The following is a 72,089-nucleotide window of genomic DNA, read 5'->3' on the forward strand; positions in this document are numbered from 1 at the left end:
TTCCCTTAGGTTCTTGTGGGTATTATTGGGCAATTAGAAATTGACCCAATCCCGGACGAGCCCCCATGTGGTGAGATCTGGTATTGCTCTCACGTTCCTGATTAACCCCTAGTATCAATGTGTCTAGGTGATCTTTTGCTGTCAGGTCAGAATAGGAAATTATTCCCTCAACTTGCTTGTTAACATTTATACCAGTAAATCTAGGTGTAGTCCCTACACTCCCAAGGAAACAATAATAAACATTACTAACTAGACATATGAATTAAAAGCATGCTTACCTTCCAGCTGAATCGCTCTTGGAACCCTTGTATATCTTCGATGATAAAGGATTAATGTATTGCTCTGTCTATTGCTACAAGAACTGTTTGTAAAAGCTGAAGTAAGACTTCACAGTGATTGTCTTTAGAAATAAAAATTTATTTATACAAAAGATTAAAACACTGTTAATACAAAAATCAATACTTGTAGCAAATCAAAAAGAAAATGTTACAGGATATAAAACTTCAGCTTATTCAATCTCAACAGGGCAGTCCTGTATGAGTGAATATTACAAAAACTAATTACCTTATCAGCAGTTCAAGCAATTCGAGTAAATATGAACTTGTTCTCATCCGAGGTTTACCAAGTTACATCAATACAGCAGAGCAGTTCAAACCAAAAAGAAATTCAGCCAGGATAATACTAGAAGAGGTTTGATTCCTCTCTAGGGATGCAATCGACATCAAAATCAAAAATGCAGCCCCTAACAATAAAATGCAGTCATATTTATACGAAACTGGGTTACATTGTTTCAATACAGTTTGGGTTTTTCCAGAGGAACTCAGTCTCATGACTGAGCTGACTGAGCTGCGTGCTTGGCTGTTCACAACCAAAATCTTGCGACACTAACAGTCTTTTACATCAGCTGGATTTTGTGCTGACAGCTCCGTTTCCCATGTATGGTCATTCTTGCGTCCTTTCCGTCCTTTGCGCTTTAGACGTTTGTGTGTGTGTGTGCGTGCATATGTGTCTGGGAGTGTGTATGTACGTTCGGAACACCTATTAGAATTCACAAATCCCACAACAGTGGATGAAAGACAACAACTCCCAGAATGCACTTGCTTCGCTGCCTTAGGAGGCCACGCCTACCGGTAATAGTGTACAGTTGAAAACAACAACAAGGCTAGCTAGCCTACGTGATGAGTTTGCCAGGGATTTACAGATCGGCCAAAATGTCCGGGATTCGGCTTTTGCGTTCTACAGTCGCCATTCATTCATCATGTTTACTGTGGCGAGCAGGACGAGGCTGACGGCCGCGGGAGAACGGCGCGAGGCCGGTGGCGTCATTACTGAGACGCGCCGGGTCTCGCATCTCTCACGGAGGAGCGGGAATTTTCTTAGCAATGTTAAAACGCACATCAACCGATCACTTGTTTAGCGTTCATGTAAACACTACATTCAGATTCACCAATCGGAATGAATTCAGTTAGATTGTAACAAAAGGTGTGCATGTAAACAAAGAATGGCGACCGCAGAAAGCAAAAGCTGAATCCCGTACATTTTGAACGATCTCGACAGCCGGACAAGTCCGGGAAAAGGAAGATGGTAACCCCTACTTACTCAGCTTTCTCCTACTATTCAGCTTTCTCCACAGAACAAGAGCCTGCTAGCTTAGCTTCCAAAGAAAGACGGCTGACACTGTGTGTACATTCTGTGAGTGAGATCCAACCCTCTATGGGCGGGCTGAAAACATGCGGAACAGCGCCATCTACTGGCTGTAGTCTTTAGCCTCTGGCCAGAAAATCCTCCGATGACGCAAAATGACGATTTTTGCGTCATCGGAGGATTTTTTCCAGACAAAAAATACATAAATCTCTTGTCTCAGGGGGATATGAGGGTGGAAAGCATGGTAATTCGAAAATACTACAGGTTTTCTACTAATACAAAGCTTAATGCTAAATCCTGAAGTATCCCTTTAAGACACAGTCTTAACATAATGGCTATGTTTATGCAACTGGCCCCTGGTCTTGTAAGTTACTTGTCCTTTGGACAAATAAATCGTTCATTCACTTGTAAAAAAAAAAAAGAAAAAAAAGAAAAAAGTAGCTTGTCCAGGAATATATCTTTTTTTTTTTTAAGTAAGGTTATTAATCTGTGTGTAACGTATGTGTGTGTGTGTGCGGCTGTATGCTTAAATTAAAAGAGCACATTAATAATATAAAACGGTGATTCAACTGACTTGAAACTTAACAGTTAACGTTACGATACCAGCGAATTAACAGTTAAGCGGGATAAATACTAATACTAGGGATAAATGGCATTATAAAACCCCAATTTCCGTCACGTGAAAACTATGAATTAACGGTCCAGTGAATACTTTTAAGTTACTTTTAAAATAATTTAGTTTACTTCCATTCACATTGAAAAAATGCCAGCAAAACCTTTACAAAACCTATAATCAACACATAAGATTAAAAGCCTAAAGCCTAAACTTAGCAGCTAAAGTCTAATCATCCTAACCTTAACTTACCTCTAAGGTAGTTGACGTTAGCCTAAAAGTTGAGATGCTAACGGACTTTTCCCGAAGACACTGAAACCATTTCTATAAAGTAAATATTCAACGGAAGCGTATCATTTACATGAAAGAATGTGTCAGAAACATTTTTATGTACAATTTGTTTAATTTCGGTGACTAAACTTACCTGAAATTAGCGAAGAGACAACAGTGAGAGACGGAGTTGCTGCTTGTCGTCAGTTGAGCTCCCCGCCCGTTTCCATGGTAACTCCAGTTCAAATCTGGTTCAAATGCAACTCGAGTGCGCGCGCCAATTAAAAGACGTAGAAGTCACGCTCACGCAGCATTTACATAAAAGAAGAATTGATGGAGGGAATTATTTGATAATCATATAAAATATCCTGAAATGTGAGGTTAACATTATTAAGTGTATGGCTAGTGGCCATCACCAAACTGTAAACGGAATGAGTATATGAAGTATGAGTGTAAAACAATGTTTACAAAATCATTTATATAATAGGTTAATAGGCTATATATAGTTATATATTATAATATAATGTAATATATTATATAGCTTTATAAATGGTTAACGTGGTGTAGAAATAAAATTGCAAAAACATTTATTAAAAACTAAACATGATAAAAGGCATGAATATATTTTGTGAAATATACACAATATGTACACATATTTAAAGATGTAACATGAGGAACAATTTAAAAGGTTTATGTTCAATGTATTTTTGAAATAATATATTTTCAAAATGTATTTCAATATATTTAACAGTGCTTCACATATTTGAATAGCATATCTATCTATCTGTACATCTATCCAAATTATAGGAAGGTCTGTCTGTCTGTCTGTTAACAACATTTTCAAACTTGACAGGTTTTTTGCTACACAAGTAAGTGCAGTCAGTGTAAAGTTTGACGTTGTTTGGATTAGAAATGCAAAAGATATTGTTAAATATATCGGTAAAAGAAGGTAATTGTCTAAAAATTAACATTCTGGCATAAACACTCTGTCAGCTACACTGTTTACTTCTGAATATTGTATTTTATTCACAGCTTTTCTCAGAGTTCACTGTAGCCTGCTTCCTGAATCGTATATAGTCAAATTTTACTTGGTGCTTTCTTCCATGCATAAATAAAAATGTCACTGAACTTTTGCTGTGTAATTGTAACAATGAGCACTCAAACACACCAAAACAACAATTATTAAAAACACACACAAAAACTGATTTTGCACGGGCACTTTCCCATCATTTGTAGTAGCTATTCACACACTGTTTGCTCAAGGGTAGCGTTTCCTCTGAGTTCACTGTGTAGCCTGCTCCCTGAATCATCACGCTTACTCATTAGTGGATGTTAACTGAATCTGTAAGTCAGCTATGCTGTTAACTTCTGAATATTTTATTTCATTCTGGTGTGCTTAACGTTATCACTACTGTGTAATAGTAGCTTATGCTATTAACCAACAAAACATATCCTATTCAATGCATTCACAATCTCTTTCATGGGCATCATTTGTAGTAGCCTATTCACAAACTGTTTTTACTCAAGCGTAGCGTTTTCTCTGAGTTCACTGTGTAGTCTGCTCCCTGCATCATGTAGTTCAATTTTTTACCTTTATTTATGTCATTATTTCAGGATCAGTATTTGCTTTCTACCATTCACAAATAAAAATGTCACTGAACTTTTGCTGTGTAATTGTAACAATAGGGATGAGCGAGTACAGCATTATCTGTATCTGTATCTGTATCTGTATCTGTTAACCATATGAATTATCTGTATCTGTATCTGTACTCGGACTGGGCGGGGCCTAACCCGGAAGTGGGCGGGATTTAACCCGGAAGTGAGTCGGGTTGTCTTAAAATGGGCGGGGCTTTAACCGGTATGTTATTTTAAGCATGCAATTGATATGGGTTGATCAGAAATTGTTATATTTATTGCTGATTAAAAAAATATTTACATGACAGCATCAGCATTGAGCTTCAGATCTACAGCGAACTACGAACTACAGAACAAGTTTTGCAACAATGAATACAACACATGCTGTTGCAATTATGAAGTAAAATGTAATGAACAAGAGTTTTCATCTCAACTAGGGCTGGGTGATATGGACCAAAAGTCATATCCCGATATATTTAGGCTGAATTTCGATATACGATATCCCAATATTTTTTATTTTTCATGTTTTATTTTTTTCAAAATTTGTTAACACACACACAAGTACTGTCCCCCTTTACTTAACATAAATTGTAAGAATATGACTAATAGTAAAGACTAGTACTAATAAATAAACATTATGCCTATGCTAAAGGTATTAAATAGCAGTCCCAAACTAGTTTTTGTTAATACAATGTTGGTATGAGCCACCACCACAGTCATTTAAAAATATAAAAAATAACACAAAGAAAAATAGTGGCATTTTGGGGTTAATATGGAAACGACAGTTACCATGGTGAATAGCCTACATAATACAAGAAATGTTAATGAAACATGGAAACTGCTCCTGGTGAATAGAATGAAAATCATACCTGCATTACTTTTATTTCGTGTAATTTACAACGTAACGGCGTTGCATGCTCGTAGTTTCTTTTGCACTTTATATACAGTGAGGCGATACACAGCGCGCGACGCCGCATTTGCGCGTGCAATTGAGTGTGCGCTACGACTACAGTATAACGGCTGACAGGACAAGAAAGTCCATTTTTCTGAGGTGAAAGACTTTATTTCATGTTATAACATAACATGCTCTAAACACGCACGCAAAGTGGAAAAGGAGGGGCGGGGTGCGGGGAGCAGTGCAGAGAGCTCCGGGTCAGCAGCTTGCTTGGAGCAAGGATCACAGTGCAAATTTGAACTATATCGGTATGCGATATGGTCTAATTCCATATCGCATTAAAAAATAAATAAATATATCGATATATCGCCCAGCCCTAATCTCAACATAACTTTCTTTTTTTTTCAATCCGAGCACAGATATTGACTCGTAATACTCGTATAATACTCGTACTCGACAAAAGTGCTTTATCCGTACCGGATACTCGTTTCAGCCGAGTATCCGGCTCAACTCTATGTAACAATGAGCACTCAAACACACCAAAACAACAATTACTAAAAACACTCAAAATATGATAGCCTATGATAGCCTATGATAGCCTAAATATAACATTCAGAAAATACTAATAACATTATAAGGACGTTCTGAGAATGTTGTTCTAAGAACGTTTTCTGTCAACGTTATGAGAACTTTCATCAATCACAAATAACGTCATAAAGACGTTCCAAGAACCTTGTTCTAAGAACGTTTTCTATCAACGTTATGAGAACTTTCATCAATCACAAATAATGTCAAAAAGATGTTCCAAGAACTTTGTTCTAAGAACGTTTTCTATCAACATTATGAGAATGTTCATCCATCACAAATAACGTCATAAAGACGTTCCAAGAACCTTGTTCTAAGAACGTTTTCTATCAACGTTATGAGAACTTTCATCAATCACAAATAATGTCAAAAAGACGTTCCAAGAACCTTGTTCTAAGAACGTTTTCTATCAACATTATGAGAATGTTCATCCATCACAATATAACGTCAAAAAGACGTTCCAAGAACCTTGTTCTAAGAACATTTTCTATCAACGTTATGAGAACTTTCATCAATCACAAATAATGTCAAAAAAACGTTCCAAGAACCTTGTTCTAAGAACGTTTTCTATCAACATTATGAGAACGTTCATCCATCACAACATAACGTCAAAAAGACGTTCCAAGAACCTTGTTCTAAGAATGTTTTCTAACAACGTTATGAGAATGTTCATCAATCACAAATAACGTCAAAAAGACGTTCCAAGAACCTTGTTCTAAGAACGTTTTCTATCAACATTATGAGAACTTTCATCAATCACAAATAACGTCAAAAAGATGTTCCAAGAACCTTGTTCTAAGAACGTTTTCTATCAACATTATGAGAACGTTCATCCATCACAACATAACGTCATAAAGACGTTCCAAGAACCTTGTTCTAAGAACGTTTCCTATCAACATTATGAGAACTTTCATCAATCACAAATAACGTCAAAAAGACGTTCCAAGAACCTTGTTCTAAGAATGTTTTCTATCAACATTATGAGAACTTTCATCAATCACAAATAACGTCAAAAAGACGTTCCAAGAACCTTGTTCTAAGAACGTTTTCTATCAACATTATTAGAACTTTCATCAATCACAAATAACGTCAAAAAGATGTTCCAAGAACCTTGTTCTAAGAACGTTTTCTATCAACATTATGAGAACGTTCATCCATCACAACATAACGTCATAAAGACGTTCCAAGAACCTTGTTCTAAGAACGTTTCCTATCAACATTATGAGAACTTTCATCAATCACAAATAACGTCAAAAAGACGTTCCAAGAACCTTGTTCTAAGAACGTTTTCTATCAACATTATGAGAACTTTCATCAATCACAAATAACGTCAAAAAGACGTTCCAAGAACCTTGTTCTAAGAACGTTTTCTATCAACATTATGAGAACGTTCATCAATCACAACATAACGTCATAAAGACGTTCCAAGAACCTTGTTCTAAGAACGTTTTCTATCAACTTTATGAGAACTTTCATCAATCACAACATAACGTCAAAAAGACGTTCCAAGAACCTTGTTCTAAGAACGTTTTCTATCAACATTATGAGAACTTTCATCAATCACAAATAACGTCAAAAAGACGTTCCAAGAACCTTGTTCTAAGAACGTTTTCTATCAACGTTATGAGAACGTTCATCCATCACAACATAATGTCATAAAGACGTTCCAAGAACCTTGTTCTAAGAACATTTTCTATCAACATTATGAGAACGTTCATCAATCACAAATAACGTCAAAAAGACATTCCAAGAACCTTGTTCTAAGAACGTTTTCTATCAACGTTATGAGAACGTTAATCAAATCAAAAATAACGTCAAAAAGACGTTCCAAGAACCTTGTTCTAAGAACGTTTTCTATCAACGTTATGAGAACTTTCATCAATCACAAATAACGTCAAAAAGACATTCCAAGAACCTTGTTCTAAGAATGTTTTCTATCAACATTATGATAATGTTCATCCATCACAACATAACGTCTTAAAGACGTTCCAAGAACCTTGTTCTAAGAACGTTTTCTATCAACGTTATGAGAACGTTCATCCATCACAACATAATGTCATAAAGACGTTCCAAAAACCTTGTTCTAAGAACGTTTTCTATCAACATTATGAGAACTTTCATCAATCATAAATAACGTCATAAAGACGTTCCAAGAACCTTGTTCTAAGAATGTTTTCTATCAACGTTATGAGAACGTTCATCCATCACAACATAATGTCATAAAGACGTTCCAAGAACCTTGTTCTAAGAACGTTTTCTATCAACGTTATGAGAACTTTCATCAAATCACAAATAATGTCAAAAAGACGTTCCAAGAACCTTGTTCTAAGAACGTTTTCTATCAACGTTATGAGAACGTTCATCCATCACAACATAACTTCATAAAGACGTTCCAAGAACCTTGTTCTAAGAACGTTTTCTATCAACATTATGAGAACTTTCATCAATCATAAATAACGTCATAAAGACGTTCCAAGAACCTTGTTCTAAGAACGTTTTCTATCAACGTTATGAGAATGTTCATCCATCACAACATAATGTCATAAAGATGTTCCAAGAACCTTGTTCTAAGAACGTTTTCTATCAATGTTATGAGAACGTTCATCAATCATAAATAACGTCATAAAGACGTTCCAAGAACCTTGTTCTAAGAACGTTTTCTATCAACGTTATGAGAACGTTCATCCATCACAACATAATGTCATAAAGACGTTCCAAAAACCTTGTTCTAAGAACGTTTTCCATCAACATTATGAGAACTTTCATCAATCATAAATAACGTCATAAAGACGTTCCAAGAACCTTGTTCTAAGAATGTTTTCTATCAACGTTATGAGAACGTTCATCCATCACAACATAATGTCATAAAGACGTTCCAAGAACCTTGTTCTAAGAACGTTTTCTATCAACGTTATGAGAACTTTCATCAAATCACAAATAATGTCAAAAAGACGTTCCAAGAACCTTGTTCTAAGAACGTTTTCTATCAACATTATGAGAACTTTCATCAATCATAAATAACGTCATAAAGACGTTCCAAGAACCTTGTTCTAAGAACGTTTTCTATCAACGTTATGAGAACGTTCATCCATCACAACATAATGTCATAAAGACGTTCCAAGAACCTTGTTCTAAGAACATTTTCTATCAACATTATGAGAACGTTCATCAATCACAAATAACGTCAAAAAGACATTCCAAGAACCTTGTTCTAAGAACGTTTTCTATCAACGTTATGAGAACGTTCATCCATCATAAATAACGTCATAAAGACGTTCCAAGAACCTTGTTCTAAGAACGTTTTCTATCAACGTTATGAGAACTTTCATCAAATCACAAATAATGTCAAAAAGACGTTCCAAGAACCTTGTTCTAAGAACGTTTTCTATCAACGTTATGAGAACGTTCATCCATCACAACATAACTTCATAAAGACGTTCCAAGAACCTTGTTCTAAGAACGTTTTCTATCAACATTATGAGAACTTTCATCAATCATAAATAACGTCATAAAGACGTTCCAAGAACCTTGTTCTAAGAACGTTTTCTATCAACGTTATGAGAATGTTCATCCATCACAACATAATGTCATAAAGATGTTCCAAGAACCTTGTTCTAAGAACGTTTTCTATCAATGTTATGAGAACGTTCATCAATCATAAATAACGTCATAAAGACGTTCCAAGAACCTTGTTCTAAGAACGTTTTCTATCAACGTTATGAGAACGTTCATCCATCACAACATAATGTCATAAAGACGTTCCAAAAACCTTGTTCTAAGAACGTTTTCCATCAACATTATGAGAACTTTCATCAATCATAAATAACGTCATAAAGACGTTCCAAGAACCTTGTTCTAAGAATGTTTTCTATCAACGTTATGAGAACGTTCATCCATCACAACATAATGTCATAAAGACGTTCCAAGAACCTTGTTCTAAGAACGTTTTCTATCAACGTTATGAGAACTTTCATCAAATCACAAATAATGTCAAAAAGACGTTCCAAGAACCTTGTTCTAAGAACGTTTTCTATCAACATTATGAGAACTTTCATCAATCATAAATAACGTCATAAAGACGTTCCAAGAACCTTGTTCTAAGAACGTTTTCTATCAACGTTATGAGAATGTTCATCCATCACAACATAATGTCATAAAGATGTTCCAAGAACCTTGTTCTAAGAACGTTTTCTATCAATGTTATGAGAACGTTCATCAATCATAAATAACGTCATAAAGACGTTCCAAGAACCTTGTTCTAAGAACGTTTTCTATCAACGTTATGAGAACGTTCATCAATCACAAATAACGTCAAAAAGACATTCCAAGAACCTTGTTCTAAGAACGTTTTCTATCAACATTATGAGAACTTTCATCAATCATAAATAACGTCATAAAGACGTTCCAAGAACCTTGTTCTAAGAACGTTTTCTATCAACATTATGAGAACGTTCATCCATCACAACATAACGTCATAAAGACGTTCCAAGAACCTTGTTCTAAGAACATTTTCTATCAACATTATGAGAACGTTCATCAATCACAAATAACGTCAAAAAGACGTTCCAAGAACCTTGTTCTAAGAACGTTTTCTATCAACGTTATGAGAACGTTAATCAAATCAAAAATAACGTCAAAAAGACGTTCGAAGAACCTTGTTCTAAGAACGTTTTCTATCAACGTTATGAGAACGTTCATCAATCACAAATAACGTCATAAAGACGTTCCAAGAACCTTGTTCTAAGAACGTTTTCTATCAACGTTATGAGAACGTTCATCAATCACAAATAACGTCATAAAGACGTTCCAAGAACCTTGTTCTAAGAACGTTTTATATCAACGTTATGAGAACGTTCATCAATCACAAATAACGTCAAAAAGACATTCCAAGAACCTTGTTCTAAGAACGTTTTCTATCAACGTTATGAGAACTTTCATCAATCATAAATAACGTCATAAAGACGTTCCAAGAACCTTGTTCTAAGAACGTTTCCTATCAACGTTATGAGAACGTTCATCAATCACAAATAACGTCAAAAAGACATTCCAAGAACCTTGTTCTAAGAACGTTTTCTATCAACGTTATGAGAACGTTAATCAAATCAAAAATAACGTCAAAAAGACGTTCCAAGAACCTTGTTCTAAGAACGTTTTCTATCAACATTATGAGAACTTTCATCAATCACAAATAACGTCAAAAAGACATTCCAAGAACCTTGTTCTAAGAATGTTTTCTATCAACATTATGATAATGTTCATCCATCACAACATAACGTCTTAAAGACGTTCCAAGAACCTTGTTCTAAGAACGTTTTCTATCAACGTTATGAGAACGTTCATCCATCACAACATAATGTCATAAAGACGTTCCAAAAACCTTGTTCTAAGAACGTTTTCTATCAACATTATGAGAACTTTCATCAATCATAAATAACGTCATAAAGACGTTCCAAGAACCTTGTTCTAAGAATGTTTTCTATCAACGTTATGAGAACGTTCATCCATCACAACATAATGTCATAAAGACGTTCCAAGAACCTTGTTCTAAGAACGTTTTCTATCAACGTTATGAGAACTTTCATCAAATCACAAATAATGTCAAAAAGACGTTCCAAGAACCTTGTTCTAAGAACGTTTTCTATCAACGTTATGAGAACGTTCATCCATCACAACATAACTTCATAAAGACGTTCCAAGAACCTTGTTCTAAGAACGTTTTCTATCAACATTATGAGAACTTTCATCAATCATAAATAACGTCATAAAGACGTTCCAAGAACCTTGTTCTAAGAACGTTTTCTATCAACGTTATGAGAATGTTCATCCATCACAACATAATGTCATAAAGATGTTCCAAGAACCTTGTTCTAAGAACGTTTTCTATCAACGTTATGAGAACGTTCATCAATCATAAATAACGTCATAAAGACGTTCCAAGAACCTTGTTCTAAGAACGTTTTCTATCAACGTTATGAGAACGTTCATCAATCACAAATAACGTCAAAAAGACATTCCAAGAACCTTGTTCTAAGAACGTTTTTTATCAACGTTATGAGAACTTTCATCAATCATAAATAACGTCATAAAGACGTTCCAAGAACCTTGTTCTAAGAACGTTTTCTATCAACGTTATGAGAACGTTCATCAATCACAAATAACGTCAAAAAGACATTCCAAGAACCTTGTTCTAAGAACGTTTTCTATCAACGTTATGAGAACTTTCATCAATCATAAATAACGTCATAAAGACTTTCCAAGAACCTTGTTCTAAGAACGTTTTCTATCAACATTATGAGAACGTTCATCCATCACAACATAACGTCATAAAGACGTTCCAAGAACCTTGTTCTAAGAACATTTTCTATCAACATTATGAGAACGTTCATCAATCACAAATAACGTCAAAAACACGTTCCAAGAACCTTGTTCTAAGAACGTTTTCTATCAACGTTATGAGAACGTTAATCAAATCAAAAATAACGTCAAAAAGACGTTCGAAGAACCTTGTTCTAAGAACGTTTTCTATCAACGTTATGAGAACGTTCATCAATCACAAATAACGTCATAAAGACGTTCAAGAACCTTGTTCTAAGAACGTTTTCTATCAACGTTATGAGAACGTTCATCAATCACAAATAACGTCATAAAGACGTTCCAAGAACCTTGTTCTAAGAACGTTTTATATCAACGTTATGAGAACGTTCATCAATCACAAATAACGTCAAAAAGACATTCCAAGAACCTTGTTCTAAGAACGTTTTCTATCAACGTTATGAGAACTTTCATCAATCATAAATAACGTCATAAAGACGTTCCAAGAACCTTGTTCTAAGAACGTTTCCTATCAACGTTATGAGAACGTTCATCAATCACAAATAACGTCAAAAAGACATTCCAAGAACCTTGTTCTAAGAACGTTTTCTATCAACGTTATGAGAACTTTCATCAATCATAAATAACGTCATAAAGACGTTCCAAGAACCTTGTTCTAAGAACGTTTTCTATCAACATTATGAGAACGTTCATCCATCACAACATAACGTCATAAAGACGTTCCAAGAACCTTGTTCTAAGAACATTTTCTATCAACATTATGAGAACGTTCATCCATCACAACATAACGTCATAAAGACGTTCCAAGAACCTTGTTCTAAGAACATTTTCTATCAACATTATGAGAACGTTCATCAATCACAAATAACGTCAAAAAGACGTTCCAAGAACCTTTTTCTAAGAACGTTTTCTATCAACGTTATGAGAACGTTCATCAATCACAAATAACGTCATAAAGACGTTCCAAGAACCTTGTTCTAAGAACGTTTTCTTTCAACGTTATGAGAACGTTTATCCATCACAACATAATGTCATAAAGATGTTCCAAGAACCTTGTTCTAAGAACGTTTTCTATCAACGTTATGAGAACGTTCATCAATCATAAATAACGTCATAAAGACGTTCCAAGAACCTTGTTCTAAGAACGTTTTCTATCAACGTTATGAGAACGTTCATCAATCACAAATAACGTCAAAAAGACATTCCAAGAACCTTGTTCTAAGAACGTTTTCTATCAACGTTATGAGAACTTTCATCAATCATAAATAACGTCATAAAGACGTTCCAAGAACCTTGTTCTAAGAACGTTTTCTATCAACGTTATGAGAACGTTCATCAATCACAAATAACGTCAAAAAGACATTCCAAGAACTTTGTTCTAAGAACGTTTTCTATCAACGTTATGAGAACTTTCATCAATCATAAATAACGTCAAAAAGACGTTCCAAGAACCTTGTTCTAAGAACGTTTTCTATCAACGTTATGAGAACGTTAATCAAATCAAAAATCACGTTAAAAAGACGTTCGAAGAACCTTGTTCTAAGAACGTTTTCTATCAACGTTATGAGAACGTTCATCAATCACAAATAACGTCATAAAGACGTTCCAAGAACCTTGTTCTAAGAACGTTTTCTATCAACGTTATGAGAACGTTCATCAATCACAAATAACGTCATAAAGACGTTCCAAGAACCTTGTTCTAAGAACGTTTTATATCAACGTTATGAGAACGTTCATCAATCACAAATAACGTCAAAAAGACATTCCAAGAACCTTGTTCTAAGAAAGTTTTCTATCAACGTTATGAGAACTTTCATCAATCATAAATAACGTCATAAAGACGTTCCAAGAACCTTGTTCTAAGAACGTTTCCTATCAACGTTATGAGAACGTTCATCAATCACAAATAACGTCAAAAAGACATTCCAAGAACCTTGTTCTAAGAACGTTTTCTATCAACGTTATGAGAACTTTCATCAATCATAAATAACGTCATAAAGACGTTCCAAGAACCTTGTTCTAAGAACGTTTTCTATCAACATTATGAGAACGTTCATCCATCACAACATAACGTCATAAAGACGTTCCAAGAACCTTGTTCTAAGAACATTTTCTATCAACATTATGAGAACGTTCATCAATCACAAATAACGTCAAAAAGACGTTCCAAGAACCTTGTTCTAAGAACATTTTCTATCAACGTTATGAGAACGTTAATCAAATCAAAAATAACGTCAAAAAGACGTTCCAAGAACCTTGTTCTAAGAACGTTTTCTATCAACGTTATGAGAACGTTCATCAATCACAAATAACGTCATAAAGACGTTCCAAGAACCTTGTTCTAAGAACGTTTTCTATCAACGTTATGAGAACGTTCATCAAATCAAAAATAACGTCAAAAAGACGTTCCAAGAACCTTGTTCTAAGAACGTTTTCTATCAACGTTATGAGAACGTTCATCAATCACAAATAACGTCATAAAGACGTTCCAAGAACCTTGTTCTAAGAACGTTTTCTATCAACGTTATGAGAACGTTCATCAATCACAATTAACGTCATAAAGACGTTCCAAGAACGTTGTTCTAAGAACGTTTTTTACTCAACGTTACAAGAACGTTAATAACGTTGTATGAACGTTCCGAAAACATTATTTTACTAACGTTTTGTGCTAACATTTACACAACTTTTAAAGAACGTTACTGAAAGTTGTGGGAACGTTCCCTGTTAGCTGGGTTATTGCATAATAAAAGTGGTGCATGGATGTAGAAGATAAAAAACTAAACTGAAAAAAAAAAAACTTTAGCATTAGAAACACTGTCTGTTAAAATATCAGAATCAGACTCAGAATTTCTTTATTGAGCCACAATGAGAAATTCTTTGTTACAAGTTGCAATGGAAAGTAGGTCAGTCTCGAAACCTCACGGAAAATGCATGCCATGGTTCAGACAAAGTTGCTTTTATCTTCATTAACATTTGAGGGGAACGTTCCTCTCATCATAAAGAACACATTTCAGTTTGTGTAATTTTTGTGTTCAGGCCCTAATAATGACTACTGTTGAGGTTGACAAGAAATGGATAGAAATATACAATGTAAATGTAAATAATCCTTATCATCAACAACAGCAGTAAATAATACAGAGTAGAAAAAACATATCTGCATTAGAACAACAATGACCAAAAAAGAACAAATTATATTTGGCTCATCAATTCAAATTCTGAAAAAAATACTTGAATGTGAGAGTGATATTGAAGGAGTGGAGCAGATTAAATGTCCTCACAGCTTTCATCATCAGATTCATCCTTTCTCTGCTGGTCTCTGTGCTCCATGAAAGCTGGCCTTCGAGACTGGATGGCTGGGACTGGATCAAAGTCTGTGATGGAAACAGTGGACAGCTGTACAGTCAGCAGGTCTGACAAGGTCTGATTCTTAAGACTGGCCCGCCATTCACTTTTGACCAGCTTCATGGCACTAAATCCCAGCTCACAATCAGCTGTTGAAGCAGGGATGCAAAGGATGAGGTCAACCACATGCAGTATGTCCGGGCAGCCCTGGCCAAGCTGTTGATTGACCTCACGCCATAAGATGTTTTTTAGAACACTGGGGTCCTGGTACAACCTTGACTTAAGAACAGTCCACTGGTCCAGGACCTCTTCCACCTTCACCCCAGCTCTCAGCAGCACAGGTTTAAAGTGCGTGATGAGCTCCTGCACATCAGAATCCCCAAAATCTAAAATAAAAGAGATATAAGAAATAGAAGATGTGTTAGACAAAATTATATAAAATCAGTAACTTAATGTTTTGATTAGTCTGGTGACTTTGCATACAAAAACACTCCCAGCTCACCAGCATTTCTGTCTGCCTCTGGACAATATCGGAAGTTGGTAATGCGCATGGCACGCATGATCCCATGGCTCACATCTCCAAACCTGTTGTCCATTGTCATCCTTCATAATATGGAGAAACCCTCAGGCCTTTGCCTTCTGTGTTTCATTCCCAGCTCCTCCAGGTGACTATGCCTGACATGATAAATGTATTGAATGCAATTAGTATAAAATAACATTTAAAAATATCGAGTGATTATTAAAATGAATGAATACACACTTCAACTACATTAAACTAACACACTTCTCCTGTACTGTTTCCAGTCCCTGACATATTTCTACATTTGGGAAATATTGCCACCATAACTGTCTTTTTCCTACCTGTACTAGCCTACTATACCTGCTCTAGGTGGTGCACGAGTCCCTTGTAGCCTTTAAAAAAAAACTCAAGGGCTCGCAGGAAATGTGAAAGCCACCGGGTTCCTCCTATCCTTGTCGGCATCAGATGCCTCATGCCAATCTCCTCAAAGCTCCCCCTTAAGTTTGCCCTGTTCACACAACTCTTGTAATAGAACATATACAGGATGACGGACTGCCGATGATGACAGGCCACTCAGCAGGTCATTAACTTTCCTTGCCAGCTTGTTATGGGATACGGCATTGGAGTAGGCCAGCTCCAGCCGATTTGAAATGCAGTGTATGCCCAGAATCTCCACTCTGTCTCCACGCAGCTGGATAACTACACCTTTCTTGAGCAGCGCCATCTGTCCCAGTTCCGCTACCAGTTTTTGTAGCCACTGTCCTGTCTCATCTTCGCTCCCTGACACGGTCTCCATTATTGAGGATATGGCCTCAGCGATGTGGCCAACAAAATGCAACTCCATCTTCCCTGCTGTTGCCCACCTGACATACACCAGCTCCTCTTCCATCACTGCACTGTCTGTCGAACTGTCACTCATTACTGACAGGAACTTTGAGGTGGCTAGAGCTTCTCTCAGTTTTATTCTTTCAGCCTCAGCAATGTAAAACATGAACTCCTTAGCTCTGTTTGAGTTCCTATTAGTGTTGTCAAAGTTAGTGCATTAATAACGCGCTAACGTTACTTTATGCAAACATTTGCATAAAGCATCCATATTTATCCATGCCCATGTTGATTAGAGTATTACAAACTTGAAAAGTATTAATTTAAGGTACATTTAGAACAAATAAAAAATGTGCGATTAAATGCGATTAAATGGGATTAATCGTGAGTTAACTCATGACAATCATGCGATTAATCGCGATTAAATTTTTTAATCAATTGACAGCCCTAGTTCATATCATATATACCAGCCATTCTCGACCTGACTTCCACTTTTCGTTGAAAAGTCTTTTGTTTTTCTTTGTCTCTTCTTCTTTTTTGGTTTCATCGTCAGGTTTTCTCTTGTGTGTTGTCTGCTCACCGGGTTTTGTTACACCTTTTATGTCACCACATAGCTCCACCGACGTCCAAAGACGTAACTCCAGCAGGGCAGCTAGCTGTCTCTTCGTTTCTGTGTTGTCGGTCACTAGCACGCAAGCGCAAAGCAACACTGTGTGCATGTAATACTCCTGGGAGTTGTAGTGTTGTAGTGTCACACTGCAATATGGCTTATTTCAGATTCCTTTTGAAAAGACTACAATTATTCAACCCTCCAAAGTGGCTAGTTGGAGCGACTGTGTTACCCGCCACAAGCAAAATCCACCTGCATTTGGCCGGTTGGCGGGTGTTAATGTCAAGCCCTGGTCATTTGTAAAAATAATTTAAAAAAAAATCCTCTATTGGTCATTCTATGTATTTGAAATTTAATTGTTATCGAAAATGTTTCCTACTGGAAACAACACGTTCCTGTAACCGAATGAAATTAGCTGACAGGGCTGCCAACTCTCACACATTCAGCACGCTCTCGCGCCACACGAGACAAGACAGAGCAGGTTACTTTTGATATGAAACAAATCATCAACTCTCAGATTCTGTACATTTTATTACGAAATTCAAACAACAAATACCGTTTTTGCGCTTGTAAATGTGACGTGACAAACTGCTGTTGTAGAAGCCTCAGTTCAAATGGCACACGAACCGAATAATATATCTCCTTTACTACTAGTTCATAGTGTAACGGTCACCAGCTGGAGTGCCCTTGAGAGCCACCAGAGGGCACTCCACATAAGACTATTATCACTCACAAACTACATTTCCCATAACTCACTGCCCGGACTCATCATCACTTATCACTGATCACATTCACCTGTACCTCATTCACTGATTGCATTCACCTGTGTCTCATCGCCGAAGCCGGACCAACCTCCATTTCTCACACATTTCTCAGTCCCCTCCTAAATTCAGGCGACTGGAAATATCAATATTGCAGTAAACAAGCCTGTTATAACCCGTATACGCCTGCAATCAAACGCCGTCACAAGACAAGATAACGCTATCTGGCTTTTCGCCTAGGAAAACAACGGTGTTCAAGTCCCGCTGCGGCCAGACTTCCACCAAAACTTCCCGCTCGTCCAGTTCCAGAAAATGCGACTGTTCCAGTGTATTTTGCAGACAACGTAAACGTACTCGGTTACTAATGTAACCTCGGTTCTCTCTAGAAGAGGGAACAGGTACTGCGTAAGTATCTTACGCTATGGGGAAAATATCTATGTCTGCATGCTGCTGCAACGCGTTTTACATTAATACAAAATTAAAGGATAATTTTTTGGCTTCAATATCTCGCGGAAAAGAGATTTTCCCCTAGCGTAAGATACTTACGCAGTACGAGAGACCTCTCGTAAGAGAACAAGCCGGTTCCACAGCCCGTTTGTCTGCACACAAACGCCGTTTTCACGTCGGCCCAGATGAATCTCATAAAGAGTGTATTACTGGTATTCCGGCCATGGCCGATGGTGTTATGAGTGTAGTAAAATGCCCACGCCCAGTGCTCATTCCTACACACAAGCACAGCCCGCCACATTTCAGGGCTCGCACGCATGAAATCGACTCATGTCGATTGTGCATTAAATGTAGTGTATGTGCCCACGACCCAGTGCCCACAAACACTGCACACTGCATCGAAACCAACGCACATACAGTCGGCTCAAGCCGACGGCATTCTCAGTGTAGTAAATGTGCCCGCTGTCTCGCGCCCACATTCACTCACAGACATGACAAGCCCAGGGCTCGCACAAATAAAATCGGCTCTTGTCGATTGTGCGTTAAATGTATTGAATGTGCCCACGACCCACAAACACTACACACTGCGTGTCTCTCGGTTTCTGTAAAAGACGGGGGTCTCAGACCCATTTTAGATCTAAGACGGCTGAACAAAGCGCTTTCAAAACGTAGGTTCAGGATGCTCACAACCAGGAAAATCCTCTCACAAATTCGCCAAGGGGACTGGTTTGTGTCAATAGATCTGAAGGACGCATATTTTCAAATACAAATAGCGTCACGTCACAGGCGATTTTTGAGATTCGCCTTCAAGAGCTACTGGATAAGGGCAGAACCCCATCCACGCTCAAGGTTTACGTGGCGGCCATAGCAGCGTTTACTAAACCAACGCTTAGCCAGTCACTTGGAAGGAACGATCTGGTCATTCGCTTCCTCAGAGGAGCTAAGAGGTTAAATCCTTCCAGACCCCCCTCAGTTTCCATATGGTACCTTTCCACGGTCTTGGAGGCCATAAAGGGGGCCCCATTCGAGCCAGTACAGTCAATAGATATCAAACACTTGTCTTCAAGACAGTGTTTCTTCTGGCTCTCGCTTCAGTAAAGTGTATAGGGGGCTTACAAGCGCTCTCAGTGAGTGCGACATGTATGGAGTTTGGGCCAAATGATTTGAAAGTCATACACAAACCAAGGCACGGGTACGTTCCTAAATCCCTCAACACACCGTTCAGGTCTCAGGTGATTTCCCTGTCCGCCCTGCCGGTCTCTAATGAGGAAAAGGACGCCAGCTCCCTTTGCCCGGTCAGGGCATTAAGGGCTTTTGTGTCTCGCTCGACTGTCTGAGACAGACAGAGCAGCTCTTTGTCTCGTTCAACGGACGCTCTAAGGGACTAGCCGTGTCGAAACAGCCTATCCAGATGGAGTCAGAACGAGTACTGCGTATCTTTGCCGTGCCTGCAACACGCTGTGGTTCGCTCCGGCGATGAAAAACCAGTGGAATCAGCCTGTCGAGCTATGTTTATAGGCTCACGCCATGTGAGTTTCGGCGGGACGTGACGCAGTGGGCGCGAAGCGCCCCCATTGGAGCTGGCGTCACAGGGGCCTCTCTCGATAGGCTGCTGCAGTTGCCACAGAGCAGCCAATAGGCGCACGAGCTGTTTCGCCTATGTCTGCATGCTGCCTCAAAGCATTTTACATTATTTCAATATTAAGGATAATTTTTGGCTTCAATATCTCGCGGAAAAGAGATTTCCCCATAGCGTAAGATATTACGCAGTACTCGTTCCCTCTTCTAGAGAGAACCGAGGTTACATTAGTAACCGAGTACGTTTCAGGCAGCCAACGTCACAGTATGCGACAGAACTTGCACCTGCATCAAAAGTGCAACCTATGTTTACATTTTCATTTGGCTGTGGTGATCATGGATGCATTCAGAGTAGCAGTCGCATTTATGTTGATGCAAACCCTTTTTGTCTGTTTGCATTTGCAAATACAGCTGCTCTATTATGTCGAGTGATTCGTTGCTGTTGTTGCTATTTTCGGATTTCTGATTGGCTAACATGGGCTTGAGCTTCTCGTTACACTGCCACCTACAGGTTTAGCATGCACTTGATGGCATATATACATGCGATGTGTAAGCGAACACTTTTCTGAAAACTGACAGGTGTGCACGATGTTATTTTTAAAAACGGAGAGGGTGAAATGTCCGTTTAAGAAAATAGCTGTCCACGTGTAAACGTTCATAGAGCTCTTTCCTAATGAGATGATGATCTGAATCAGGTGTGATAAATGAGGGAGAGTATAAACTGCGCAGAGGTGTGGGTCCCCAGGACCAGGATTGAGAACCTAAACTTTAGAAGATAACTGAGCCTTTTAAATCTCTTTTGAAAATGCTTTACGAGGCATAACTAGTCCTCACTTTAGATGAGCTCACAAAAATAGTTAACTGACCACTACTAAATGCTTTATAACTACCTGAATTAATCATGAATTACAGTAGAAATACATGCTAATAAAGCATTTATTAACACATAGAGTATGTCTAAATAATATGTACATGTACCTTTTTTACCATTTATTAATCATTTACTTGCACATTCTAACTGATCTTGAACCACTGACAACTCTTAAATGACTGAAAATACAGTAATAATAGTATGAGAATACCATTATTTAAATTAATAGATATGCTTATAAATAAAAAATAAAGCATTTATAGTTGTATTTATAAACTGCTTATTAATGTCTATTAATGATTTATACATTATGAATTAGCCTAACTATTTACTAATGCTTAACTAATAATTCATAGCATGCCATTATTATAAAGCTTTACCTACATTTTTTATTTAAATGTGTATATGTGACCTCTGTGTAATGTCTCCTGCCTGATAGAATCTCTCAGACACCGTCAGGTTTGTGGTAACAGCAGGTTTATTCCACATCTGCATCTGCATTCATGACAAAGGATAACAATCGTAGTCATCTCATGTGGACAAACAGCGCATGCTCTATCTCAGGGAAAATCCTCCGTTGCTTTTAGGATTACCCATATGTAAGCTTTACACAAAAGTAAAGTACAGTTTGACACATTGATTTGATCGTATAGTGGATTTTAACTCGTATAAACAAAATAATTATAACAAACCAAATTGTCCCTCTTAATCTTACAATGAGGAAATAACATAAAAGTATGTAATTATACAGATTCCCTACAGTTACCTTTCCATTTTATGTTAACAGTTATGTGTAAACAATTATGTAACTTCATTACAATTCAACATACAAAAGGCAGATAAACAGCAGAAAATACCTCAATCTCATGTTCAAACATTACAACACTTTATAACAACATATGATAATAACATACCTGCATTCATGACAAAGGATAACAATCGTAGTCATCTCATGTGGACAAACAGCGCATGCTCTATCTGGAAAGACGGCATCATATTAAAGTTAGCTAGCTATACTGGAGAGACTTTCTATTGGCTATAAAACACATAACCAGATGGTTGACTTCATAAAAACATGGCGAAATTAATCTACAAAAGAATAGGACAGAGGCCGCACTATGCATAGACGTTTTTTATTCGTTGCACAAACGCGTTTCGGCGTGTGCCTTCTTCAGTCTGCACACTGAAGAAGGCACACGCCGAAACGCGTTTGTGCAACGAATAAAAAACGTCTATGCATAGTGCGGCCTCTGTCCTATTCTTATGTATTATATTTTTAGGCTAGCACTCTAAAAAGTGTATTATTAAAATTGAGTGAAGCCTGCTCCTATCCTCCTTTATGAAATTAATCTACAACACATATTATTCAATCAAAAAAAATCTAGCTTAACTTTTACATGCTTTTCAAGTGAGTTAACATTGTTTAGTCCACGGACATTCACAGACACGTTACCTCAGGGAAAATCCTCCGTTGCTTTGAGGATTACCCATAATCCTCCGTCATTACTAGCGTTCGCTGCAGTTACACCTTTATGACAGCAGGTGGCACAATAATCCCATTTAGTAGGATTTAACATGAATCTTAACTGTTACATACACCCCCCTTAAATCCTGCTAAATTGGGGCACAATAATAACAAAAAAAATGAAACAAATTTTTTTTTTTTCATTAGATACCAAACAGTTGTTACGTACTAGGAGCATAATGCGTTTCAAGTCAGTTAGAAACTTTCCACCTGGGAATATGTCAATAAGGGGGTAGCTAAGCCCCATACCAACAAAGACACAAAAGATGCCATGTACACCTCTCACATTTACATTTACATTTATTAATTTAGCTGACGCTTTTATCCAAAGCGACTTACAATTGCTATATATGTCAGAGGTCGCACGCCTCTGGAGCAAATAGGGGTTAAGTGTCTTGCTCTGGGACACATTGGTGTCTCACAGTGGATTCGAACCCGGGTCTCTCACACTAAAGGCATGTGTCTTATCCATTGCATCCAAAAACTCTTATGACATATTGCTTGTGTATCTATCCAGAAAACATGTTCCTCACAAAAGAAAACAAAGAATCAACTGTTGAAGCTGAGTCATCTACAACCTGTTCATTCATTTCACAAATTAGTCGAACTGGGGGCTTAACAGATCTACCTGCCCTAGTGCAGAGTGGAGGTGGCTGTTTGCAAACTACGTGGTCCTGTGTGAATGCACCTGGCTGTGCGCCACTTGCATATTCAGGGGAGGGGACACAATGAGCTCTTTCTACTGAGGGTGGGGAGGGTCCTACCTCAGACACCACAGATTCTACAGGGGGTCCAGGGGAAAGTGATTGCTCAGCAGATTTTGATGAAACAGGGGTTTGCAAAATCTCACTCACAGCATGTGGGACTACATTCACTTCAGTCTCTGAGGGAGAGGCACTCACAGCTACAACAGGTGAGAAATTGGGATGGCTAGTTGTAGCATCCTCACCATTAGCCTCATCCATTTGCACTAACCACTCAAGTGTCTTTGTCTCACTGTCCTGCACGTCAACAGGAACCACAGGGTCACTTTGTCCACTTTCATTATCTGATGAACAGCTTGACTCCAGAATGTCGTGACCTCCTGCTGGGAGGAAATTCACTGGGAGTAGGAGGTTTCTGTGAACAACTTTTTCTCTGGATGTCACTGGGTCACTGATACAGTAGACATTGATTCCAGGTTTCACAGACTTAACTTCATAAACTGTGGATTCCCACTTGTCTGCAATTTTCCTCTTCCCTCTCTCACCACGATTTGCAAGCAAGACTCTGTCACCAACAGTGAGGGGAGACCCTTTTGCTTTGCGGTTGTAGTTCTTTGCCTGTCGAGCCTGCTCTGTCCGACTGTTTTCATAGGCAATGCGTGCCGCTTCAGACAGGTCACGTTTCAAGTTAGAGACAAACTCACGGTGGCTAACGACAACATCGCTGGGGAGGGTGTGCTGGAACAAAACATCCACAGGCAGACGTGGAATCCTCCCAAACATGAGAAAGAAGGGGGCAAAACCTGTTGTCTCATGCTCAGTGCAATTGTAGCAGAATGTCAGCATCTGAAGCATTTGTGGCCACCTGGCTTTGGAATGGGCAGGCAGGGCCCTCATCATGTTCCCAAGAGTCCTGTTGTACCGCTCAACAACTCCATTTCCCATAGGATGGTATGGGGTGGTATGCGATTTCTGGATACCAGCCATCTCCAGGAGCTCTTTAATGAGTTGGCTCTCAAAACTGGCTCCCTGGTCCGAGTGGATGCGTTTTGGGAAGCCATATATACAAAAGAAGTCATTCCACAGACGACGGGCAACCTGCTTTGCTGACTGATTCTTACAGGGGAATGCATGCGACAGTTTCGAAAAGTGGTCCGTAACAACTAAAACGTCCACACACTTCTTGTCCGACTGCTCAGCAGTCCAAAAGTCGATGCACACAAGTTCCATTGGCTCAGAGGTGCAAATGCTTTCAAGAGGGGCACGGTCATTGGGCTCTGGGGTCTTCCCAACCACACAGCGAAAGCAGTTCCTCACATGGTTGATGATGTCATGTTCCATCCCTGTCCAAAAGAATCTCTGCCTGGCAAGAGAGAGTGTGCGAGCCTGTCCCTGATGACCAGCTGAATCGTGGAGGCCAGAGAGAACCTGGCCCTTGAGGGAGTCTGGAACAACAAACTGGTGAATTGCCATGTTCATTTGTTCTGTCTTTCTTCACTTTGTACAACATGCCGTTTTTGATGGAGAGCTTTGCCCAGTGTCTCAACATTTTCATCACTCCACGAGACTCACTGGCACGTTCACGTCGAGTGGGCCTCCTGTGACGCTGGATGTAAAAGAGAACTCTGCCCAAGATGTCATCCTGTTCTTGAAGATTAACCAGTTCACTCCTTGCTAGAGAGGCATTCTGGTCGACACTGACAAGTTGAGGAATAGCTGGTCCCGTGCCTCTCACTCGGCTAACACCTCCAGAGTCATGCGCCTCTAGCACAGCTGACACATCCTGCAGTGAGAGGGACCCTTGAGGGGAAGGCGGGGTGACAGCATCATCTATGGGCTGATCAACAACAAACTGGCAGTTAGCAGCAGTATATCTAAATGCATCTTGTACTGTCTCATCCACCATTCCACCCACTTGGGTCAGCAATGAGGCATAAGGTTCACTTACAAGACAATGGCCTATGCATGACTGGACAAATGGCTCTCTACTTAGTGCGTCTGCAACCACATTCTTTGGGCCAGGGACATAGCGCAGATCAAAACTGTATGCTGCGAGCTTTGAGACCCATCTCTGTTCACATGCATCTAACCTAGGTTTGGTCAAGATGTATGTTAACGGATTATTATCCATCCAGACTGTGAAACGTCGTCCTTTCAGCCAGTGGCTAAACTTGTCGCAGACCGCCCATTTAAGAGTGAGAAACTCCAGGCGATGTGCTGGATAGTTCAGCTGGGAGTGCGATAGAGTTTTGCTGGCGAACGCCACTGGTCTGGCAACATTACCATCAGGAGGCAACTGTGAGAGGACGGCTCCTAGGCCATCAAAGGAGGCATCAACAGCGAGGATGAATGGTGCATTAAAGTCTGGATGGGCCAAGGTGACACTATGCACAAGCTCATGTTTTAAAGTTTTGAATGCTTCCCTGCACTCAACAGTCCAGTCAGTTGGAGACAGTCTAACATTGCCCTTCTTGAATTTTGGTTTATGGCCTCTCCCTCTTTTGTGTGGTGTAGCAGGCTCAGCCACAAGGTTGAACAATGGCTTAGCTTTAGCAGAACATCCCTCGATGAAATGGTGGTAGTAAAGAACCCTTCCCAAGAAAGATCTGATTTTCTTAGCACTTGGTGTCTTCATATCAGATTCCATCAGATCAGCTTCCTGCACATCATTTATAGCTTGCACTTTACTCGGGTCTGTCTTAACACCATCTCCACATATAATGTGTCCTAAGAACTTAACAGACCGGCGAAGGAAGTAGCACTTCTTAGGTGAGAGCTTCAAATTGTTGGCAGCAAGACGTGAGAAAATCATTTGCAGACGGTCAAGTGCAATCTGTTCAGACGGCGCAAAGACCATAAGGTCATCCAGATAACATAACAGGCTTGTAAAGTTCTCATCACCAAAGATGGCCATCATCATTCGCATAAAGGTCGCAGGACTGTTTGTCAGGCCCTGGGGCATCCTATTATATTCATGGAGGCCAAATGGGGAGGAAAACGCTGTGAACTTTTTGTCATCTTCATGCATTCTGACGTTGTAGAACCCTGACGTGAGGTCCATTGTTGAAAAGAACACATTGCCACCAAGTGCAGCGAGGGCATCTGTCTGATGAGGCAAGGGATGTGCATCTTTAACTGTTCTTGCATTCAACCACCTGAAGTCATTACAGATGCGAAGATCCCCACTTGGCTTGACAACTAGGACAAGAGGAGATGAATACTCACTCTGAGACTTTCGGATTATCCCCAATTCCTCCATTTCATTTAGAGCAGTCCGAAGCTTGTCATAATGGCATGGTGGAACCCGCCTGTATGGAAGTCTGAAGGGCTTGTCATCCACTAGGCGGATTCTGTGAAAATTTGTGATATTTCATCCTCTGACCTAGGTGCCGGTGATGAGCTCTGTGTGAACGGTGCACTGGATTGGATGTGATTTGGCTCAGGAAAGTCCTGCACAGAAAGACAGGATGACACATCTGCAACTTTTGCATTTCTTTTAAGGGTGAGTGGCTTTTCAGTAGGATTTACTATTTTGACTGGAACCCAGCCATCTCCCCATAATGAGGTGACAACTCTCCCCACTAGAATTTGAGCAGGTCTGGCTTTGGACTGAGTGGGCTCGATGGTGACTGTACTTCCCACTGCAGAAACATCAAATGCAGGGAGTTTAGCCCACACCAAATGTTCAGACATAGGTTGTAGTGTGACATATCTCTTGAGCTTTGCTGTGCCAATTTTAAGCGGCGTTGCTCCACATTTGTCTGAGCAGGACAACAGAGATATCAAGTTGGGAAAGTTATCAGCATGGGCACTACTTACTGGGGACGTGATATTTTGGCTCTCAACAGTGTCTTTCATCTGTGAAATTAGCCACTTGATGGCGTTACTGCCAAGGATCATGTCATCGGTTTGGCCTGGCACCACTAGAACAGGAATTATCACCTTATAGCCATAAACTGATGCAGTGAGGTCATACATGGCAGAAGGTGTGACCAGATGACCCCCACAGCCAACAATAACAAAGTCCTCAGCAGTTTTCACTTCAATGTTAGGAATAGATTGTGAAAGTTTTTTGTTGGCTGTTTCACTTAGAGTGCACGCCATAGAGCCACTATCCAGCAGTGCTCGAAGAACCGGACCACTATCAGTAGACACCTCTGTGTAAAATAGGCTATCAGTTTTTGAAAGTCTTTGCAAGCCTTGCACAATCAGTGTTTTTTTGCGGTGGCACTACGCTGCTGTAGGCGTGACACAATGTTTCATAATCATTAATGTCTGTCAAAACCAAGGTGGGAGGCTCACTCACTTGATCTGCGCTGTCCTCCCCTGTGCGCAGATCATTCAGTTTCCCTGCTGAAAATGTGGAGGAGGACGTCTCCCCTCCGGGCAGTTGCGTCTTGAATGGCCAGGTAAGTGACAAAGGAAACACAGTCCGTTCTCCCGGCAGTGTGTGAGGGCAGAGTGTGAGCTGTCATTACATATGGAACATGGCATGTCTCTTAAGCCCTCAATCTGTGGAAGTCTGCTGTTGGTATTTCATTTTTTATTGGCTCGAGCATAACCTGGGCCCTGAAGCAAAACTTTCTCTAACATTCCAATCAACCTCTCTAGAGTGGAGGTGTCTTGACTTATAGCTGGTTTCTGTTCTGGGATGTCTGAAACTAATGGAGTGTTAGGGCTAACCTCGACTTTGTTCATGCTGATTTGTCTACTCCTTTCAGTAGAAGACCTGAGTCCCTTTTCCAGGTGGTATTCATCTAGCACTTCCTGAACCTTACGAGCTGACCATTTATCAATCGTCTTGGACCTAAAGGTAAGAACTAAATCTCTACTGGGGCAATGTCTGATGAACATACGTGTGACTTCAACACTGAGGTTGTCAAACGTTTTACCCTGCTCTCTAAGGCAGCTAGCAGCATCAGCAGCAGCTCTGTTCAGTCTGAGCCAGTACTCATAGGGGTCTTCCTGGTCATTTGGCAGTGTAGAATAAAAGTCAGCTAGGGGCATTGAGGAGCAATGGCTTGAGCCAAAATGTTTGCGCAGGAGACCGTAGATGGCCTGTGGGTTATTCTGGACATCAATTTCACCATTTCTTATCCCAAATCTTACAACATCCTTTGCTCTCCCTCTCAGGTGAACAATGATTTCCTCAGCTTGATTTTCCAGCTGAACATTGCTTTTTTTGACGTAATTTTTCATTAATTCCTCCCATTCATCAACAGCCAGTGCATCTGAGCTCTCTCCTCAGAAAACTGGTGGGTCTTTGACTTCTCTCCGAGTGACAAGCTGGACTTGGGAGAGATCTAGCATGTTGACAGGTAAAGAGGCTTTTGTATTGCATGTTTCTTCATGGCTTTCATGCACAGTAGCTGTAGGGCTAGTTGTGTTGAGGTGTGACATAATGCTATCAGCCAGCTGCTTCCCTATCTGCTGCACAATGGTGCTCATTTGGGGGGTTAGGAACTGATGTACTAGTGCACTGTGGTGGTTGTAACTCAATCATAGGCTGACTTTGGGTTGCCACTACTTCCCTATGTCTAAAAGGACTGTGAACAGAATCTTCATCAAAATATGTCTTATCCCCCCCTTGATGGTAATTGATGTAATTATACAGATTTCCTACAGTTACCTTTCCATTTTATGTTAACAGTTATGTGTAAACAATTATGTAACTTCATTACAATTCAACATACAAAAGGCAGATAAACAGCAGAAAATACCTCAATCTCATATTCAAACATTACAACACTTTATAACAACATATGATAATAACATACCTGCATTCATGACAAAGGATAACAATCGTAGTCATCTCATGTGGACAAACAGCGCATGCTCTATCTGGAAAGACGGCATCATATTAAAGTTAGCTAGCTATACTGGAGAGACTTTCTATCGGCTATAAAACACATAACCAGATGGTTGACTTCATAAAAACATGGCGAAATTAATCTACAACACATTTTATTCAATCAAAAAAATCTAGCTTAACTTTTACATGCTTTTCAAGTGAGTTAACATTGTTTAGTCCACGGACATTCACAGACACGTTACCTCAGGGAAAATCCTCCGTTGCTTTGAGGATTACCCATAATCCTCCATCATTACTAGCGTTCGCTGCAGTTACACCTTTATGACAGCAGGTGGCACAATAATCCCATTTAGTAGGATTTAACATGAATCTTAACTATGTTACATATACACTAACATTGGTTAATAGCAGTACAAATATTTCATTGTATGATTGTTATGAAATAACCAATGTTGTTAAATGCTCTACAACTGTTTATTGCTTTATCATAATACTTAATGAATTTACTGATGCTAACAGAAATAACCTTATTGTCAAGTGTTATGAAGCTGTTATCATTATTGCCTTTTTTTTTCACTCATAAATAATTTCATAGATTTAATATTTCTGCCCTGTTAGGTCCATCTATTTGGGTGAACTAAATAGCTATAATGATGTGGATATATTTTTACAATATCTGAAAAGTTCTGCATACAAAGTATAACGCTTAGAAACCTGAGTTATGCTAACTAACATGTGACGAAGGACGACCTTTTTCAGGCAGATAAAACTGGCTTCTTGAGAATCAGCCAATCAGGAGCGTCACTGCGCTCTGCGGCTCGCGGAAGCAGACAGTTTCAGTTTCAGTTTCGGAAAAGTTTGGAAGAGAGCGCTGGCATTGAAAGACTGTGCAGTTCATATTCATATTCATATAGATAATATACGCTAGTGTTGCTGTACTTATTTACAACAAGTTCCTAGTATTGTGTGCGTGCAACTACCAGTAAGTATACTGAAGTTTGTTGTTGTTTTTACCTCACAATACTGTCGTGACATGTTGCTGCTCGTTGTCGTATAATGGCGGAGATTCGCACTGCTCGTGTGTTTAATTGTTGAGAACGCTGTTAATTAATGGTGTTGCTCTGCAAGCCTTACATGTTTCAATTGAAATAATGTCGGTTGTTCTTGCACAATGTGTAACGTTTATTTAAGTAGTAATTCTGCAGCTCATAATTATTATATGTTCAGCTGAATTCAGTATGTTGTATATTGTTGCAGTTAATGTGCAGTAAATTAATCTTTGAACAGGGATATAGTGTACTACTGAATTAGTAATAAGCATTTATTATAACACTGCATTTAAGTCATACATAACAAACTATAATTTAATCTCTTGATTGTGTTTGTTTTATTATATACCTGCTAGGCATGTAATAATTATTTGACATTTATATAGAGAGTCTACATTTACTGATTTATGCCTGTATCTCTGTTTCAGAACCACACACAGATTTAAACTTTTATTTCAATAAATCACCTAAACGGAACATCTTGTCTGCATTCTAATCGATGCCCCCTGGTGGTCACAATCTTTTAAAGACCAGTCAAATTATACAGTCCTTTCCAATCACCAAAACATTTGGTCCTTCGAGCCGGAGACGCGTGGTCACCGTGGGATTGTTCAGAGATGTTCTCGGATCAGTATACACGTCCAGTAGATGCCCGACCCCGCCGAGAGACTCGGCGACCAGCCTGGATGGAAGACTATGACATCCCCCTCCAAGCATTGCAGCCGCCCTCTCGGTTGCCTCATCAATCGGCTAACCTGTCAGAGCAACAGCAGCCATACGACAGCATGGTGAGATTCCCAGAGAGACATGCCAGGATGACGCCTCTCACACCACCACTGCTGCATGAGGACGGGAGTGTCATGCAGGGAGCCGAAGCTGTCTATCCACGCCAGTTTGAGTATACAGAACCCCTCTTTCAGAGTACGCCTGCCTCTGCCCGATCCAGGCCTGCCCCAGAAACAGCGCCTGAGGTCCTTGAAGCTCTTTATAAGCTGAGGGAAGATAATCAAAGGCTGCAGCAACAGGTAATGGACATGCACAGGCGACTTGACGCTCGTACTTCCTTTCCAGACCTACCAGCATGGCGACAGACAGCCCTTTCTCCTTTCCCTACACCAGCCCCCGCCCAACAGCAGCATAACCTAGAGCAGGATGGCGGTGCATACCAAACCACGCCAATCCCGCCACCTGTGCAAGTTGGTGGTCACACTCTGCCTACGGATGATGACGACTGGCCACCGCCACCACCCCCAGTAGCAGACAATGTTTATCAGCCACCATCACAGGACCTTATGGCAGAGCTCATAACAGCACTGAGAGACATTAGGATGACAGGTCAGCAGGAGTCTCCCAGACACCCTGAGCCCCATCATCTAGTGCCCGGGGTACAGACACCAAAGTACTGTGTACCCTACACCCCACAAAGATGTGAGTCGCTGCCCGAAGAGCTGCGACCCTCCTACCACCATGAGACAGTGTACCGCGGGCCTAAACCCACAATCCCTGCATTCACCAAAGGGGATCCGAGAGAGTTCGCCAGGCTTAAGGTCGCTCTGGAAAACCTACTACCTGTGGACGCTACAGAGCGCTTTAAATACCAGATCCTGGTGGATCACCTGGAGTATGAGGAGGCACTTCTAATAGCGGACTCATACACTAACTCACTGAAGCCCTACACTGACACTATGACAAGCCTAATTGAGCATTATGGACAGCCTCACCAGCTAGCTCTCAGGAAAATAGCTGATCTAATGGAGGCCCCTAATATTGCATGTGGTGACTCTAGTGGATTTAAGCGATTCGCTCTGAAAGTGAGAGCACTCGTGGCAATGTTAGACCAGCTTGGGGACAGTGGAAAGACTGAGCTTCACTGTGGTTCACATGTGACACGGCTGATGTCCAAACTGCCTCATGATATACGGGCTGAATTTAAGAGGTTCCTGTACCCAATGCGTGTTACAATCCCAAGCCTATTGCACTTTTCTGACTGGCTTGACTACGAGCTGAAGATGCAAGAGACGGTGTATGAGCCTCTAACTGGTGAAAACAAGAGTAGAGCAGGACCCAGGATAGAGCGCCGCCGCGATGTTAAGAGTGGTAAGAATACCAACATCATGCACATCACAGACCAACCTGATAGCACACCAACAGTAGAGAAGGCCTCATCTAGCACTAAGCAGCCAGAGAGGACAGCATACTGCCCTTACTGCTCTAACACGCAACACTTCCTAGATAAGTGTGGAAACTTTGCACAGCTTACAGTGGAACAGATAACAGCGTGGATCAAGACCAACAAGAGGTGCTGGCGATGCGGTCGCACACACCAGGCTGCACAGTGCCGCCTGAAAATTACATGTCACAAGTGTAAGGGGAGACACCTGCAAGCTTTGCATGAAGTGAATATAAAACCTGCAGTGAATGTAAAACCTGTAGCTGAGGATACATCCTGCCTCATCAGCACAATTAATGAAGTTTTGTACATGGACAGGCGGGCTGGATGCAGTCAGGTCTTACTGAAAGTGAGTAAAGTGCTGCTGCGTAATGGGGAACACACTTTGGAGACATATGCCATCCTTGACGATGGATCGGAGCAGACCATTCTCCTCCCTGCAGCAGCGCAGAGCCTTAAACTTACCGGTGAGCCGGAAAATCTGATCCTCAGAACTGTTCGGCAGGACATCAGGGTTCTGCATGGCAATGCAGTGTCGTTCTCCATTTCCTCAGTAGACCATCCAAAGAAGTCCTTCAAGATATACAGAGCATTCACTGCTGATCAACTGGGTCTGGCTGAGCACACTTACTCAATGAAGGCACTTCAGAGGAAGTAAAAACATTTAAGAGGCCTCCCTCTCCAGACAATTAACAGAGTGCAACCCCTGCTGTTAATCGGGTCAGATTATACCCACTTGATCACTCCAGTGGAGCCTGTGCGTTTGGGTCCCCACGGGGGACCGGCCGCAGTGAAGACAAGGTTGGGCTGGACACTTCAGGGGCCGACCAGGTACAGCAAGCAGCAGGCAACATCACAACAGTGCCTGCACGTCTCCACCCTCTCACCCACTAACGAGCTTCTACAGAGTGTAGAGAGATTGTGGCAGCTGGATGTTCTGCCCTACAGGAGTGAAAAGCTTGTCACACGCTCCAGGCAGGATCAGGAAGCAGTCCGCCTGCTGGAGGTGAAGACCACACGAGTAGAGGTTGATGGAATTCAGCGCTACGCTACTCTCCTCCTCAGGGTGAAGAACATGCCACAGCTTCAGGCATCTAAGGAGGCTGTGTTAGCTAATCTTCGCAGTACAGAGAGGCGCCTGCGGCGAGACCCTCAAAGAGCAGCCGCATACTGTGCAGAGATTGGAAAGCTGGAAAAGGCGGGCTATGCAGTTAAAGTGTCAGAAGAGGAGCTGAGCAAAGCAGCCGAATCCTGGTTCATCCCACATCACATGGTGAGCCATAACGGAAAGAACAGGATTGTGTTCAATTGTTCCTTCATGCATAAGGGAAACAACCTCAATGAGCTGCTGTTGCCTGGGCCCACCTTAAGTTCCAGTCTACTGGGTGTACTGCTGCGCTTCAGAGAGCATGCAATTGCTGTCAGCAGTGATATCAAAGGCATGTTTCATCAGGTGAGGCTGCTCCCAGAGGACAAGCCCTTGCTGCGCTTCCTGTGGCGAGACCTGAAAACAGAGGAACCACCCAGCATCTACACATGGCAAGTCCTTCCATTTGGCACCACATGTAGCCCCTGCTGTGCAACTTTTGCACTGCAGAAACATGTGTTTGACCACAGTCAGCCAGGTGAAGATGTTCGAGTGTCGATAGAACAATCCTTTTATGTGGACAACTGTCTGCAAAGCCTCCCATCTGTTGAAGAAGCCCATCACCTGGTCGACAAACTGACCTCACTGTTAGCTACAGGTGGATTTGAGTTACGCCAGTGGGCCAGTAACACCCCTGAGGTCATCAGCCACTTGCCCAAAGAAGCAAGATCTGAGAACAGTGAGTTGTGGCTCAATGAGTCAGGTACTGACCCACAGGAGCTAGCACTGGGACTCCGCTGGCTCTGCAATTCAGACACCTTAAGGTATAAATACCGTATGCTGGACCAACCCACACCCACCATGCGAAACATATACAGAGTCCTGGCACGCCTGTTCGACCCCCTGGGATTTATAGTCCCCTTCACTACGCGGGCCAAGGTCCTGGTGCAGCACTTATGGGACAAACAGAGAGACTGGGATGACCCGTCACTGCCTGAGGATGTGCTGCAGCCATGGTTGATGTGGGAGGAAGAATTGCAGCATCTCTCCCAGATTCTACTGCCTCGCTGCTATGTGAGCCCTGAGATGAACACTTCAAACCTCCAGAGAGACCTACACATCTTTGCTGATGCGTCAGAGAAGGCATATGGCTCAGTGGCTTATCTGCGGACTGAGAGCTCACACGGCCGTGTGGAAGTGTCATTCCTGACTGCTAGATCCAGAGTGGCCCCAAAGAAGCAGCAATCAATACCAAGACTAGAACTGTGTGCTGCCCTGACAGCTGCACAGTTAGCTGCACTACTTCAAAGAGAGCTGACTGTGAATATCCGCAATGTTATATTCTGGACAGACTCCACAACAGTACTCACATGGCTTCAGTCTGACTCCTGTCGGTACAAGGTATTCGTGGGAACACGGATAGCTGAAATCCAGGAGCTGACTGATGTCCGGGCCTGGAGATATGTGGATTCTGCCAACAACCCAGCTGATGATATAACACGGGGAAAAACACTACTGGAACTGGCTGGTAAGAACAGATGGAGTCAGGGCCCTGCCTTCCTACAACAGTCGCCTGAAGTCTGGCCTACACAGCCAGCCACAGAGGTGACAGAGAATTCTACTGAGCTGCGAAAACCCACTATCCGCTGTCTCACTACAAGCATACAGACTTCTCTGCTACCAAAGGCTGATCAGTTTTCCTCGTTCAGAGCGCTGACAGAGGCGGTTGCACAATCCAGCCATGTGTCATCAGTTAGCCCCGTCAGTCTTTCTGCTGATGACTACCGAGAAGCAGAGAGAGAAGTATTGAGACAAGCCCAGCAGGACAGCTTTGCTGAAGAGTTCAGCCTCTTGAGTACCGGTAAGCCAGTAGCTGCCACCAGTAGGCTGATCTCGCTAGCACCAGAGTATGACAAGACTGTGGGACTTATCCGGGTTGGAGGAAGGCTCCGCCGCAGCAACCAGCTAGAGCCATATTCTATTCACCCAGTGGTCCTGGACCATCGGCATAAAGTGACCCAGCTCATCATCCAGGATGTGGACAAGAGCCTTCGCCATCCAGGATCAGAGCGCCTTTTTGCCGAGCTGCGGCGAAAATACTGGATTCTGCATGGCAGAGAAGCTGTTAAGCGTCACCAGCACTCCTGTCCGGACTGCCAGAGATGGAGAGCCTCTCCAGTAGTGCCCAAGATGGCAGACCTCCCACAGTCCAGATTACGGCTGCTGAAGCCCCCGTTCTTCTCTACGGGCATGGACTGTTTCGGGCCTTTCACAGTGAAGGTTGGCCGTCGCCATGAGAAGAGATGGGGCATACTATTTAAATGCTTGACGACGTGCGCTGTGCACGTGGATGTTCTGTCCAGTATGGACTCGGATTCCTTTCTGATGGCCCTCCGCCGCTACATTGCACGAAGGGGTAAGCCAGCAGAGCTCCGGTCCGACCAGGGCACTAATTTTAAGGGAGGTGAAAGAGAACTCCAGGAGGCATTCAGGTCATTACACCCTACACTCCAGGCTCATCTGGCTAAACACCAGATTAGGTTTCAATTTAACCCCCCAAGCGCACCACACTTTGGAGGAGTCTGGGAAAGGGAAGTGAGGTCTGTTAAAGCTGCACTGTATGCCACCATCCAATCACAGACTGTCCCCGATGAGGTCCTACGGACGGTACTTATTGAAGTGGAGGGGATTTTAAACTCCAAACCACTGGGTTACGTGTCAACAGACGTGGCTGATGCTGACCCAGTGACCCCCAACTTGCTCCTCATGGGGCGGCTCGACCCCTCTGTACCACAGGCTGTGTATGCTGAGTCTGAGCTCCTGAGTCGCCGCCGCTGGAGACATACTCAGGTGCTGGCTGACCAGTTTTGGTCTCACTTTATACGACACTACCTCCCGACTCTTCAGAGCTGCAAACTGGAACCATAGTGATGGTGGTGGAACCACAGCTGCCAAGAGCGCAGTGGCCTTTAGGTCATGTCACTGAGGTTATTCCAGGAACTGATGGGAGAGTCAGAACTGCAGTAGTCAAAGTCAAGGACAAACTCTACACGAGGCCTGTCGCTCGCCTTGTAGCTCTACCTGCTATACCAGACACTGATACGGTCAGTCCTTCTTAGAGTGTCAAATATAGTGTAACAAATTTGGGGGCGGCTGTGACGAAGGACGACCTTTTTCAGGCAGATAAAACTGGCTTCTTGAGAATAGGCCAATCAGGAGCGTCACTGCGCTCTGCGGCTCGCGGAAGCAGACAGTTTCAGTTTCAGTTTCGGAAAAGTTTGGAAGAGAGCGCTGGCATTGAAAGACTGTGCAGTTCATATTCATATTCATATAGATAATATACGCTAGTGTTGCTGTACTTATTTACAACAAGTTCCTAGTATTGTGTGCCTGCAACTACCAGTAAGTATACTGAAGTTTGTTGTTGTTTTTACCTCACAATACTGTCGTGACATGTTGCTGCTCGTTGTCGTATAATGGCGGAGATTCGCACTGCTCGTGTGTTTAATTGTTGAGAACGCTGTTAATTAATGGAGGTGTTGCTCTGCAAGCCTTACATGTTTCAATTGAAATAATGTCGGTTTTTCTTGCACAATGTGTAACGTTTATTTAAGTAGTAATTCTGCAGCTCATAATTATTATATGTTCAGCTGAATTCAGTATGTTGTATATTGTTGCAGTTAATGTGCAGTAAATTAATCTTTGAACAGGCATATAGTGTACTACTGAATTAGTAATAAGCATTTATTATAACACTGCATTTAAGTCATACATAACAAACTATAATTTAATCTCTTGATTGTGTTTGTTTTATTATATACCTGCTAGGCATGTAATAATTATTTGACATTTATATAGAGAGTCTACATTTACTGATTTATGCCTGTATCTCTGTTTCAGAACCACACACAGATTTAAACTTTTATTTCAATAAATCACCTAAACGGAACATCTTGTCTGCATTCTAATTGATGCCCCCTGGTGGTCACAATCTTTTAAAGACCAGTCAAATTATACAGTCCTTTCCAATCACCAAAACATAACATATACATGTGTTCTAATCTAAGCTGCTAACATTGGGTAAGAGATTTTACCAACTCTCTCATGAGATGATATCCGAGATCTCTTTCCTGGTCCTGAGCATTTCATGTGGCGCAAAGCCATTTGGCTTATGACTCATAAGGAAGGACAGGTAATTTTACTTAAAATACTTGTGTTTTGGATATTTTTCAACTATTTTCAGTACTTTAGCCACACAATATGTAACAAGTGAGATGCTCTGAAAATAAAATGGCTTTGATTTGATTAATGTACATGTAACCCAGGTGATGTTAGTTATATTTCATATAGGGTTATTACTATCTTATTTCTGAGAATATTACAGAAATAGTTCATTCTGAGTAAGAAGGGAATTATTATTGATTAAATAATAAGAGTAGTCATTCAGATAGTTACTTTATAGGATTTATAAGTGATATAAAGGGTCTCATGATGAAGAATACAACTGGGATGTGTTGCTTTAAGAATAATAAGGGGGATTAAAGTTAGTCTGTAATGCACTTGGCCAAAATGTGCTTTTGCCTAGCAATCTTGTATTGTTTTATTCTCATTGGCTGTTACTTGATGTTTATCCCGCCTTCTTAAGCAGAGGGTGATTCTGATTGGATGGGAGCGGGGTAGTGACTGACAGGGAGGCGATTCGAGAAGAAGAGAGAGACAGAAGTTGGAGGAATATGTTCTGATGGCTGAAGTGAAAAATGTAATCTAAGTGCTGTATAAGTGTTTAGTTCGTGCATTTATTCATTTCTGACTTTCAAAACAAGAAACTTTTGTGAAAGTTTTACGAGTTACTCCATACAGGAGTTCGTGCACGATACTTAGTACACGGACATTTAGACTGCATGTTGGTTATTGTATCCGTGTGCAGAGGACACCGATTCGCTGGACTCTGACCAGAGCGTTCTAGATCGGGTGAGATCTGGATTCCGATTGCTGCTGTCGGGGAAGAAGATGGTGAGCTGATGAGTCATGTAAGAGCCAGTGTGTTCGTATGTGCTCGCAGAGGATGAAGAGCTGCTGATCGTGGGGGTTCGCTGACTGAGGAATTCAGGTGATCTTGTTTATTTTATTTGCTCGATAGAGTGAAGAGGCCATTTGTTGTTTCTAGGCCACAACGAACTCTAGCAACGGTACAGGCCTGCAATGAGGGGGTTGGGTGGTGACTTTTGCATTGTGTGTGCGCATGCGCAAATATGAGTGATCACTCAAAAAGGTATTTTTGTTTCACGTTTCAATTTTCCAAAAAGGAAAAATTGAGTATTAAGAAGTGTTATTGCTCATTTATGTGAGGTAACTGAAAAGGTTATTCTGGTATTTGAACTTTTGCATTATATTGGATTACTATAGTGATTTAATTTACTTAAAGTGAAAGTGAAAGTGAATTGAGTGTTAAGTTACTTCCTGAAAGGGTAAAACAAGAAATAAGAGACAAGTGTTGATTCACATTTGAAGTTTATTGATCATTTAATATTCAATACAAGTGTTTTCATTTATTTAATATTTCCGTTATTGTGTGTGTAAATAAATATTATTGTTTTGGATATATTGTGTAGCTTGAAGTCAATTAGTAGAGATATATTCCTAGACTAGAAAGGGAAAGAATAACATCATTGCATAGTTGCAAGTCGAGAGACACATTTTAAGAATCCGGAGCGTCGCTTGGGTTACACTCAGAGCATAGGGGGCGCTACACAATTTGGGGTCTCGTCCGGGATAGATTATTCTTTTCCTGAGATCCTGTTGAAGATTTGAGAATAAAAAAATAAAAAAAAAGTTGTTACTCTTTTCAAGCTTGAAGATGGAGTTCAAGGGTGATGCACTGTTGGCTGCTGAACTTACAGAGTGGAGTAAGGAAGCTTTGATTGATGAAAATCATGCTCTCATGTTATTAGGAGTACCATCAACAACGGAGGTGGAATACATTGAAGACGCGGTCCAAACAATAAAAGCTGTTGGTAAAGTGAGAGTAAGAGACACCAAATTGGGGAAAACTCCAGATACTATGATAGTATTGTGTGAATGCCGTGAAATAGTTGACTCATCTTGCATACCAGCTGAGTTGCAGAGGGCTGATGGTGAAGATGCATGGAGAGTTATTGTAGCATCGGCTGATGTCCACGCTTCTGAGTTCGCAGAGAAGTTGAAAAGATTTCTTCGTGAGGAAGGAAAATCCATGAGTGATGTGGGATCATTGTTCCATTCGTATGGTTCGAATGCTGCGTCGCCTGAGTCTATCATTCTTGCTGTTGGTGATCTGCTGGAGAAGACAAAACCTTCTGGAGATTCAAATGCTTACAGAAGATTGAGGATGTTCTCTGGTATCATTCCTATTCCGGAACTCTCTGCTGGAGAAGAGAGTTTCGAGAACTGGTTGGAACAGGCCAGAATGATGATTTCTGAATGTGAGTGTTCAGAGAAAGAAAAAAGAAGAAGAATTCTGGAGAGTCTGAAAGGTCCCGCTTTTGATATTGTGAAAGTGGTGAGATTTTCAAGTCCTGAGGCTAGTGCTTTTGAGTACTTGGAGGCACTGGAAAACACCTTTGGATCATCTGAATCAGGTGAAGATCTCTACTTTGCATTCAGATTACTGAGACAATCCCCTAAAGAAATGCTGTCTGATTTTCTGACCCGATTGGAGAAGTCGTTGACGAAAGTTGTGCAGAAAGGAGGGTTGATGTCACAGTCAATGGATAGAGCGAGAATTGAACAACTTATCCGAGGTGCTTCTGCTGATTCTGACCTGATGTTGTTACAACTGCGCCTAAGAGAAAGGAAAGCTAAACCTCCTGGTTTCTTGGAGTTGTTGAATGAGATAAAGACAGCTGAAGAGAATGAGCTTGCGAGACGTAGGATTGGAATGCCAGTGAAATCATTGAATTTGAAAACTGATTTGGATGTGGATTCTGATGTGGTGAATAAGCTTAGAACTGAACTTCAAGAGCTGAAGTTGAAGATGAGAAAAGATTCATCTAAGGTGCCTGCTGATTCCATGAAAACTGATTCTGCTGCAGAGAAGCAGGAGAAGAAAAGAGAGAATACTCGTGGAGACACTGAGGTGGAAGAGTTGAAGATGCAGATTCAGAAGTTGAACAAACGTCTGGAAGTGATGAGCATAAACTCAACTGCTGAGCAGATTCAGACAAAGAGGCCGAATTACAGAGAAATGCCTTTGCGAAGAAATGCTGAGAGAAGGTTGCAGCCTAAGGAGGATTTATTCTGTTACCGTTGTGGTGAAGACAGACATATTGCCACAAAGTGCAAAGCAACAGAGAATACTGGAAAAGTGATTCAAAAACTGGTGAGATCACTCCATAGAGCTAAAGCTGAAGTGAGCAGAGCAAAGGATGATTCTACTATGTCCGGTGGTCCAGATTGTTTCTCTACTGATGGCAGTGAGAAGGATTGTGTGCTGAGAGGTCTTGTGGGTCCAGTTTCTACCCTTTCAGTTGAAGTGAATGGATGTTCATTCAGTGCATTGCTTGACAGTGGGTCGCAAGTTACCATTGTTTTTGAGCATTTTCATGAGAAACATTTGTCAAATGTCCCAATTCAACCATTGAGTGGATTGTCAATTTGGGGACTGAGTGCTAGTACTTATCCATACAAGGGATATATTCTTGTGGATGTGTCATTTCCTGAGTCGCTCACAGGAGTGAAGGAAACAGTGCCTGTGTTAGCGCTAGTGTGTCCAGAACCCAAGGGTCCTAAACAGGTTCTTGTTATCATCGGAACGAATGCAAGTTTCTTCCAAAGACTAATTTCATTGGGACAGGAGTCAGAAGTTTCTGATACTGTACATTCCTTGAGAATACAGTCGACAGTTTCCATACCTTGTTTTAAGAAGATGCCGGGGGAGGAAGAAGTGACTGACTGTGTGGAAGGGAGTGTGAAGTGGATGGGTCCTGGAGATCTGAAGATACCTCAGAATGGTGGAAAGTATGCTGAGTGTAAAGTGGAACTGAAGAAACAGACTAGAGAAGATATTCTGATTGTGGAAGCCACTGATGAAAACCAGTTACCTGCTGGAGTGTTTGTTCCTTCGTCTGTCATGCATTCATCTGACGTGGATGTGGATAGTTTCAAGTTGCTGGTGTGTAATGAGACTGGGAAGGAACTATTTCTGAAGGAACTGTGATGGCATGTGTTTCATACAGATACTGTAACGGTGATGCAAAGAGAACAGACATCTGTGAAGAAGTTGGATCCAAATATCTTTAACTTTGGTGTTTCTCCAATACCAAATAATTGGGAAGGGAGATTGAGAAAGAAGTTGTCTGAGCGTGGGAATGTGTTTTCCATATCTGAGTGGGATGTGGGGAAAGCAAAGGATGTTACTCATACAATCAGGCTGATGGATAGTACACCTTTCCGAGAGAGGTCGAGGCGGATTGCTACAGCTGACATAGATGATGTGCGTCGTCATCTGAAGGATCTACTGGCTGCAGGAGTTATTAAGGAATCGAGGAGTCCTTATGCCTCACCTATAGTTATAGCTCGAAAGAAGAATGGTGCTATAAGGATGTGCATTGACTATAGAACTCTGAACTCCAGAACTTTACCTGACCAGTATACAACGCAGAGGATAGAAGATGCTTTGGATTGTCTGACGGAAAGTAGGTGGTTTTCAGTGCTGGATTTGAGGAGTGGCTACTATCAAATCGAAATGGCTTCTGAAGATAAAGAAAAGACTGCGTTCATTTGTCCTCTTGGATTCTACCAGTTTGAGCGGATGCCTCATGGGATATCTGGAGCTCCTGCAACGTTTCAAACGTTGATGGAGAGGGCAGTTGGAGACATGCACTTACTACAAGTGATTGTTTACTTGGATGATCTGATTGTTTTCGGAAGAACCTTGGAAGAACATGAAGAGAGACTGATGAAAGTGCTTGATAGACTGGAGGAGTTTGGGCTGAAATTATCAGTTGATAAGTGTCAATTCTGTCAACCATCTGTCAAGTATGTGGGACATATTGTGAGTGAGGAAGGCGTAACACCAGATCCAGAGAAGGTGAAGGCTGTGAAGGAGTGGAAGATACCTCATGATCTGAAGTCACTAAGATCGTTTCTTGGATTTTGCGGATTCTATCGCAGATTTGTCAAGAATTACTCCAAGATAGTAAGGCCTTTAACAGAACTGACAAAAGGGTATGCACCTCTGAGGGGTAAAAGGAAGGTAGAGAAGAAAGCGAAATACTTCCACGAAAAGGAATCCTTTGGAGAGAGGTGGACTGATGAATGCACGGAAGCGTTTCATTCTATTATCAAGTGTTTGACTCATGCACCTGTACTGGCGTATGCTGATCCATCTAAGCCGTACATATTGCATGTGGATGCTAGCTTGAAAGGGCTTGGAGCAGTCTTGAATCAAGAGTACCCCGAGGGGTTGAGGCCAATTGCATTCGCAAGCCGGAAACTGAGTGAGGCAGAACAACGATATCCCATTCATCAGTTGGAGTTCCTGGCGCTGAAATGGGCCATTGTTGACAAATTCCATGACTACTTGTATGGAACAAAATTCACAGTAATGACTGACAACAATCCACTTACATATGTTCTAACAAGTGCTAAACTTAATGCAACTGGACATAGATGGTTGAGTGCCTTAGCCACGTATGAGTTTAACCTACAGTATAAGGCTGGAAGTCAGAATGTTGATGCTGATGTACTGTCGCGTTATCCTGCGGATGCAGCTGAAACTACCAACTGGATGGATATTCCTAGATCCGGGGTGAAAGCTATTTGTGGACGTGTGAAGAGTACTTACTGGGCTGAAGAAGAGGAGAATAGACTGGTAGATCAGTTGGGTGTTGGAGTTGAAAGTATTCCAGAACTGTATGTTAGCCCGATTCGTTTGGATACTAATGATGGAGATTCCTTGACTAACCAGGAGTTGAGATTGGCACAGGGGGAAGATCCGGTCATTAATCCAGTGAAGGGAGATGTGGAGTCCGGAAAGTGTCTGAAAACAACAAAGAGTTCAGATGTGTTGGAGACTTTGTTGAGGAAACAAGGGAAAAAGTTGGTTGTTCGTAATCATCTGTTGTACAGAGTGACGCAGAATTCTCTTGGAGGAGAGAAAGTACAGTTGCTTTTGCCTGAAAAGTACAGACAGGAAGTCTTGAATTCTCTACATGATGAGTCTGGTCATCTGGGGATTGAGAGAACGACTGAGCTGTGCAAGGACAGATTCTACTGGCCGCATATGTCCAGAGAAGTGGAAAGATATGTGAAGAATTGTGGGAGGTGTATTGTGAGAAAGACATTGCCGCAAAGATCTGCGTACTTGAATCATATTTCAAGCAAGGGACTGATGGATCTTGTTTGCATTGATTTCCTATCAATTGAGCCAGACTTGAGAGGAGTATCAAATGTTCTTGTAGTAACTGATCATTTTTCACAAGCGTATCCTGCAAGAGACCAAAAGGCGCTGACAGTTGCAAAGATTCTAGTGGAAAAGTTTTTCATTCATTACGGATTACCTGATAGGATACACTCTGACCAGGGTCGAGACTTTGAGAGCCGGCTGATCAAACAGTTACTTGGAATTCTGGGGATCAGAAAGTCTCGTACATCGCCATATCATCCTCAGGGAGATCCGCAACCAGAACGTTTTAACAGAACGTTGTTATCTATGCTGGGGACCCTGGATGCTTCTAAGAAGGAGAGATGGAGTCAGAGTGTGAGCCAGATGGTGCATGCGTATAACTGCACGAAGAGTGAAGTTTCTGGATTTCCTCCTTACTATCTCATGTTTGGGAGAGAGGCTCGTCATCCAATTGATGTACGTTTTGGAAATGCTGGAGATGGGAGAAGAGGAGAAAAGCATGTAAAGTATGTAGAGAGAATGAAAGAGGATTTGAGGAAAGCATTTGATTTGTCACTGCAGAATGCACAGAAAACGGAGCAGAGGAACAAAAGACTCTATGATCAGAGAGTGAAGTTTTGTGAGCTTGGAAAAGGAGACTGTGTGCTGGTGAAGAATTTGGCCAGAACTGGGAAGCAGAAGTTGAGAGATAAGTGGAGTTCAGTACCTTACCTTGTTCTGGAGAAGCTGGAGAATTTGCCTGTGTACAGGGTGAAGCCAGAGGCTGGAACAGGAGGGGTGAGAACTTTGCACAGAGATCACTTGTTGCCAATTGGTGAGGGAGTGAGAATAAACTTACCTTCAGAGAGGGAGGAGAGTTCACGCCGTGTGGTGACCAGATCTAAAACTGTGGAAAGAAGACAGAAGAAAGACGTGAATCATGAAAGAGAGAATCGTGAATCAGTGGACTGTAATTCTGAGAGTGATGATAGTAGTGATTGTGTTTATTATCCAGTTGGAAGAACTGTGAACCTTGAAAGACTGTATTTTCCGTCAACTGAGGGGAAAAACGTACAGAGTCCTAATAGGTCTCGAGATCATTCTGGTCAGGTGGAAGTGACTGGAGGAGAAGAGTCTGATGTTCAAATGGAGGAGAACATTGAGGATTCAGTTTCTGAAGAAGGAATTGAAACTCTGAATGTTGCAAGTGGAGAAGAGGAACTTGGAAGAGGGAGGAATTATCCAAAGAGGATAATTAAACCAGTTCAAAAGTTGAGTTATGATGAACTTGGAAAGTCTTCTGACAGGCCTTTGACTATCGTGTATAGGGGTATGGTTGTGAAGATTCAGGAGTCTTCTAAGAAGATTGCTTGCAGGACATTGTGGTGTCATCCAGTGGCCACATGTGAACACTGTGTTCAGCAGAAGATATATCCGAAGTCTGAAGTCTTACTACAGTTGTAGTTGGAGACTCATGAAGACATGAGTAATTTAGTAGGGGGAGAGTGTAACCCAGGTGATGTTAGTTATATTTCATATAGGGTTATTACTATCTTATTTCTGAGAATATTACAGAAATAGTTAATTCTGACTAAGAAGGGAATTATTATTGATTAAATAATAAGAGTAGTCATTCAGATAGTTACTTTATAGGATTTATAAGTGATATAAAGGGTCTCATGAAGAAGAATACAACTGGGATGTGTTGCTCTAACCTGAGTGGTTTTTTGGGCCCTGGAGGTGTTCTGACATGCTCTGACATTTGTGTGTTTTTTTCAGTTATTTATAAACATGTTAATGGCAAAGGTGTAAATTCACTCTATATAGCACAAACAGGGCTACCAAAATATGTGATCACCATGCATGTATATTTTTGAATTTTTTTAGAGAATAAAGTTTATGCGTGGTTATTGAAAAAAATAAAAATGAAAGTTTCTGAAATAAGACCACAAAACACATACTAAATATGTGCCAATAAGACTTTTGACTAATGGATGTCGTCGCTTCAAAATGATGTGAAAATCATTCTTACTTGGTAACACTTTATTTTGATAGTCCGTTTGTTGAGACTTTACTAGTTATTAGTAGCCATTCAGTAGCTTGTCAACAGTGCATCAGTTGACATTCAACAACACTGTTTCAACAGACAAGTAACGTCTCGGTTACGTATGTAACCCTCGTTCCCTGAGTAGGGAACGGAGATGTTACGTCGGATGACGACGAATGGGGTTTCGCTTAGAAAGCCTGTCATCTTCGAGTATATAAAACGAGCCAATGGCAATGAAATGCCATGGGTCTGCGGAATTTGCATAGCGTATCTCCGCCCCACGCCGGAGGTATATAAGGAAGTACGCTGGCAACATGCAGATATGTCTTCGCTGAGGAGCCGAGACTGAAGGCGTTCCCAGCGGTACAGCGGAAGTGGCAGGGAGACGTAACTCAGGGAACGAGGGTTACATACGTAACCGAGACGTTCCCTTTCGTGGTCACTCCGAGTTACGTCGGATGACGACCAATGGGGTCCCCAGTCTAATCACGCCACCTCGGCTGTCTTCCAGTGCCCTGCGTAAGTCTGAGCTCCCTGTCGTGAGACTAACACGGACGAAGGAGTCCTACTTAACACAGGAATACCAAGGTACACTGGGAAGCATATCTCAGAGGAAATATGCAATCATGCCCAGCCCTAAGGGGGGGACTTGGAATACACATATGACCCAATGGCGTCCACTATCCAGTGGGACAACCTTTGCTTGGAGAAAGCCTTTCCCTTCAGCTTCCCACCATAACAGACAAAGAGCTGGTCTGAGGTCCTGAAACACTGCGTTCTGTCTACGTAAGCACGGAGGGCGCGTACTGGACAGAGCAGTGCCAAGGCTGGGTCTGCCTCCTCCAAGGGCAGCGCTTGCAGGTTCGCTACCTGATCTCGAAAGGGGGTAGTAGGAACCTTGGGCACATATCCAGGCCGGGGTCTCAGGATCACGTGAGAGTTAGCCGGCCCGAATTCCAGGCACGCTTCGTCAACCGAAAAAGCCTGCAGGTCCCCTACCCTCTTGATGGAGGCCAATGCAACCAGGAGCGCTGTCTTAATTGACAGAAACTTAAGCTCTACTGATTGCAGAGGTACGAGGGGAGGGCGAGGAGGATTCAGTCAGGAACCTGATGATCAGGTCGTGCTTTCCCAGAGACTTACCATCGACTGCGTCGTGATGTGCGGCAATTGCGGCAACATACACTTTAAGGGTGGAGGGAGACAGCCTTCGCTCCAACCCTTCTTGCAGGAAGGAAAGCACAACACTGATCGGGCATTTTGTGGGTTCTTGATGTTTAGAAGAACACCAGTTGACGAAGAGGTTCCACTTCAACGCATAGGCATGTCTCGTGGACGATGCTCTAGCGGAAGTGATGGTAGCCACCACCGCTGGTGGTAGGGTACTCAAACCTACCTCCTCCCGTCCAGGAGCCACACGTGGAGGTTCCAAAAGATCGGGACGAGGGTGCCAAAGGGTGCCCCGTCCCTGAGAAAGCAGGTCCTTCCTCAGAGGAATTGGCCAGGGAGGTGCTGTCGCGAGGAGTATTAGTTCTGAAAACCAGGTCCGGTTGTGCCAATACGGGGCAAAATGACCTGCTCCTCGTCCTCCCTGATCTTGCGCAAAGTCTGCGCAAGGAGGCTCACTGGGGGAAAGGCATACTTGTGTAGGCCCCACGGCCAGCTGTGCACCAGTGCATCCGTGCTGAGCGTGCCCTCGGACAGGGAATAAAACAGGTCGCAATGGGACGAGACGTGGGAGGCAAACAGTGTGTCGCCGAACTGATCCCAAATCAGCTGGACCGACTGGGGATGTCTCCATTCTCCAGCGAGAGGCCGAAGCCGAGACAGCTCGTCGGCCGCCTGGTTCAGGTCTCCCGGGATATAAATGGCTTGAAGCGACCTCAGATGCTTCTGACTCCATATGAGGAGGTGGCGAGCGAGTTGCGACATACGGCGGGAGCGTAGACCACCTTGATGGTTGATGTACGCTACTGTCGCGGTATTGTCTGATCAGACTAGTACATGCTGACCCCTGAGCATCGCACGGAAGCGGTGCAGGACGAGACGTACAGCCAGCAACTCGAAGCAATTGACATGCCAAAGGCGCTGGGGTCCTGTCCAGGAGCCCGCGGTAGCATGCCCATTGCACATGGCGCCCCAGCCCGTGGTGGAGGCATCTGTTGATACAACAACATGCCGGGAAACTCGTTCTAAGGGCACTCCGGCCCGTAGAAAACTGAGGTTCGACCACGGGGTGAAGGTCTGACGGCAGGCTGGAGTCATTGGGACTTGGAGTGACATGGAAGCCCCACGGTTTGCGATGTGGAGGGTGGCGTGGCCCGAGGAAAGCTCGTCGGAATTATGCCACACCATAACCCTCAGATCACCCTGGCCACCAGCCAAAGTATCCCTCTCGTTTTTCTTTTTAGGAAGAGATAGATTGGGGTGTGGCAGAGGGGACTCTCACACAGAGATCATTGAGTCTCGATCTATAAACATCGCGATGGTCATGTTCCCGCAATGAAAACATGACTCATCCACGAGCGCTGCCGAGTGTGATTAAGCCCAACACGCGAAACAGTGCTCACGACCGTTAAACAGATGAGTCACACGCCCACATCCAGAAAAACCCTGGCGAACCGTCTTGAAAAAGACGTGCCGCGTGCAGCTCTTTTAGAGAGAGGAAAAGCTCAGCAGTGTGCTGAAGCGCCCAGGGAGAAACACACTCGCTGTCGGCAGATCACTGCACAGATCAGCAGCAGGCAATGCGATCTCGCTGGAACACGCCGTCACACAAACACACTGAAGAGCCGCTCGTCTCATAGAGTGAAGATGATACAGAATGGCTTGGAGGAGTGAAGAAAACTCTTGGCTCCGAAGCGAAAACATATCTGCATGTTGCCAGCGTACTTCCTTATATACCCCCGGCATGGGGCGGAGATAGGCTATGCTAATTCCGCAGACCCATGGCATTTCATTGCCATTGGCTCGTTTTATATACTCGAAGATGACAGGCTTTCTAAGCGAAACCCCATTCATCATCATCCGACGTAACTCGGAGTGACCACGAAAGGGAACATACGTTCAACTGACTGCCTATAGACTATAAGGTACAATTCAAGTGTTAATCTACAGATTTTACAAAAAAGTGCCTGTTGACTGTCAATGTTATTTTGCAACAGGTTATTAACCAATTGTCGACTAACTTTCAATTGTCAACTAATTTTCTGTAGATTGAGTACCAACAACTCAAGATCAATCTGTCAGTTAAATGTCAACAGTCATGTCAGCATATGAAGTATTTGATACTGTATATCCTACTCAAGGGGTATCATATGCATCAAATTAATAATTATTTTAGCTGATTTAAATTTAATTTTTTTTAACCATTTGTAGATAATCTGTTGATAGTCAACTAAAGATTAGATCTGTTGCTTGTCAACAAATAAATTGTTTATGATCAGTAGACTATTAATAGACATTATAGACTAAGTGTTAGTAGATACATTTTAGGACTATCTAATTAAAGTGAAAAACAGTTTATATCAGTAGAAAGTCTATAACCTATCAACAGATTGAAAACATATTTTTTTTGTACGTTTAGATAGATGCTGAAACGTATGATTCAGACAGACATGTCTGCAACGAAGAATTATTACGAATTCACAGCTACAAAACGTTTACGAATCATAAAGATATCTGTATCATTTCCCTTATACTGTTTTATAGATAAATGTAAGTTCCCTTAACCTTCTTCCTATCTACCCTATCTTCCCAAACCTAAATATAAATTACTCATTTTAAACAGAATATAAAAAGAATAAAACACTTTATGGACAGAGATGTGTAGGGAAATGCCAGTTTTATTAATAGCATTAAAATATATTTTGAGCCACTAACATTAATCCTACTCCTGCCCCTAAACCTACCCATAACCATTTCTTAAAACTATGCAGGCTAAAATTATGAAAGAAAACAACAGATATATAATCATAATAATTTATTGCGAAAATGTAAATCGGTACCAAAAGTCGCTCAAATGACGATGTGTTGCAGTCCTCTCTGGCAGTATATAAGGGAACTCCCGTTGCGTCGAGAATGACGCTATGGGGAACGCTTTGCGTGATGACGTCTTGAAGCACATGTAAAATCAGTCCAATGGTGTGGCGGAACGTCAGAGGCGGGTGACGTCACCTACCAGGAAACTATTAAAGCCAGCCCGAAACAGAAAACGAAAGCTTTCTGAGTCTTCAGTTGCGCTCTGTGTTGAAATCGGTCCCTGTTATTTGGTGTTGTCTGACTATATATATATATATATATTTATTCAGATATGGCGAGCAAGCAGCAGTATAGAGTGTGTGTCCATCCCTGCCCGCGTTATTTAACGGGAGGTGACACACACACTCTTTGTGTTGTTTGTTTGGGAGAGGAGCATGCCCAGTCAGCACTCAAGGGTGGTGACTGTGTGCATTGCTGTGCGCTTCCATTGCGTACGCTCCGATCCCGTTTGGCTCGGTTCAATCCCGACCACGTTCCCCAGGGCTCGGGTCCCGCCGCGGCTGAGGCTCGGCGGCGATCTCAGACCTGGGGTTCGCAAATGGATCTGTCAGTAGATGTTGAGACGGGCTCTGCCTTATCTCAGCCTCTTTCTGACAGACCCAGTGCCTCTCATCAGGGTGTGGAAGCACGCGTTGCGGTTTCTTCCCCCCCGATGGAGGCACCAGTACTGCAACTATCCAGCTCTGAGGAGTTGGATGTTGTGAGTATTGAAGCTGAGTCTGAGGATTCGCCACCTCAGTCTCACGCGTTTGAGGAACTGCTCGATGTAATTACTAGAGCAGTTGACAGACTTTCTATTGAGTGGCCAGAGGATAGGCAGGACGTTCGTTCGAAAAGCAAGCTCGACGAACGCTTCCTGCCATCTCGTGCGCAGCCCCAGCGCAGGAGTCTTCCGTTTTTCCCCGATCTCCACACCGAGGTGTCGAGATCGTGGGGGAAACCAGTGTCATATAGAGTTTTTACACCACACACATCTCACTACTCTTCTATTTATAAATATAAAGAGCATGGTTATGGGGAGATGCCGAAGGTGGAAGAGACGCTTGCGAGCTATCTCTCTCCAGCAACGGCATCTTCCCTGAAGACTCCTACACTTCCTTCTAAACCAGTTAAAATGACATCGTCCCTGGTTCATAAATCGTATGCAGCCGCTGGTCAAGCTGCAGCGTGTCTGCATACGATGTCCATTATGCAAGCCTATCAGGCTGAACTGTTGGGTGATTTAGAGGAGGGCGGGGGAATTGGTCCTGACACTGTGGCAAAACTTCGCAGGGCCACAGATTTGTCTCTCAGGGCCACCAAGGAGACCGCCAAATCAATCGGGCGGTCTATGGCAGCCCTGGTGGCCACTGAGAGGCATCTGTGGCTCAATCTGAGCGATATAAAGGATAGAGAAAAACATATTCTTTTAGATGCTCCGGTCTCCACTGTTGGTTTGTTTGGAGATGCAGTTAACAGTGCGGTAGCAAAATCTCAAGAAGCTTCTAAGCAAGCAGCGGCTCTCCAAAAGATTCTTCCCCGCCGTTCTTTCCTTGAGGCTGCTGAGCGGGAGCAGCATCACTCCTCTAAAAAAAGCGCTGAACATCGTGCCACTCAAAAACAGAGTGTGTCCTCCCGTGCTCCCCCACAAAAATCACGGGGACACGGAGGGCGCGCTCAAACCCAGCAGTCTTCGAGGGGTAAGACGGATCTGCGGACCGTCATTACTGCCAGGAAGGCTGCTGGGGAAAAGTCCTGACGTCCGAGGGCTCAGGACAAATGAGGGTAGTCCCCCCCGAAGCAGAGCGGTTAACACCTCTTTTTACGGTGCCCGTCTCTCTTCGGTACCCTCAGGGGACCGTTCTGCCAACCCTGCCGCCTCCGGTGTTACAGGGCGCAGCGGTCTCCGGCGAGCACATATCTCAAGGACCACCCGGAAACGTAGTGGCCTCGGGATGCCCGCCCCCTCTGAGGAGGGTGTTAGAGCAGTCTGTTCGGTCGTTCCCTGCCGGTGCGCCGTTACAGGGCGACGAATTGACTACTCAACAACAACAAAATCCAGAAACCAGTCTCGAGAGGCTGGTACCTCTAGTAGAATCTTTGACAGCGTGGAAGCTACTGTCAAATGTTTCTCGTTGGGTCCTGCAGACCGTGGAAAAAGGGTATCAGATTCAATTCAAAAAACGCCCACCTCGGTTTATGGGGGTCCTGCCCACAGTGGTGGGCCCCGAGCAGGTTCTGGTTATGGAACAGGAAGTAAACACTCTGTTAGAGAAAGGGGCCATAGAATATGTACCTCCCTCCAACAGGGAAACCGGGTTTTACAGCCGGTATTTCATAGTTCCGAAAAAGGACGGGGGATTGCGTCCCATTTTAGATCTTCGAGTTCTGAACGAGTCAGTCATGCAGCTCAAGTTCAAAATGTTAACTTTGAGACAGATCGTGCCACAGATCAGGTCCGAGGACTGGTTTGTCACGATAGACCTCAAGGGCGCATATTTCCATATTTCCATCCGTCCGTGTCATTGGAAGTTCCTGAGGTTTGCTTTCGGGGGCAAAGCATACCAATATCGAGTTCTTCCATTCGGCCTGGCTTTATCACCCCGCACTTTTACCAAATGCGTGGATGCAGCTCTGGCGCCCCTGCGCCTCCAGGGTATTCGCATCATGAACTACATCGACGATTGGTTGATTTTAGCTCAGTCGCATCAGGTAGCGGTTCAACATCGAGATGTTGTTCTCGCCCATATGAAAGAGTTGGGGTTACGGCTGAACGCCAAGAAGAGTGTGCTTTCTCCACTCCAGAGGACCACTTTCTTAGGCGTGGTTTGGGATTCAGTGTCGATGCAGGCGCGCCTGTCACCGCCTCGTATAGAGTCCATCCTTGCAGCTGTGAAAAGTGTAAAGCTAGGCCAGCTACTCACTGTCAAACAGTTCCAGAGACTGTTGGGTCTCATGGCAGCAGCTTCCAATGTGATACCTTTTGGACTGCTGCACATGAGGCCCCTGCAGTGGTGGCTCAGGACCAGGGGGTTTTCCCCGAGGGGCAACCCATTTCGCACAATCAGGGTCACGCGGCGATGCTTACGTGACCTGGTTATGTGGAAGAAACCTTGGTTCCTGTCCCAGGGCCCAGTGTTGGGAGCTCCTTGTCGTCGCAAACTGCTAACGACGGATGCTTCCCTCACGGGTTGGGGAGCAATCCTGGAGGGTCGCTCATCTCAAGGTCTGTGGGAAGACCATCATCGTTCCTGGCATATCAATCGCCTAGAGATGTTAGCTGTCTTCCGGGCTCTGAGGAGCTTTATCACAGATCTCAGGGGACACCATGTGCTAGTACATATGGACAACACGTCGGTAGTCGCCTATATCAACAACCAAGGGGGTTTGCGCTCGCGCCCGTTATCCAACTTGGCACGCCATATCCTCTTGTGGTCCCAGGGGAAGTTACTGTTACTCAGGGCAGCTTACATCCCCGGGGTCCAGAATATAGGAGCAGACACTCTGTCGAGGCAGGGGCCGAGGCCCGGGGAATGGAGGTGGTGGAGCTGATATGGAGGGAGTTCGGCCAGGCACATGTGGATCTGTTTGCGTCTCGAGGGACGTCCCACTGTCCACTTTGGTTCTCCCTCACGCATCCAGCTCCTCTGGGACTGGATGCTATGGTTCAGACGTGGCCGAGGCTACGTCTGTACGCCTTTCCCCCAGTGGCTCTGCTCCCGGGAGTTCTGGAGAGAGTTCGCAGGGACCGGGTTTGCCTGCTTCTTATAGCCCCGCGCTGGCCGGGCAGAGTATGGTTTCCCGATCTTGTGTCGCTCCTCGACGGGCCTCCTCTGGAGCTACCCGTCAGGAGAGACCTTCTGTCCCAGGCAGAGGGCTCGATATTTCACCCTCGGCCAGAACTGTGGAACCTGTGGGCTTGGCCTCTGAGGGGGCCCAGCTCATAGAGGGGTTATATCCCCAAGGTCCCCGCTAATGTGGTCAGACCTATTGTTCTGCAGGCCTTTTGTCCTCCTCCCTTTCAAAATGCTGACCAGGAGGCTAATAATTTGCTTTGCCCTGTGCGGGCGTTAGATGCTTATGTCCACAGAGCTGCCCTGTGGCGTAAAAGTGATCAATTATTTGTGTGCTTTGGGTCCCCTAACAAAGGAGGTCCAGTGTCTAAGCAAAGGATGAGCAAGTGGGTGGTCGAGGCTATCTCACTTGCTTATGAGGCGGCTGGGCAGCCTTCTCCTTTGGCTGTCCGGTCGCACTCGACGAGGAGTATGGCGGCCTCTAAGGCCCTTATTTCAGGAGTTTCATTACAGGACGTCTGTGATGCGGCAGGCTGGTCCTCACCGCACACTTTTGTCAGGTTTTACTCTCTGGATCTAGACTCTGCTCCAGGGTTTCATGTTCTGTCTTCCTAGAGCTGCTCACCAGATTACACACAGGACAGACATTCGTAGCTATGGAGGCGTTGGTATAGACGTTCCCCATAGCATCATTCTCGACGCAACGGGAGTTCCCTTGAAAGGGAACGCCTCGGTTACGACTGTAACCTCGGTTCCCTGAAGAGGGAACGAGCGTTGCGTCGCCTTGCCATATCTCCTTCATGCCTGTCAGCTCGACTTCAGACTTTTACGAAGCTTTCGTTTTCTGTTTCGGGCCGGCTTTTATAGTTTCCTGGTAGGTGACGTCACCCGCCTCTGACGTTCCGCCACACCATTGGACTGATTTTACATGTGCTTCAAGACGTCATCACGCAAAGCGTTCCCCATAGCGTCATTCTCGACGCAACGCTCGTTCCCTCTTCAGGGAACCGAGGTTACAGTCGTAACCGAGGCGTTTTGTATAAGGGACAGAGCAGAATTTAAGTTATTAATCCATGAAAATATTAACCCAGCTTCCCTCTGCGTGAAGACAGCGCGCGCTTCTGCATTTCAATGTTGTTTCAACTTTTTTTTTATTTTTTTTTATTTTTTTTTTTATTAAACTTCAAAACACAAGTACATCAAGTACAATTTTTGTGTACAAAACAGTAACAATCACGCCAGGGGAGAAGACAATGTTGTTTCAACTGAAACACGGCATGCTGCAATCTGTGACGAAGCAGACGAGAGCCAATGAGCGTTTGATATCACTGCCGTAAAACATGTCGTAATGCTTCTTGAGGGCGCAATTTTTGAATATAAATTCATCACGAGCGCGGGATTTGACATTTACGGTCCCTGCTGAGAATGGAGATGGAGATCGCTGGATGTGGATGAAGGGCTGAATTTGGATCTGTTTCTTGCTTGCGTATGGATTATAAAGATTTGGATTACATCTAACGTTACGTTAGCTAATAAAAATTATGTATTTTGTTAATTTATATTGTGTTTTCGTGTATTATGGTTCTATAAGAGAAAACGGCTTTTGTGTCTCAACGTAACGTTAAATAAACTAAATGTTACAAAATGGTTAAACGATTAAAGAAGGTATTTTTAAGGGTTTAAACTATAGTCTTGTCTGTTAATCCTCCGAAGCGAGTTTGCAGCAGGAACAGAGATTATTTCTTAAATGAGTAACTGTTATAACGTTAAACTGCATTTAATAAATGCGATTTTCTGTAAAACTTACTGTCATGAAAGGCTAAATGTATTAATTAATAATTATTGTTATTTGTTGTTTATAACTGTTGATCTTGGCCTCGGGCATTTGAAATGATGTAGACTATTGAGAGTTTTCTCATTTGGAATGCTCAATATAATTTTTTTCACATAACGTTAATCAGATGGTTCAGATGTGATCGTGATATCCTAGTAAATAATGGGTTGTATTATTGTTTTTTTTATTTAATAAAAGTGATTTTTTTCTCTGATGTGCTGGCCATAGTGTTTGTTCTACTTCAGTCAGGTTAGGTATGCAATCTGTTGATAGGTTATAGACTTTCTACTGATATCAACTGTCTTTCACTTTAATTAGATAGTCCTAAAATATATCTACTAACGCTTAGTTGAGAATGTCTATTAATAGTCTACTGATCATAAACAATTTATTTGTTGACAAGCAACAAATAAGCAACTACATGTAATCTTTAGTTGACTATCAACAGATTATCTACAAATGGTTAAAACATTTTTAAAAACAGTTTTAAATCAGCTAAAATAATTATTAATTTGATGCACATGAGACCCCTTGAGTAGGATATACAGTATCATATACTTCATATGCTGACATGGCTGTTGACATTTAACTGACAGATTGATCTTGAGTTCTTGGTACTCAGTCTACAGAAAGTTAGTTGACAATTGAAAGTTAGTCCACAATTGGTTAATAACCTGTTGCAAAATAATATTGACAGTCAACAGGCACTTTTTGTAAAATCTGTAGATTAACACTTGAATTGTACCTTATAGTCTATAGGCAGTCAGTTGAACGTATGTTACTTGTCAGTTGAAACAGTGTTGTTGAATGTCAAATGATGCACTGTTGACAAGCTACTGAATGGCTACTAATAACTAGTATAGTCTCAACAAATGGACTATCAACATAAAGTGTTACCATTTACGTAAAGTGAAAGTGAAAGTGAATTGAGTGTTAAGTTACTTCCTGAAAGGGTAAAACAAGAAATAAGAGACAAGTGTTGATTCACATTTGAAGTTTATTGATCATTTAATATTCAATACAAGTGTTTTCATTTATTTAATATTTCCGTTATTGTGTGTGTAAATAAATATTATTGTTTTGGATATATTGTGTAGCTTGAAGTCAATTAGTAGAGATATATTCCTAGACTAGAAAGGGAAAGAATAACATCATTGCATAGTTGCAAGTCGAGAGACACATTTTAAGAATCCAGAGCGTCGCTTGGGTTACACTCAGAGCATAGGGGGCGCTACATACAGTATACATTTGTATTTTAGGGGCACACGATTCCTGTTGAAACCCAAGGTTCATCAGCAGATGATGAACATAATAAAAGTTCAAAACGAGATGACCCCAGCACTTCAAAGTTTTTGAAGTTACCCAGCTCAGAATACGTTCTCTTCACTGATAGTGAACTACAACACGTGAGACGTGCATACTTTGAGCAGCAGTGTCTTGGAAAAGAGGGTGAAGTCAGCTTATCAAAGGAGCTCTTCTGCCGGCTCATCTGAAATACCATGACAAATATGATCTCAATTGCAAGAGCCTCTTCAGATGACTACAAATACCACACTAAACATGAAGTTCTTGCCATGGCGAAGCGGTTAGTGGAATACTACCCTATGATAAAAGATAAGTCAGCTGGATCTAGTCACGAGTGTATAAGTGACTTTGTTTACTTGAATTTTTATATTTAAAGTATGTTTTTCTGCTACCATTGTTTCAAAACTGTTCACTGATGATCGTACAGGACACTGTTGCCGAAAAGCTCATGAAGCGACTTTCAAATATCCGAAGTCCTGTGAAGGCCAAACACCCTTATTCCAAGAGAGCCCGTCTGGGCGAAGAACTTTCTGCTGCAGTGGCAAGTGACTATGATACTGATTCCAGTGCATCAACACTTCATCTATCCCCACCTTCAAAAGCAAGCACCCCACGGCAAGAAAATGACAGCATCGATGAAGCATGTATGTACATAAAAATGTACTATTAAATGTATAGAATTTTTGCAATAAGTAATACCATAATATTTGGTAATAAATGCAAGCCTAATTCTGCCTTATTTATTTTTATGTGGCATACATTCTTGAATTGTTGATTTTGTGCATCTTGTTCAGTGATATATTCTAAATATATTGTATGCCTGCATTATAGCGGATGGTCCAGACAACAGCCTTGACAGCCAGAAAACACAGGCACGACATTACAGGACTCTACGAGAAATGTACAAAGCAAAGAAGCCAAACAAAGCTGCTGTAACTCATCTATTAGACCTGGAGTTCCAGTCCAGAAGAAATTGCATTGACTCAAATACTTTGAAGGAGCAAGACAGACCCACACAAATCTTACAGGGATACCCGTGCTTCAAAGAACTGGACACAAAAGCATAATTTAGACTGATGTAAAACATATCATCTACCTAACTGTAGACGTACAGGTTGATGATTCTTATAACTTTCAATAATTATTTCTCTCAGACAATGGATGAACTGCAGAGAATCATTGAGCCAAACAATTGCCAATACATTTCTGAGGTGAAAGGCAGGTGGGAGACCTTCTACTCCAAGGTTCAGTTTTATGGTGTCATGAAGAAAGTCATGAAGCCTCCAAGGACATTAAATGGAGGTAAAGCTGTATTTTATTGATTGATTGATTCTTTATAGATAATACCCACACACCTCATTTCAGTAACACTTTAAAGGTGCTGTATGTAGTTTTCAGCGACCTCTAGCGGTGATGTTTCAGATTGCAACCAATAAATTTACAAGCGCGTGCTTGAATTTATGAGCGAGCACTTGTGGGTACCGGCCAGACTGAGACGCAACACACCGGGGAAAGCATCACACAACATGCTGGAAACTCAGGTAAACTCCCACTGCAAAGTTACAATAATAGGCTACTTTTATCAGCTTGACGTTGAACTAATGCTCCATGCTCGTACCATGACAGACATCAGAAAACAAACACATTAAATATGGTGTTCCACAAGGATCCATATTAGGTCCTCTCCTCTTTATTATTTACATTAATGACCTGGAAAATTCCTCAAAGACCCTCCATAAAGTAATCTTTGCAGATGACACTAACTTGTTCCTATCACACAAAAATGAATTTGAACTTCAACAACTACTCAACAAAGAGCTTCAGAATGTGGATAACTGGTTCAAAGTAAATAAACTATCCATAAACACCAGTAAAACCAACTACATAATATTCTGTCCAAATAAAAAACAACCTAATTTCGAGGATTCAAATTTCCAGATCAAAATAAAGGGAGAGGAACTAAAGAGAGTGAAGACGACTAAATTCTTGGGTGTCTTTATAGATGATCACCTAAACTTTAAACACCATATTGAATACCTTGTCAAAAAACTATCAAAATAGTTTAGTTTAGTTTAGTTTATTGGTTTATAATAATGTGGACAACCTCTTTTAATGAAAAGAGCAGCTTTAGCCTCTACGGCTAATTTCCAGCTGTAGTCCCCAGCCAGTTGTTAATTGGCATACATCAATAAATACATTACAATTAAAACAAGGCTTAAGCAAGAGCTTAGACAAACAAACAAGGTGGCACAAAATTAAAACAGACAAGCAAGCACAAATTGCAAAGACATAAAAGCAGGTCAAGCAATTGTAAGAACTGATTTTCCTGCTAAAACAAAACTCACCCTGCAATAACACCATAAAATGCCCCCTGGACAGCAGATAGCAAAGACAGAGCACAGAACCTTGTCCTGCCCAAACTTATCTCCTTGTCCCTTTGTTTGACTTCAACTCATCCCCCCTCTCCCTCCTCTTCTCCCTCCTCAAGTCACTGAAAGTTCATTAAGAATGTCTATATATCGCATATGGTGTATCTTGTGAATGTGTTGTTTTTTCCTTTTCATGTTTGGTATCATTTTAAGGGTCTCAGTGCGATTGGTAAAATGGTCTTAATTTCATTGCAGTCATTGGTTTAATGAAAAAGATTGAGAACTTAGGAGAATCCTGTATCTCCTCTCTGGCTGATATCTCTTTACGATATCTCAAGAAACCAGGTGCTACCCCCCTGGGGTACATGGATTGGCCCAAACAACTCTAAACAACATTTGTTTAACCCCTTTTGTTCTGGTCTGGTATTTAAGGCGAGGGAATAGAACACACTTTGGGACTCTTTACCAGGATCATCCCCCATAGTGATGTTTCAGTGCTTTCCTGTTGGAGAGCCCTGACACATTACTGTGTCTTTGTCAGGAAAACATTACTTACTTTTAGAGTCATCTTTAAGTAAGTGATGTCATATATTTTCTGAATTGGTTTTTAATCATTTACTTCTGTAATTGGCATGATACATTTTTACCTGACAAATAAATGTTACATCTTGATTTATTCTGTATTCTTCTGAAATCATTATTTCCAGTAGATTAATGTGCAGTCTGGTGTTTCCGCAAATCTTTGTCCAGGATAGATCAAACTGGAGGCACTTTGAATGGACCATGGGGCACATCTTAGGAAAACCTTCTGACTTAGCATGTTGTACGCTGCAAATATTATAAAAAATTACACCTATGGGTCTGCAGTGAGTGGCTGCATCGGGTAGAATACTTGCACTGCACCCTCTGACTATTTCAGGACTGGCTAGTTTGTGATCGTGAGCGCGCAGTCGCGACGTGACGTCTCAAAGCAACACTAGGTCCGTAATGAACGAATATTGAAAGTATGGGATAATCAGAATAATCAAAGATCTAAATTAATTCATAATCAATATTTATGATTATTTTCTAATCAGAAATACGATCTAAATTTGATTATCATTTGAAATTGGAGTCAGATTAAGCATAGAGCTAAAGTAATACTAAAACTAAATTCCAATAAATTAAGTGAACATCACTGGAGCGCTGAAAAGACATACACGCTTTAAACCTTCGCCAGGCCGTTGGATTCCGTCATTGGGCCAATGGATGGTCCTTACAAAGTGGTGACAGTCCCTCCGTGATTCTCCAGGTTGCGAGTGTCTTTTCAGCGAAATATTGGGACTTGCAACAAATAAGAGAAGTAAGACGTCCTTCTCTTTCTTCAGCCGTTTGGTAAGTCAATTCTCTTTTGCCTTTTAGAAGTGTTGAGGGAAAATTCAGATGCACCTCATATAGACACATTTGTAGAATGGGTCGGCATACCCAGTTAGACCGGAGAACGCAAAATCTGGTGGGGCTTGAGAATTAGATAAAACCACATATCAGGGACATGATAGCGGCAGCGTAGATGAGAAATTACATCCCTTGCTTTAACTTTACCTCCTTGTTTGCCAAAGCAACAAGTGATGAAACCTAAATTGGGATAACATCATCCAAATTTTATTCTGGTACTCAACAGAGGGTTGAAAACTAAAAACTTAAATTCTGAGGTAAATAATGTCGTTACATTTAATTATTTGCTGTGCTGCAACAACATTGCAACACTGCAAATAAGAAAATGGTCATGCTAACTTGTGGAAAAAACTTGTGATTTGATGAGCTAAAAGATAACAAGTAAAAATGTCTCACTTGAATCCTTTGTGTGTGAAGTGTAAAGTTGGACAAAACAGTGCAATGCAATTAGAATATTTCAAAAGAAATTATCTGAGAAAATGATCTCAGTCCTAGAGAACAGCTGCTATGCAGAAGTCCTAGAGGCTGAAATTTGGAAAAATACGCTAAATTTTAGAACATGCATATAATGACAATTATTGTGTTACTAAGAGGCTTGTAACCAGGCCTGATAGTGTCAGAGGACATGCAGCTTGTCCTTGTCTCATGAGATAATTTAGACAAAGACCAATATGAATTACATCAAAGTAATCATTGTTCTTTGAAAATTTTTCAATAGTGTCAAAAAGTTCATGACTGATGTCTCATATGGTTTAAACAACACCATTTAATGCTCAGTCTTATAAAGCATAGCTTATATCAGACTTTGCAATTTGCAGGGTATATGTGTTAAATCACAGATGAATATAGCTATAGGAGGTTAAATAATGATTGGGCTACAGAAGATAAAGTTCATCTCAAGGAGGTGTTGAAAGAATAAATAATAACACAGAGACAGATAAATAAATTTTGGTGTTGGTACCATATATTTAAGTGAAACAAAGACAAACAATAATAACAACAATACCCAAATCTGCAGAAAGGTTCAGTAGTTCACAGGAAACCACAAAACAAAATATAACTCAAGAAAACTGGAGAGTACTCAGATCAAAGACAGTCCACAACACACTATAGGACTATATGCTTTGCTCATAAAAGATGAACACCATGTCCAAATAACACGAATGGTCCGTGAGATGCAATTAGCCTAGTCCATGAGCCAGAGCTTAATGAATGGCTGTGTGTGTGTGTGGGTGTATGAGAGTGGAGGGGGTAAGCAGAGCTGCACAGCCTCCTACCAAACCCACAAAGGCCGATGATATTATTGGGGCAGGTTCTGTTCCAGGTAAGAATAGCTCGCCATCAACTGGCCCGCAACTGGCCGCACCTGGCCTGTATTAAATAAACAGGACCCATGGTTTAGTCACTACTCATAATATAATTTACCTACTAGCTAGTTTTATATTCTATATTTATGTGTACACAATAATATTCAAAATACTACATAAGCAATTGCCATAATTACATTGACAACAAAATCGTATAAAATACTCAAATGCATGGAAATAACCACCCATAAATATTGGGATTATTTACAACATAACATTCCATTCAATACAATTGATAATCTTGTCATTCAGTATATAAATGAACCATTTAAATACTTAAAACCATAGCATTGTAAAGGTTTACATTACAATTCATGGAACCCAATAGAAACTCCATAGGAGCAAATGGAAAGCTAATGCCACCAGCCACCACAGCTCATATAAATACATTTAGATGGCTTAATGTTGTTAGCATTAGCGGAAACAATCATTATAATAACTAAGGATGCCAATAATGATGTCAATGCCAATAGCAACATGCTAGCGGACACAACAACAAACAGACTCACCAATTCCCGCAGATATTCGACACACCGCGGCACCAGTCGGCTTCTAAAGACAACGGTGATGAACACTACAAGCGCATACTAGAGTTAACCAAGCATTTAAGATGGAAAATAAGCGGAAAAACCATTGTTTGCATAGAGACATACCGAGTGCAGCTGCTCCGGTGGCTTCCCCCTCACACTCCTGATTGGGGAAACTCACCGCAGCTTATAAACCGCGCTCACGTGCTATGATTGGTTGAAAGCGTTCACTGAGACTACCATGTGACTCCTGCACAAGATATGAATGAAGGGTGTGTTCAGGTAAAATAGAACCATAGAATTTTACTATTTATATTTTACATTAATTAATTTAATTAATTAATTTTACTATTATTCTCTATATTTACCCTGGGTTACACAATCACTGCATTTTTGTATGTTTTCGAGGTCTCAAAAGAGACTGACAAAAGTAACAAACTATAAAACAATCTTGGTGCCCTCCATGAGACCTGTTTGTCCAACCTTTCTTTCATATTCAAATAAGATTCTTAAAAGAATGCAACTGATAACATCTCAGCCTAAAACAAGATAATTGTGTCCAATTCTAAATTGTAGTCACAAAGATCTTTAAATTGAGCAATGATTTGACCCATGTTTCTCAATGCCTGCAGTCCATTGAAGGTTCACAGCATCAAAGCAGCTGTAACTGGTTTCCAGTTTGGGTTGTTGCTGTGTACACAATGCTAATGCCAGCACAGCTGGAGCTGCAGGGCCAAATGCCTTCTAAAAGACCGGTGAGAAGATAACAAGTCAGTCTTGACAAATTAATCAGTAAAAACCTCCGAGACCAGTAAATAAAATTGGTATGATTTATACAATTTTATAAAATATAATTTATATTATGACCAGATTGTAATATATATTATATTGTAATGGCCAAGAATGGCTTTAATCTCTTGATGATTCAGCATTGGGTTAGAAGAGGAACGGATGTTTACTGAGAATGGAAAGAATCAGAATGTAGAAAGATGGTACGTGTATGTAGGGAACAAGAAGAAGGAACACTAGTGTTGGGATGATGAGATAATAGATGGTTAGAGAAAGTATTGGAAAGGAAACTGAAAGGAAGAATGAATCAGAAAGAACTTCTTTACCTTCTATTTGTGCAATAATCTTTAATGAGAGAAATTACAATGCCCAGTATATACCAACTAAAATGATCAACCTGATTACCATGTCTTAAATATCCATCCAAATCCACAGGATGATTTTATTTTGATCTTATAATTCTTTAACCCAGTAACAAGGGGAGGTACAAATTTTAATTTTCTCTTGCAACAAAACCACAAACGAAGTGGTGCAAGTGTTAACAAACTCCTCTCTGGGAGCTTCAGCTTACATGGAATCTGATCAGGGAAGGTATTTTACTGGACATGTAAGAACAGTTGTGTGAAATGTAAATATCAGGCAGAAAATCTACAGTCTTTATGGACCACAGAGATCCAAATGGTCAAAAGTTTGAGTAACACCATAAATTCCAAAGGCTAAAACAAACAAGCACAGCACCACACCTGGTGATCTAATTGCTCTAAACACAGATCTGGCTAGTGTAAATAAACAGCATCATGTAAAGAGATTTCCCTAGCAGACCTGAGGGTCCTAATGCTCACAACACAGCAGACTGTGTGAGTTTAACTGCAATAGCAGTGAGATCTGACCATTATCACTGTTTAATTGACCTTTTCTTTGCAAACACATGATCATGATAATGATACATGTCTTTGTAAACAAAAACAAATTTTCTTCTAATGGCGTAAAATCTTAACAGATCAAAGCCATCAGTAACAACTGTCTGGCTAAGGCCATCAAATAAATATTGAGATAGACCATCTATCTTAATGCAATTTGTATAAAGGCTCAAGATTAAACTGTGTTTTCCTCTCTAGGTCTATTTCCCTTACAGGCTGACTAATGACTTTCTTCAGAACCAGACTCCGCAAGGGTCTGGTCTTGCCTGCCTTAAGCAGGACACACAGCTTTACATTAGGAGATGGGGGTGGAGAAACTTCAAGGGGCCACTCACACCTCATAACACTACAGAAGTAGCTCCTGTATGTGGCCTCCCGGTGTAGCACCGGAACTAAATTATGCAACACAAATTATGGTAGGATAAAACACCACCCATCTCCTATACACAAACATACACAATACACACCATCACTATGGCAATCTTAGAACATCTCTACCTGGCATAGATCATAAGACTATCCAGGCCAAAATTATTCACATCATGCAAATCTACAATACATCATTCACCTTCATACATATAGGACAAGGGAAATTATTTTAATAATTTCTTTTCAGCATTACAGTCTTCACAACTTCCTGTATGTAAATACTGTGCTGTGCATAGGACATGCATGGCTGTGGTCACACATCAATTGATTTAAATCCACACAAAAAATCTTATTGAGACCTATTAATCAATGCAACTGGTCTTTGGACAAAATATTTATTATGTCCAGTCGTTAGCGTTGTTGCAAACCAGGAGGGCCCCCTAGTTTCCAACAAATGACTAATGACGATAAAAAATGATCTAAACAGCTAAATCTAAAATGCAGGCATTTCTATGTGTCAACTATACAATTCAGACCTGCACTATTGAGTGTGACCTAGCCTGTACATCAAATGCACAGAGGATAATTACTAAATTAAACCAGAGAATTTAAATCTCTGTTTCTATACATTTCATTCTCTAATTGAATCTATTAAAACATTAAGTTTCATTGATGATTTGCACTTATAACAACTAATGTAGACAATTTTATAATTATGAAATTGTGTATTTCCATGTTTAATTATGTGATATACTCTAATTGCTCTAATAATGCATACTGCTAGTAAATATACTAGTTATGGTGACTTTCTGCTACCTTTCCTTGATTATCCAGACCAAGTCTAAATTCCACTACCAGATCACTGCGGTAGTGAAGAATTTGGTGATCAAATTACACCTGTTCATTAAATATATGATTCTGAAAAAGAAACGCCTCGGTTACGACTGTAACCTCGGTTCCCTGAAGAGGGAACGAGCGTTGCGTCGAGAATGACGCTATGGGGAACGCTTTGCGTGATGACGTCTTGAAGCACATGTAAAATCAGTCCAATGGTGTGGCGGAACGTCAGAGGCGGGTGACGTCACATACCAGGAAGCTATAAAAGCCGGCCCGAAACAGAAAACGAAAGCTTCGTAAAAGTCTGAAGTCGAGCTGACAGGCATGAAGGAGATATGGCAAGGCGACGCAACGCTCGTTCCCTCTTCAGGGAACCGAGGTTACAGTCGTAACCGAGGCGTTCCCTTTCAAGGGAACTCCCGTTGCGTCGAGAATGACGCTATGGGGAACGTCTATACCAACGCCTCCATAGCTACGAATGTCTGTCCTGTGTGTAATCTGGTGAGCAGCACTAGGAAGACAGAACATGAGACCCTGGAGCAGAGTCTAGATCCAGAGAGTAAAACCTGACGAAAGTGTGCAGTGAGGACCAGCCTGCCGCATCACAGACGTCCTGTAAGGAAACTCCTGAAATAAGGGCCTTAGAGGCCGCCATACTCCTCGTCGAGTGCGACCGGACAGCCAAAGGAGAAGGCTGCCCAGCCGCCTCATAAGCAAGTGAGATAGCCTCGACCACCCACTTGCTCATCCTTTGCTTAGACACTGGACCTCCTTTGTTAGGGGACCCAAAGCACACAAATAATTGATCACTTTTACGCCACAGGGCAGCTCTGTGGACATACGCGTCTAACGCCCGCACAGGGCAAAGCAAATTATTAGCCTCCTGGTCAGCATTTTGAAAGGGAGGAGGACAGAAGGCCTGCAGAACAACAGGTCTGACCACATTAGTGGGGACCTTGGGGATATAACCCGGTCTTGGATGAAGAAACGCTTTAACCATACCCGGAGCAAACTCTAAGCATGACGGAGCAACCGACAATGCCTGGAGATCCCCTATTCTTTTAAGAGAAGAGATGGCGAGAAGAAACAGAGCTTTCAGAGTTAGAAACTTCTCAGGAACCTCCTCAATGGGCTCAAAGGGGGCCAGGGACAAGCCTTGTAATGCAATGGACAGGTCCCATGGCGGAACCCTAGAGCGAACTGCAGGCCTCAGCCTCCAAGTGCCACGAAGGAAACGAGATATCAAAGGGTCTTTCCCCACAGACATTCCACCCAAAGGAATGTGGTAAGCACCTATGGCCGCCACATAGACCTTTAAAGTGGACGGGGTCAGACCTGCAGTGAACCGGTCCTGCAGGAACTCCAGCACTGTACCAATTGGGCAGTTAACTGGGTCCAACCGACGGTCACTACACCAAGAAGTGAAGACTCTCCACTTCAGGGCATAAAGTTTCCTCGTGGAGGGAGCTCTGGACTGTAGAATGGTCTCAACAACCTCAGTTGAGAGACCTCTATGAGCTGGGCCCCCTCAGGGGCCAAGCCCACAGGTTCCACAGTTCTGGGCGGGGGTGAAATATTGAACCCCCTGCCTGGGACAGAAGGTCTCTCCTGACGGGTAACTCCAGAGGATGCCCGTCGAGGAGGGATACCAGATCGGGAAACCATACTCTGCCCGGCCAGCGCGGGGCTATAAGAAGCAGGCAAACCCGGTCCCTGCGAACTCTCTCCAGAACTCCCGGGAGCAGAGCAACTGGGGGAAAAGCGTACAGACGTAGCCTCGGCCACGTCTGCACCATAGCATCCAGTCCCAGAGGAGCTGGATGCGTGAGGGAGAACCAAAGTGGACAGTGAGACGTCTCTCGAGACGCAAACAGATCCACTTGTGCTTGGCCGAACTCCCTCCATATCAGCTCCACCACCTCGGGGTGGAGCCTCCATTCCCCGGCCCTCGGCCCCTGCCTCGACAGAGTGTCTGCTCCTATATTCTGAACCCCGGGGATGTAAGCTGCCCTGAGTGACAGTAACTTCCCCTGGGACCACAAGAGGATATGGCGTGCCAAGTTGGATAACGGGCGCGAGCGCAAACCCCCTTGGTGGTTGATATAGGCGACTACCGACGTGTTGTCCGTATGTACTAGCACATGGTGTCCCCTTAGATCTGTGATAAAGCTCCTCAGAGCCCGGAAGACAGCTAACATCTCTAGGCGATTGATATGCCAGGAACGATGATGGTCTTCCCACAGACCTTGAGATGAGCGACCCTCCAGGATCGCTCCCCAGCCCGTGAGGGAAGCATCCGTCGTTAGCAGTTTGCGACGACAAGGAGCTCCCAGCACTGGGCCTTGGGACAGGAACCAGGGTTTCTTCCACATAACCAAGGCACGTAGGCATCGCCGCGTGACCTTGATTGTGCGAAATGGGTTGCCCCTCGGGGAAAACCCCCTGGTCCTGAGCCACCACTGCAGGGGCCTCATGTGCAGCAGTCCAAAAGGTATCACGTTGGAAGCTGCTGCCATGAGACCCAACAGTCTCTGGAACTGTTTGACAGTGAGTAGCTGGCCTAGCTTTACACTTTTCACAGCTGCAAGGATGGACTCTATACGTGGCGGTGACAGGCGCGCCTGCATCGACACTGAATCCCAAACCACGCCTAAGAAAGTGGTCCTCTGGAGTGGAGAAAGCACACTCTTCTTGGCGTTCAGCCGTAACCCCAACTCTTTCATATGGGCGAGAACAACATCTCGATGTTGAACCGCCAACTGATGCGACTGAGCTAAAATCAACCAATCGTCGATGTAGTTCATGATGCGAATACCCCGGAGGCGCAGAGGCGCCAGAGCTGCATCCATGCATTTGGTGAAAGTGCGGGGTGATAAAGCTAGGCCGAATGGAAGAACTCGATATTGGTATGCTTTGCCCCCGAAAGCAAACCTCAGGAACTTCCAATGACACGGACGGATGGAAATATGGAAATATGCGTCTTTGAGGTCTATCGTGACAAACCAGTCCTCGGACCTGATCTGTGGCACGATCTGTCTCAATGTTAACATTTTGAACTTGAGCTGCATGACTGACTCGTTCAGAACTCGAAGATCTAAAATGGGACGCAATCCCCCGTCCTTCTTCGGAACTATGAAATACCGGCTGTAAAACCCGGTTTCCCTGTTGGAGGGAGGTACATATTCTATGGCCCCTTTCTCTAACAGAGTGTTTACTTCCTGTTCCATAACCAGAACCTGCTCGGGGCCCACCACTGTGGGCAGGACCCCCATAAACCGAGGTGGGCGTTTTTTGAATTGAATCTGATACCCTTTTTCCACGGTCTGCAGGGCCCAACGAGAAACATTTGACAGTAGCTTCCACGCTGTCAAAGATTCTACTAGAGGTACCAACCTCTCGAGACTGGTTTCTGGATTTTGTTGTTGTTGAGTAGTCAATTCGCCGCCCTATAACGGCGCACCGGCAGGGAACGACCGAACAGACTGCTCCAACACCCTCCTCGGAGGGGGCGGGCATCCCGAGGCCACTACGTTTCCGGGTGGTCCTTGAGATATGTGCTCGCCGGAGACCGCTGCGCCCTGTAACACCGGAGGCGGCAGGGTTGGCAGAACGGTCCCCTGAGGGTACCGAAGAGAGACGGGCACCGTAAAAAGAGGTGTTGACTGCTCTGCTTCGGGGGGGACTACCCTCATTTGTCCTGAGCCCTCGGACGTCAGGACTTTTTCCCAGCAGCCTTCTTGGCGGTAATAACGGTCCGCAGATCCGTTTTACCCCTCGAGGGCTGCTGGGTTTGAGAGCGCCCTCCGTGTCCCCGAGATTTTTGTGGGGGAGCACGAGAGGACACACTCTGTTTTTGAGTGGCACGGTGTTCAGCGCTCTTTTTAGAGGAGTGAGGCTGCTCCCACTCAGCAGCCTCAAAGAAAGAACGGCGGGGGAGAAGTTTCTGAAGTGCAGCTGCCTGTTTTGAAGCTTCCTGTGACTTAGCTACAGCACTGTTCACTGCATCTCCAAATAACCCAACAGTAGAAACCGGAGCATCTAAGAGAATATGTTTTTCTTTATCTTTGATGTCACTCAGGTTGAGCCACAGATGCCTCTCAGTGGCCACCAGGGCTGCCATAGACCGCCCGATTGATTTAGCGGTCTCCTTGGTGGCCCTGAGAGACAAATCTGTGGCCCTGCGTAGTTCGGCTACCGTGTCAGGACCAATACCCCCGCCCTCCTCTAAATCACCCAGTAATTCCGCCTGATAAGCCTGCATAAGGGACATCGTATGCAGACACGCTGCAGCTTGACCAGCAGCTGCATACGACTTATGAATCAGGGAAGATGTAAACTTTACTGGTTTAGTGGGGAGTGTAGGAGTCTTCAAGGAAGATGCCGTTGCTGGAGAGAGATAGCTCGCCAGCGTCTCCTCCACCTTCGGCATCTCCCCATAACCATGCTCTTTATATTTATAGATGGAAGAGTAATGAGATGTTTGTGGTGTGTATACTCTGTATGACATAGGTTTTCCCCACGATCTCGACACCTCGGTGTGGAGATCGGGGAAAAACGGAAGACTCCTGCGCTGAGGCTGCGCACGAGATGGCAGGAAGCGTTCGTCGAGCTTGCTTTTCGAACGAACGTCCTGCCTATCCTCTGGCCACTCAATAGAAAGTCTATCAACTGCTCTAGTAACTACATCAAGCAGCTCTTCAAATGCATGAGACTGAGGTGGCGAATCCTCAGACTCAGCTTCAATACTCACAACATCCAACTCCTCAGAGCTGGATAGTTGCAGTACTGGTGCCTCCATCGGGGGGGAAGAAACCGCAGCGCGTGCTTCCACACCCTGATGAGAGGCACTGGATCTGTCAGTAAGAGGCTGAGATAAGGCAGAGCCCGTCTCAACATCCACTGACAGATCCATTTGCGAACCCCAGGTCTGAGATCGCCGCCGAGCCTCAGCCGCGGCGGGACCCGAGCCCTGGGGAACGCGATCGGGATTGAACCGAGCCAAGCGGGATCGGAGCGTGCGCAATGGAAGCGCACAGCAATGCACACAGTCACCACCCTTGAGTGCTGACTGGGCATGCTCCTCTCCCAAACAAACAACACAAAGAGTGTGTGTGTCACCTCCCGTTAAATAATGCGGGCAGGGATGGACACACACTCTATACTGCTGCTTGCTCGCCATATCTGAATAAATATATATATATATAGTCAGACAACACCAAATAACAGGGACAGATTTCAACACAGAGCGCAACTGAAGACTCAGAAAGCTTTCGTTTTCTGTTTCGGGCTGGCTTTTATAGTTTCCTGGTATGTGACGTCACCCGCCTCTGACGTTCCGCCACACCATTGGACTGATTTTACATGTGCTTCAAGACGTCATCACGCAAAGCGTTCCCCATAGCGTCATTCTCGACGCAACGGGAGTTCCCTTGAAAGGGAACCATATTTACCACTCGCACCTTTGACTTTTGAGTTTCACATTTTTGAGTACATCATGTTTTGTTATCTTGTGTTCTTGTGTTTATCCAATAACTTTTTCCTCATCTTACAATAACCACAAATACATCAGTGTTCAATTATTGCATGGTCATTCAGAAGTTGTTCAGGTGTCTCTCACGCAATGGAGCGCCATCAGTGAAATGATTCCTTCAACTATGGAGTTCTGATCTACCCGGCAAATGAAACCTTCTGCTTGAAGGTGACCGAGGACTTCTCAAATGGTCAGTTAAAACATCCTAGGGAGGACAAAGATGTTTCCGCAAAGCGTTATAATGACACTTTCCACTGACACTTTCTGATCATGCTGACCAACGCAAACAGACTTGATACAACGTGATCATTCTACAGACTGAACACCAACGCAGCCAAGTGCAGGTGGAAGCAAACCCGGCCAAGAGGCTCATGTGACACCCTGTCCAGCTGCTGCAGCATCCACGCATTCTGCCATGCTTTCATTTTAATGTTCAACCTGTTTTAATGCTGTTATTTCAGGTGACTGGATTCCTGCACCAATCGACAAACACTGCAAACTACAGTGGTCAGCCCTATGAACACTCAGAGAATAACACTGAAAATGTGGAAACAGGAAAATGTCCAAAAAATGTCCCCTTTGGCCTGATCTAAATCTGTCCCAAGGGGCCAGGGGCCGTCTGTAAGAACTGATTTTCCTGCTAAAACAAAACTCACCCTGCAATAACGCCATAAAATGCCCCCTGGACAGCAGATAGCAAAGACAGAGCACAGAACCTTGTCCTGCCCAAACTTATCTCCTTGTCCCCTTGTTTGACTTCAACTCATCCCCCCTCTCCCTCCTCTTCTCCCTCCTCAAGTCACTGAAAGTTAAATTAAGAATGTCTATATATCACATATGGTGTATCTTGTGAATGTGTTGTTTTTTCCTTTTCATGTTTGGTATCATTTTAAGGGTCTCAGTGCGATTGGTAAAATGGTCTTAATTTCATTGCAGTCATTGGTTTAATGAAAAAGATTGAGAACTTAGGAGAATCCTGTATCTCCTCTCTGGCTGATATCTCTTTACGATATCTCAAGAAACCAGGTGCTACCCCCCTGGGGTACATGGATTGGCCCAAACAACTCTAAACAACATTTGTTTAACCCCTTTTGTTCTGGTCTGGTATTTAAGGCGAGGGAATAGAACACACTTTGGGACTCTTTACCAGGATCATCCCCCATAGTGATGTTTCAGTGCTTTCCTGTTGGAGAGCCCTGACACATTACTGTGTCTTTGTCAGGAAAACATTACTTACTTTTAGAGTCACCTTTAAGTAAGTGATGTCATATATTTTCTGAATTGGTTTTTAATCATTTACTTCTGTAATTG

The sequence above is a fragment of the Rutilus rutilus genome (genome assembly GCF_951802725.1).
Source record: "Rutilus rutilus genome assembly, chromosome: 8".
Lineage (NCBI taxonomy): Eukaryota > Metazoa > Chordata > Actinopteri > Cypriniformes > Leuciscidae > Rutilus > Rutilus rutilus.